The following is a 69,444-nucleotide window of genomic DNA, read 5'->3' as shown; positions in this document are numbered from 1 at the left end:
ATCCATCCTGACAAATCCAGCCCTTCCTGCCACTGGTGCAGCTCTCAGGAGCCACAACGGACCAGTTCTTACCCATCAGGGACACCCAGATGGACAGGGCTGTTCCGTAGATGCTGAAGTACTCCAGGATGTCGTAGCGCATAAAGCACAACACTGATAACCCGGGGCCATCACAAAGGTGGTAAAACTATTCAAAAAGAAAAAAATTTATCAGAAAACCAGTTTCTTACCCACTTACCAGTAAGGTAAAGGCTCTATCAACTGGTTTGAAATAGTGTAGTTGCTGAGAGGATGGCCAGCCAGGCCAGAACAGTGTCAGCTACAGCAGGATCACTGATATGCAGTAATGAATATATTTGAGTGATAATGTCATCGTTCCCAGTTACGAATTGCCCAAGAATCAGCATTCTTCTCTTTTAGTACAAACTAAGACAGGCTTTAATTTGCCTCTTGGCCAGAATTTGCAATCTGATGACCAAGCTGCTTTGAGCTGGGCGCTGGGGGACGGCCTCTCCAGCAGAAGGAGGACTCTGGGGTTGTGGTTTTAATTGCGAAAGATTCTTGTAAAACAATTCAGAATGAGTGTCCTGATGAAATGTGTATGGATGCCAGGTCACTGTCCAGGCTAAAAGGGTTTATATGGCCAGACTCTGAATGCTGGGGAATTCACTCATTAGTGCATTCCCTTAAAAACCACCAGTTCCTGCCCATTAACTCATTGATTAGGTTATTTGCAAAAATCCCCATGGTCATGCAACATAAACGAAGACCACTCCAAGAAACCTTTTCCAGTGCAATCAGAGGAATGCTCCCAGTGTTTGCCTGGCTCTCTCCCTTTCCTGCCAGCCCTCAGCCCTGCAGGTTTTGCAGTGGCAGCACCAGGCAGCTCTGCTGTTCCTGAAGAAGTCCCTGCTCCGCTTGGCTGGGCGCCCTTGGAACGCTGCTCGCTGTCACGGCCCGGTGGGGATGCTGATATAATTTATAATGGGAATTGCTGTGAGCCCTCTGGCTGCCTGCAGCTTCTAGAAAAGATTGCACCACGGCTGTAACTCTTCTCCCTGCTTGAGATTGGGCTCGGGGAGTCTGGAGCCCGGGGGGAAGAAAGGGTGGAAGGCAGAGCGTGTTCCTGGCACTCGTCTGCCACGGCCATGTGCTTTCACTGCTCTGTTCAGCTCTCCTGCTGGAGGAGGAGTGGGATTCTACAAAAAATGCAACAGCAGCAGCTGCTGCCCTTCCAACCCCCTCCCCACCATGCTGGCAGCTGCCTCTCCTCCTTTCCCTTCTTTCCCTTCCCCTCTCAGGGAGATTTTTCTTCTTCAATCTCTTCGGAGAGGACCTGTTCCACCTCCCATCGAAACCTGTGCCAATTTTCCTACTGGCTTCTTGAGGAGGTGGAGCAGACACAGACCCAGTGCAAAATGAAATTGTAGATGTCTGGCTTCCCTAGGGAGCTGGGGTGGGGGGCTCAGGGATATTTTCATATTAACTGCTCCTGTAGTTTTTATAGAACTGGCAGAATTTCTCCCCCTGCATTGCGGTTTAATCAGCTCAAATGGTCAAGGATGTTCTGTGGATCCTTAATAGGAGACCAAGCTGATTTTGAGCCATGTGGAAGAGCTTTTCACACTGGGAAGATCCTTTCTCTACTCCCTGCCTCAGTTTCTCTGTACAAGGAACATGCCAGCCCTCATGAGATGCCTTGAGATGGATGGGGATTATTGGGAAATGCAACATCAGCTGGGTTGCTGAGCTGTTTCCTTCATATTCTTCAGCAGATCATTGAAATGTAGTCAAACAGGAGATTTTTTGCAGTGGGAATGCTGCTTTGGGTGCTCAGCTGGTGTCTGTATGGAGTCAGCAGGGATACAAAGCCCAGGGCAGCACATGGCTGGGAGCAGGAATAGGAATATTTTATATATGTACAGACATTTCTTCACTTGTTATTTCCACACAAAGGAAGGCCAGGGAAACAGCCTGGTAAAAGACACATTTCAACCCACAAAGGGTTAATAATTATTATATTTCAGCCTGTTTTAGTCTCTCCTTTCCCAGTGCAGAAACTCCCCTGACTCCAGCATTGCTCCCATCCCCAGCTGGTAATTGCAAAATCAATAATTTGACTACTATGTGCTTTTGGCTAAAATGACAGAGGCAGAGCAAGAGATTCTGGAGGCAGTTTAAAGGCTAAATTCAGCATGGCCACTTAGCAGCTGTAAAACAAAGAGAAAAGCCAGCTCCAAAGCATTGCAAATCAGTCAAGGCTCTTTGCACCCAGACCTTCTCCCTAATCTCAGCCATAAAACACCACTAAATCTCTGTAAGGCCACACTGTAGGACGTCCTAAACTGGAGCATCAGCTGCTCAGCACCACACATGGTGGGAAATAACTGGAAAAGGATATTTTAGGGGTTGTGCTGGCTGCTCTTGGGTGAATCAGCTTCTCAGTGCTACAGGGGGCATCTGGGAGGATAAAACATGCAGGTAGAGGGGAAATTGAGCACTTACCGCCACGAAGAACATGGTGAAGAAGTAAACCATGGCTTCCATGTGGAAACGCCGCTTGGCCGCGATGCTGATGGTGGGGAGGAAGACCAAGGAGCTGAGGGTGGGCAGAAGGAGCTTGGCCACCAGTGAGCCCATGGGTGCCTCGTGGGCCAGCAGCTCCTGGGAGCAGGGCAGGAATGGTGGAGGGAGCAGTGGGGAGTGTGCTTTAAAGTTTAAATGCCCTCGTGGCAGGGAACAGCTGCCACCGCCACAGCCCTCGCTGCTGCCTCATCCCAAATTCCTGACACAGCCGGTGGCTCCGGGCAGCAGATGCTCTGTGCCCCCAAAACTGGCCTGGGTGTTTCTAAAGGAGGAAAAGGGAGTGTTGTCCTTGCACGCCTTGTGCTGGGTGTTGGATTTGGGTGCATGGTGGGTGAGCTCAGGCTCTGGGTTTGCTCGCTCCTCATGGGGACATCCCAACCCTACACCCTGCTGTCCCTGTGCTGAGCCTCGTCAGTGCTGCTGGAGCAGTCCAGCAGGGAAATCCATCATCTTTCCTCACAAAGTGGAGGGGCAGGCACTGATCTGTCCTCTCTGGTGGCCAGGGATAGGACCTGGCACTGTCCTGTGCGGGGTCAGGAGCTGAACTTGGTGATCCCTGTAGATCCCTTGCATTATTTCATTATTCTCTGCTCTACATTTCCACATAGGAAGAACTGGTATGTGGCAGGCCCTAGGGTTTTTTTAAACAGTGGGATGTATCCTACAACCTTTATACACTTGAGAAACACACACCAAGCTCCAAACCTGCCTTTTATTTCCCCACCTGGGGACAGACACGGGGTAGCTGGTGCGACACAACACCCAAGGCCTGCTGCCAGTGCCTACGTGCCCTCCGTGGGGTTCACTGCAGCCACATTTCCCAGCCATGCCCTCAGCCTCTGCAGCCTGGCCACCTCCAGGAGCTCTGTCTGAAATTCAGGAGCCGAGCGTCTCCGGGCTGGAGGAATTCGAGCGGATTGTCGTGCGGAGCAGGAAAAGCTGGAGGAAAGGAAACCAAAATCCAAGCGGCGTTCGGGGCTGCTAATCCACTCAGTGGTTCTCTCTTTTATTATGACTTTTTATTATATCGCTGCTGCTCCCCCCCTGCGTTAATATCTTTTCCTTGGAGCCTCGCAGGGATTCTCGGCATCCTTTCGGCACAGCTGTTCCCGGGACACGGGCAGCAGGAATGCTCCGCTTGAGCAAGCGCCTTTGTGGCTGCGGCTTTGGGGAGGAGGCTGGGAGCTCTGATAGCAGCCACCAGCTCCGGGGCTGATAGGACGGGCTGGCCTCTCCCCCGGGAGGGGGTCTGGAGCAAAGACAGGCATGCACGGATAAAAAAAAATATTCTTTAAAAATATTCTTTAAAACCACTGCAGGACGTTGGAGGGGGAGTGAGGGGTGTGTGTGTGTGTGTGTGTGTGCAGAGAATGGCACAGAGCATTGGCACAGAGCATTAAAGCATTGACTCTGTGCCCAGAGCCTTCCCTGGGGCTCAGATGAGCTGGGTAGTGCTCCCGTTTTTAGCTGATACTGCAGGAACCATCCACATTCCCCATCCACATTCCCCATCCACATTCCCCATCCACATTCCCTGGCTGGCTGCAGGCATCGTCCCTCGGCGGGATGCTGCCCACACCACATCTCCAGCCGCCCTCCTGCCTGGGCAGGCTATAAACTTACCACAAAACTCTGCAGAACTGAATCTTGACCAATAAATATTGAAAAACCCCGGTGTCTCTGTTTACTGTGAAAATCAATCCCTCCAAGCCAGCACATCAAATACCCTGGTGCTCCCCAGGTGTCCAGCTCTGAGCTGAAAGCAGAGCTCCAGCACAGCCCAGAGTGCCCAGCTCCTTTTTTGGGCCATTCATCCTCAGATGAATCCATTATTCTGTGTCCAGGATCTGCTTGGACCAAGGATGGTGCCATGGGGCACAGCAGGGCTTGTCCTCATGGGAGTTTTGAGGAGATTTGGGGTTAAGAGGGGGTTGCACAAACTATTTTGCATCCCTGGCTATGAAAACATCATCTGCCCTGCTTTTGTGGCCATGAGATGGATGTGAGAGAGGTGAAAGCACAGCTCCAAACCTGCTGCTGAGGGCAAACCTCCATGTCTGGGTGCAAAGCAGCCCCCACAGAACTTGTGGGGACACGGCAGCTGTGCAACAAGGGTGGTGGCTGTGCACAAGACAAACACATCAGGTGAAAAATGCCATCAGGTAGTTGTTAAATACATCTCCTCACCCCAACCCTTTGCCCAAAATCCAGCTGGCTCCCACTGGAAAGGAAACCCCGTTGGCTGCTGGATGCAGCAAGTGCCAGCCATGGCAGGCACTCCCCAAGCAGGGAAGTGTTGGAGCTCTCAGGAGCAAGAAAACATTCCACAGGTTGTTGGGGTTTTTATTCTATTTTTTTTTTAATTTTTTTACTCTCCCAGCTGCACACCCTGGGCTGGTGGTTGGGTTGCTGCCAGCGCTGTAGGCATGGGGGGGAAAACAAACTCCCATCAGGTTGCACACATGTTTCAGCTATTATTGAAAAAGAGCCCCCAAAATAAATGGGGAGGAGAGGGGCAGGCAGGTGGTGAGCTCCTGGCAGGAGCTGCTGCTGCTGCTGCTTTAAAAGGTCTTTGTTCACTGCGAACACCGCGGTGCAGACGTGGGTTGGGCAAACCTTCCCGGGAAGGAACCCAAAAAACAAAGGGCCAGGACTTTGTTCCTTCTTTCCTAAACAGGTAGGAAATGGAGAAAGAGCAAATTTTAGCTCCTGGAGTTTAAGTGCTGCTGGAAAGGGAATTTTAAAACCTGCATTCCACAGGGCTAATTTCGTGTGGATCGGCGTGCACGCAGGAACGGTGATATATATGGCTGAAAAGTGGCTCCCAGATGCCAAACCCAGGTTCTGGTATGCTGTCCTGGATCCTTCCAGGGTAACATTAACCATGGCTTGCTGCAAGCCCTTCTACCCTTTCAACTCAGACGTTGCAGTGGAGGAAAGAGACACAGAGAGTTTTGTTTTATTTTTAATACGAGGGTGATGGTTTGAAAGCAGTGTGTGTTGGAACAGGGGCTGAGGGGGCTGTGCCAGCTGAGAGGATTGAGACTATTTTCTCCTTGGGATGAGTATGGGATGATCTTTCATCTGCCTGTGTTGTAGACTGGGTCAGAATTGAAACCTGCTCAGTAGAGTGTCACCAGTCAGTGCCAGGCTGGAGATACTGGTGATAATGACCCAAAAACAAAGAGTGAAGCTGCAGTTCTACCTGGGGTTGCACTTTGGTGCTGCAAAGTGTTTTTTACCACTTCATTACTTCAGAGTTTAATTTTTTATCCCCACAACCCAGCTGATGGTGAGAGGCTGGATGGTGGCCTCCATCATGTGACACAGTCCTGAACAATGTGACAACCATGGCACCACCCAGTTTGTGATGATTTCCTGCCTTTTTTTTGATCGAGAATCCTCCTGGTGTGGAAGCACCTGGTGCAGGAGTGGAGCAGCCCACGGGCATGAGCCCTTTCCTGGCTAGCTGGAGAAGGGATGGCAGCAGCACCTGGATAAAACACCTCTCCCCATCCACTGCTTGGGGCTGGAGGTGAGATCCTGATGTGGGGAACAATTTCTGGCCAGCTGGAGCCCAGACACAGCCCTGGCACCAGGGAAAGGAGTCCCACAAAGGCAGAGCCACCAGCTGGGCTGGAGCCCTGCTCAGCCACTGCTGCAGCCCCAGCTCTGATCACCCAGCCCCAGCCCTGCCAAAGCACCTGCATCCTCCTTGTTTTATTAGTGGAATAAATTGCCACTTAAAATATCCATTCTCCCTAAGGCCTGGCCTCATTTGAGGCAGCTTTAGCTGAATACTTACCCTTAAAAAAAAAATCCCCCTTCCTGTCTCCTTGTTGAATAAACCTATTATGCATATTGCTCTCAGGTATTCCTGCTGCTGTTTTCCTTAGGGTTTTTTCACTCTTCCCTTTCCTCTCAGCCCTGTCATGGCCCATGACAAGCATGTCACCATTAATGATAAGGATATCTGATTTCTTGTCACCACTTTTCCATTGCTCCTACCTTTGGGATGTCCTGGGGTGGCCCCCCACTGACAAATTCATGGAGGCAGTGCAGGGGTTTATTGCTCATTTCATGGTGTTTAATGGGTTTTTTTTACAGTCATAACTCCTGGAGCCCAGTAACGACGTTGAGGGTCTCAGCTCTCACCCTGTTGGTCACAAAAATGTCATTTTCTGCAGAGAAACGCTTGAAGCTGTGATGCTTCAAGGCTCAACATCCAAAAAGGGAATGAAACCAGTCTTAGGGGTTTTGGGGAGTCTGACTCACAGATTTTGAATGCCTGTGGTTGGCAGGGCTGCATAGCTGATGGCCCTCAGCACAATACTGCTCAACTTCCATGGCAGACTCATTCCATTCAAAGAAAAGCCTTTGTACTTTTTTTTCTCCAATCTTTGAATAGCTAAAATTTTGAACCGAGCTTGACTTGCCTGGAAGCTCCTCCAGGTTCTTGCAGGAGTGTGCAACCTTTGGGGACAGGTAAGCTTGAAGTCCGCACAGAAAAAAGAGGTTCTTGAAACCATTGAAACTCCACAGCAACGACCATACCTGGGGTCACTGCGGTCACTTGTGGCTTTCAAACTGCCCAGAGACATTTTTCACAGGAATCTGATGGTGGGAGCAGCTCGGTGGCTTTGGCTGGTTCAGTTTGACTCAACATTTTGCAAAGCCTCACGCCAAGATGCCATAAATCAGCCCCATGCCCAGTGTGTGGGGACACGCAGGGATGAGCTGCCTTGCCCAACACTGCGCCGCAGGTCACTCTGCAAGGGACCAAAGAACACTTCTGCCTCTAAAGAACGCTTCTTTTGGTCTTCTCTTGCGTGTTTTACTCACCCAGTGGTGGGCCACAGCTGCAGCCCTTGGCTGCCAGGGGCTTTTTGGGGGGCTTTGATCCCCTTGGTGAAGTTCTGGTCGTGCAAGGACCTCACACGCTCGGGGTACAGCTTTCATCTGCCCATGCCACACCAGTCTGGGCTGGAAACAACTGCAGAAGTGTCAAACAAATGCATCAGTTCTACAGTCAGGATGAAAAAGGAAGAAAATCAACCAGTTGTCTCATACCTGAGGGAAGATGGAGCTGCAGGGGGGCCTTGGGCAAACAGATTCCTGACCATGCTCACAGTCCTGGACCTGGGCAGGAATTTTGGGGAGCCTGCTACAGCAGAGCCATCACATCTGCTGTGCCAGGAAAGGGCTGATCTGGCTGGGAAAGTGGTGCTGGAGCTCCATATCCATGGCTCTGGCTCACCAAGAGGAGATCCTGTGATACAGAGTTCATGGAGGTCTCATTCCAAGGATGTGCTTGGGGCTCAGGGGTGCTGGGTGTCAGCTCCAGCAGGTCCAAGGCTGGTGCTTGGGTCAGGATGGAAAAGTGTCTTGCCATGGGAAGCACAGGGAAGAGGTCAGTGTGTCCTGCCTGGATCAGAGTGGGCTGTCACTCTCTGCTCCAGGCTGAGTGAGGTCCCTCTGCCCCAGCAAAGGGATCCCCCAGCCCTCCCTCTCTCCTGATCCTGCAGAACCCCAAGTTTGTCCTCTCAGCTGAGCACCCCTGGCTCCTTCAGCAGCCCCAGTGCCCAGCCCAGGGATCTGCTGAACTCCTTTCAGCCAGGGAATCTCCTTTCCTCCACAGGCTCTTCTCTGGTCAAACCAGCAGCCATTGGAGCCTCTGCTGCTGCTTCGGGTTTTTTGCACTCTGAATTCTGGGGTGGAAAAGCCTGGCAGCCTCCTGGGACAGGGCTGTCCTGTGTCCCCTTGGGGTGGCTGCTCTGTGTCCCTTGGGGTACCTGCTCTGTGTCCCTTGGGGTGGCTGCTCTGTGTCCCCTAGAGTACCAGCTCTGTGTCCCCTAGAGTACCAGCTCTGTGTCCCCCAGGGTACCGGCTCTGTGTCCCTCAAGGTGGCTGCTCTATGACCCTCTGGGGTGGCTGCTCTGTGTCCCTCAAGGTCCCTGCTCTGTGTCCCCCAGGGTGGCTGTCACCCACCGTGTCCTGGGGCAGTGGCAGGAGTGAATGCCCAGCAGTGAATGCCCAGGATTGCTGCTCTGCCTCTCCCAAGTGCCGGATGCAGAGAGCAGAGCTGGATAAGGGACTCTCATCCAAACCCCAAATTTCCCTGGGAAAGTCCAACACGAGCCCTCAGTGACTGTCCCGGGTGGGAAAGGCTCTCGCTGTCCATGCAGGTGCATCTTGTCTCAATTTACTGCGAGCCCAAAAGCAGTAAATAACATCTGCAAATCATTTCTAACGCTCCAGCCAAAAACCGGGAGATAAAACCCGCTGTTGTCCGAGCCTGGCCGGCCGTGATTAATGCTGTACCTGCAGCAGCAGCCCCGGGGCTTTGGGGACACCGCTGTCCCCGGGGTTTTGGGGTGGCAGCATTGAAGCTGCGGGGTTTGGCCGATGTGAAACTCGTGTTTTGGATCTGCTCCGTGCTGCAGTGTGTTCTCGGGGCTGGTCGGGCTCCCATCGAGGCGATGGCATCGCTCCTGCTGATTTCACGGGGCCGGGGCGGGGCTGTGCGAGCCGCCAGGGATAACACTGTGATTTATGGCAGCAATCAGTTGCCACTAGGAGCTGGTTAGGAATTTTCCGATGAAACGGGGATTGCGTCAGAAACCGCTGAGTCATCTCAACTGTTTCATAAAAAAAAAAAAAAGAAAAAAGAAAAAAATACTATATTAAAAAAAAAAAACCTTTTGGCTTTGATGAACTTTTGGTGAAGCACAGACTGAGTGTGTCTCGCCTGCTGCCGGCTCCCCCAGATCAGCATTCCCAGCCTCTGGCATTGCTCCTCCAGCCTGGGACAGGGTGTGAGGTCACCCAGGGATGGCATCTCCTGGGATGTCACCTCCTGCCCATCCCCGGGGCTGGGGGATGCTGGGGCTCACAGGGATCCAGGCTGCTCTGGCGTTTTCAATGTGAAATAATAATTCGATGCTTTTAAAACCTCTCGTGTTCAGACTTTTCCCTCCTGGTTGTTCCAAAACGGAAAGGGTTTTCTCCTGCATGTCTCGGGCTGGGATATTTTGAAATGCAGGAGCTGGGTGAACTCAAGTGCTAAATTTTCCCAGTGTCCTGGTCACAGCCAACTGATGGAAAATTGAAAGTTGCAAATCAACCTGGCTGGGTAAATTAGAACAGGCTGGCAGACATTTAGCCAAACAGAAAAGGAGACTTCATTTCCCATGTAATTTTTTTGGGACGGATTCTCTGTCACACAGACATCCCTGGGAGGACTGGATCCAAATTAACAACGCTGGGATTTCTGCAGGGTACAGGGAGCTGTGAGGGAAACTGTGCCCATGGGGGGGGGACAGTCACCTCAGGGCCCTGCAGATGGGTGCCCCTGGCCTGTGGCAAATGGTGACAGGGCTGAATGTCACCCTCAAATCCAGAAACAGCCAAAGGGACAACATGCAGTGCAGTGCCCTGCTGGGGTGCTGGTTTTGCCCTGTGCAAATAGAGAAGGAGGAAAGGCTGGAGCTGAAACATGTCTGGAGGGATGTAGGAGCTGTTCAGGTGGGCTCCTCAGAGCTGCTGGGATGTGCTGAGGAAGGCACAGGAATGAATGTCACCACATTTGACACATACAGATCTCAGAACACAGACAGATGGATCATATATCAAATATAGGTTGCACACACTGTGGCTGTGGCCTTCTTCCCCACAGGCTTTTCTCCCAGACACACAAACACAGATCAGACACGACCTGTGCGTGGCTGTTACTGAGCCAGGGGATTTGTCCCCACCAAAAATGGCTCTTGATGTGCCCCAAACCAATTTTCTGACCCCATTTTCTGCATGGCACAAAACTATTTCAAGTGGCAAGACTGGGCACTGAGCTTGACCAAACAGCACCATAAACACAGAACCTTGAGGATTTGGCTCATTTTCCAGCAGCAAGTGAAGTGAAAAGCCTGGCAGACCATTTCCCTGGCCATCCCAGAGACAGCACGTGGCTGCACAATGCCCGTGGAGGCACCGGGAGATGTTTGGTGATCTGATGATGGGGTGGGGGCAGCAGGTCCCGTTCTGCCGCCCGAGGAGGGGAGAGCAGCATCCTCCGAGGGATGCCGGGGTAGAGAAGTGCAGCATCCTCCGAGGGTGCCGGGGAGTGGAGCATCCTCCCAGGGAGTGCCCGGGGAGGGGGAAAAGCAGAGCATCCTCCAGGGTGTGGGGAAAAGCGGAGCATCCTCCTGTGTGGGGGAAAAGCAGAGCATCTTCCCGGGGAGGGGGGGAAGCAGAGCATCCTCCAGGGTGTGGGGAAAAGCGGAGCATCCTCCGGAGGATCCCCGGGGATTGGGAGCACAGCATCCTCCCGGGGTTTCCCTGCCTTGCGTGGACCAGCGGGAACGCATGCGTGCGGTGCGGGCTCTCCCCGCCTGTGCCCCCCCGGTCTCGCCTCAGGAAACCGGCTGGCGGCCGCGGGCCGGCGCCGGGGGAGGCGAGGGGTTAACCGGGGTGGGGGCATCCCGGGCCGAGAGGTGTGAATTCCGCCCGCTCTCCCCCTGCCTCCCCCCCGCCGCCGCTATAAGAGCGGCCGGCGCGGGCTGGGGGGAGCCACTGCGGCGGCTCCTCCTCGCTGGAAGCCCCGGCGCTTTTGGCTGCCCTTTGAAGTCGGAGAGGGAGAAGGAGGGAGGGAGCGTCTGGGGCCGCCGCTGCTCCGCTCCGCTCCGCTCCGCTCCGCTCCGCGCCGCCGCCACTCCCGCCCGGCCCCGGAGCATCGTCCTGCCCGGTCCCTCCGCCGCCAGGTACGGCCCGTTCTGTCCCATCCTGTCCCATCCTGTCCCATCCTGTCCCATCATGTCCCATCCCTTGCCCGCGGAGATGCAGCCCCGCATCCCCGCCCCGCATCCCCGCCCCGCATCTCCCTCCCGCCGCCCCGCTCCCGGCTCCGCGATGCTGCTCATGGCATCCACATCCCTCCCCCCATTTCTTAATTTTCTCTCCATTGAAGCACGCAGCCCCGCAGCCTGTGGGATAAACTCGGAGCGCGCTCTGGTATTGGCTTGGAGTCAGGAGTGTCTGGGAGCTTTAATGAGAACCAAGTGTAAGGCAAGGCTCAGCCACCTGTCCGCGGGATCCCCGGCCAAGCGCTCTGGGCTCCCATTAATCAATGGCTCTGCCTCTTGGAAAGTCTCTTTAGCATGCTGCACCTCTCCCCCAGGGCGACTGCAGAGCGGATTTGGGGACCTGGAAGCCCTGTGGTAATTTTGTCTAAGCCAGACAGCAAAGCGGGGCTGGTGCTGCCGGCAATTCAGGGGTTTCAAAACCGCTACAAAAAGCTTTGCAAGGAGGGAAAAAAAGCCAAACAAAAATGAGTAGGAGAGAAGCTCTTTATATTGCAGGTCTGCAGTCCTGCCCTCTCTCCCCAGGAGCAGCACCTCTCCCACCCCCCTGCTTCCCAAAGACACTGCCTAACTGCTTTTCAAGGGAAATTAGCTTAGGGGAGGATATTTTTTTTTCTTTTTCCTCACAGACATGAGCTGCTTTGATTGCCTGGAAGCATGATTTCCTGAAACCTGCTCCTTTCTGGCTCTTGCAGGGAGGTTCACAATAAAATGTATTGTGGTTTTGAGCTGGGTTTTATTTAAGAAAATGCCATTCTGGGTTGGTCTCTTTCATGAGGCAGATGGAGAAAGAGATGAAAGGCTGACACTTGGGATAGCTCATTTCTGCTCTTTAATTGTGGGTCGTGTCTTTTCTATAAGAAAAGGAATCTTCCCTGGGAGCCGAGGGGAATTGGAGTGGAATAAATGAAAAAAGGAGGAATGATGCCTGCTGATTGAATTTTTTTGTTTTTGAAGCTTTTCATCTCATTCTTCCAGGAGCAGTCCTGTAAATGGGGATATTTAAATGCACTGCTTTTATAGATCCAGGAACACTTCTGGCTACTCACTGTGCTTCGGTGTAAGCCAGGCTCTGTTCCAAGGCAGCCTTGGAGCTGTGTCAGGTGCAGCCACTGGAAACCAGTGCAAAGTTGTGGTTTGACAGATAAAAACCAAGCTGGGAAGTGATCCTGTACCATGTTCATGCTGCTATTAATGAAATAAAACTTCAGGCTCAGGTCCCTGCTGGTCGGTGTCACCGAGCTGGAGCAGAGCTCAGGAACCCAGAGGTCTGGTGCTGGGCATGGGGCTCGGTGGGAGGTGTGCTTAGTGCAGTGTTTGGTTGCTTTCTAGGATGAAGATATCCAAGTGGAGGTGGAGCAGCATCTCCATCAGTGCTAAGCTGCAGCTGAAAGGCACCCTGGCCCTTCTTCTTGTGGGCAATGTTGTCTTTGTCATAGCTCAGGTAAGGCTGTCAGGTTTTGGGGGCTCTCTGGGCTTTAAAATGCTCTGGTGTCTGGGATGGAAACCCCCTGGGCTGGCAGAGCTGCTCTGTGCATGCATCAGGTTCTCAAAAATGGTTAGGACTTCTGACTTGCCTTCACTCATCAGTCTGAGCTTAACCTAAGTTGTGCCTACCATGGCCAAGAGCATTCACAGAGCATTTCAAGGACTCTGAAGGGCCATGCCCTGCTCTTGGTGAGCATCACTCCTTGCTCCCTGCAGTGGCTGAGCTTTCATTTGTTTTCCATGCAACATTTGCAGTTCCTCTGCCCTCTGATGCGTGGTCAGGACAGGGGATGGGAGCTGGGGGTCAGGGACCCTCCTCAAGTGACAAACCTGTGCTTGCAGAGAGAGCACACAGGGTCCTGCACCCTTCTGGCACCCCCTGGCACCCACTAAGCTGCTCTGCTGCTGCAGAGGAGTTTTGCAAGGGTTTGTTGAAGCTTCCAGTGGAGCTTCCAGCTGCAGCTGGCTCTGCAGCTCCCTGAATTCTCTGTGGAGCCAGAGAGCACCGAGAGTCTCGCAGAGTTTAGGGCTGTTTGGGAGCTCAGTTTTGCCAACTGAGCAAAACAATGAGAATTTCCTTTCCTGAGGAATCCCAAATATTGCCACTTCATTCCAATTTTGTAATGAAAACACAATTGCAAGAATGCAGGGATGGAAACCTCAGGCTTGACCTCAGCTGGAAAAGGCAATGCCTGGGTCGAGTGGGGCAGGCTGGGAGGGGAGGGCTGCCCTCAGTGTCCCCACACGGGCTCTGGGGTTTGGATGTGACTCCTGCTTCTCCTGCTTCCCCTGTGCTCCGAGCAGGACCTGGCACAGACGTCCAACAGCCTGGAGGAAGGGTCAGATGTCACTGCTTACTGGTGGGGAGAGTGGACCAAGTGGACAGCGTGCACCAGGACCTGTGGGGGAGGCGTGAAATCCCAGGAGAGGCACTGCCTGAGGCAGAGGTACAGCCCCAGGGGCTGGGGAGGGGCTCTGCAGCAGCTGCCTGACCCCAGAGGTCACAAGCACTGATGGAAATGTGTCTGGGCAAACCCTGCTGGGGCAGGAGGGGGTTTCCTGAGCTTTGGCTGGTGCACAGGGGCAGCAGGCACAGACTGAGCCTGTTCTCCAGGCCTCGGGGCACAGCAGCCCCTGGTGCAGGGCTGGTTGGGGACCCACTGGTTCCATCTGCTTTGTGCCTGGCTCTGCCCTCTCTGGGCAGCGTGGTTGCCAAAAAGCCACTTTGTAAACCTTGTCCCCATGATACCTCCTGGAATAGTTGGTGATGCAGGTGACAAAACCACAGAGACCTTTGCTACCTGCTCCAGGGACAGATCTCTGTGTGGCTCTGCACTGTGCACACTGACCTTATGGAGAGCAGATATATTTGAACAAGGGAAAATTATTTCTGCCCCCCATCTAACCACCATTTCCTTATTCAGAAGGAAGTCAGTGAGTGGGCTGGCTAATAAAACTTGCACTGGAACATCCAAGAGATACCAGCTCTGCAAAGTCCAAGTAAGGATATCCTTTGTCTTGTTGGGAAAGTCATGTGTGGCATTTCTGGGTCCCTTGGAGAGGGGACACCATTTGTCCTCAAGCTGTCACCCTCTTTCCTGTCCAAGCAGCTGGGGGTTCCCTTCTTTGGTGCCAATTTCTGGGCTTTGGGCATTTTGCCGTAAAAACCAGAGAGTGGCTCTGGCAACAACTCCCAGGGGGTTCCTGCAGTGGGGGGAGGAAGAGGAGGAGGAGGAGGACATGGCCTGGCTGGGGAAGGTGATGGAAACACTCCTTGCAGCTGGTGCTGATGTGCCAGAAACCTTTCCCGCACTTTGTTTCCGTCAGGATGTTAATGTATCCCATTCTAGGAGTGCCCTGTGAACGGAAGGAGCTTCCGAGAGGAGCAGTGCTCGTCCTTTAACTCCCATGTGTACAATGGCAGAACCTATCAATGGAAACCTTTATATCCTGGTAACAAGACATTCTTTGTGTGTTTCATAATGCTCAGCCAAATATTTTGATAGTTATGATGCTACAGCCCGCAGGAAGGCTCCTCCTCTGCTGTTTTAAAGTGGTTTTTCAGAGGCACAATCAGCTGTCTCCCGAGCTCAAAGGCTTGTTTGGCAGCTGCAGGGTAGCTTGAAAATTAAATAGCAACATGAATTCATGTCTGTAGCCTGTGTTGGTCACAGCTCCCAGGGACCAGAGGCTGCAGGAGGATGTGGGAGCAGGAGATGTGAGGGCTGTGCTGGCAGGGTCAGTCGGGCTCACCATGACAAGTGTCCTTTGAGCCAGGGCCATTGCTGGTTGTGCTGTTTCAGTGACATTTGGTCTCTCCCACGCCCTCTGTGTGCTCTGTCAAATGTCACCGAGGTGCAGCTGGTCACTTTGGTCATCTGGGGTGAGCAAGAAGTGCAGAAACGACTTGGGACTCAGAAACTGAGCTCTTATTGAACTTTTATTGAACACGGAACTCCCATCAAAATCAGGCATTAAACACAAGCCATGGATGAGCTTTAGAGCTGCTGGGAAGGCAGGACTCTTCTTCTGAGGAGGCTCCTGAGCTCAGATTCTTCAGATCCATAAAAACAGAGATGGGATCAGATCCTTCTTCATTTCAGATTCATTTGAGTGCTTAAAAATAAAGATGGGATCTCCTGCAAACTGTGTTTTAGGGGTCTGTACATACCCCTAAACAAATATCTTCATCAAATCAGTTTCCCTGTGTACCACGCCCCTGCCTCTCCAGCCTTTGTAGGGTCAGCAAGGCAGAACTTGGTCCATGAGCTATTTCTCCTTGGTGGCTTTTGTCCCTTGAAAGTGACAATTTCCTTAAACACATTTGCTGCTCAAGCTGACTCACCAGAGATGTTGCAGGAGTTGTTTTGTGTTTGAGCAGGAGTTCACATGGCTCCTGGGGGATTTGCAGAGCATATTTTGACACTGATGCTGCCTTGCTTGGGTGTGCAGGCCAGTGGGTCTCTGATTGCTCAGGAGTTGGTGGAGACAAACACTTGGGGTTCTGATGCAAATATGATTTTGTCATCTGCTTCCTGTGGATATTATAAAATGTGGGATTGCTGTGCTGGTGGGTGCTGCCAGCCAGTTGTTGTCTGCAGAAAGCAAAGGGTGAATTAAGTCCATCTTCGGTAAATATTTATGGAAAAATTATAGATCATAAAATGCTCTGAGTTGCTATGGTTTTGAATATAGTCTTACAGCTGTATTTCCAACAATATATGTGTAAATTTAACTCATGTATCAAGTTGCCAAGTGCACATGCATGTTTTTGTGTAATGTACTTGCACAAAGCAGTGCTGCTGCCTCAGTGCCCGCCCTGGGCTGGTGCTGGTGATGCCCCTGGACAGCAAAGGCTGTCACACTGTCCAAGTGCCATCTCCTGCCTGTCCTGAAACACAAGAGATGGCCACTTGTGAACTCTCACTGCTCTGCAGTTGTGCTGCTGTTGTTTAGCTTGGCAGAGATTCGCTGGCTTGGGTAGGATGAAAGTTGTGGTGTTTCTGCTGTTTTTGAATCTCTCTTTATATCCTTTCCCCTTAGATGACTATGTTCACATTTCTAGCAAGCCCTGTGACCTTCATTGCACCACCGTGGATGGTCAGAGACAGTTAATGGTTCAGGCCAGGGATGGAACATCCTGCAAATACACGGATTTCCGAGGGGTTTGCGTGTCTGGAAAATGTGAGGTTGTTAAACATTATAGCAAAAATCTCGTTAGTAGCATTCAGAGAATCGCAGTGGGTGCGACGTTTGCCTGACCCTCAGTGCTCTGTCTGTGCATTTTTTAGCCCATTGGCTGTGATGGCATTCTCTTTTCCACCCACACCTTGGATAAATGTGGAGTTTGCCAAGGAGATGGGAGCAGCTGCACCCACGTAACCGGCAGTTACCGGAAAGGAAATTCTCATCTTGGTAAGGCTTTGGGGATTGAGGGCTTGAGTTGATAGGGCTGGGTTTAAAATGGACTTTTTTTTTTGGTAAATTGTTTTTAGGTCTTACCAACTGCCCAACTGAAGTTTTTCCCATGTGTTCTATGTGTGTTAATGCTGCTTGTTTGGGCAGAGAAAACCTTCTTTAAAAAAAACCAAAACAAAACAGGAAATTTGCGTGGTGTTTGTCAGAAACCAGAAGTCTCTGATGATGAGTGGTGCAAAAGGGTTATGCAAGAGGCTGGTATCTATTTTAGTCTTTTTTAGTCATTTAGCCAAAAACAAGATACTCATGACCCAGTAAGACTAGAAGTAAATGACTTGTAATAACAGGAAGCAACAATATCTTGAAAGACCAGGATTTCAAAAATCAGTGTGATGTAAAGCAGCCGAACATCCATGTCCTAAATATAACAGTCTAATTCAGGAATTATGATTAATGCTCTCTGAGATGGAGCAAACTGCAGGAACTTCAGTGCTGTGGGAAGACTTGTCCTGTCCCATCTCTTGTCTGGTGCTAGGCAAAGGGGAGGCAGAGGAGAAAGCAGCTCCCATCTCCTGCTGGCATTTTGGGAAGGCTGGCTAACACAGGGATCAATACTGAACCACACAACAGCTCCTCTAGCTAATAAAACCATCTGTATTTTCTCATATCAGTTTAGATAAACATGATATTTGTGCATGTAAGAACTGAATCCTTTTCCCCCTTGCATGTGTTTTTCCTCCATAAACCAAGACACAATTCGCACATTTTTCTTCTCTATCACCGATAAACTCCTGTTTGCAGCCTAAAACATGAAGGGTTGGGGCTTTTAAATCCATTAAAAACGTGGGTCCAGGCCAGGGTGTTGGCTAGCTTGCAGCTCTGCCTGAGGAGGGCTTGGTTCAGATCACTGGTCACAAAGATCCTCTGGTTAATCCGTAGGCTATTCCCTGGTCACGCACATTCCCGCCGGAGCGAGGGATATCCAGATAGTGGAACGGAAAAAGTCTGCAGATGTTCTGGGTGTGTATAACCTCTTGGTACTTCCCTAGGATGCATGCCTATGCTGGTTAATGCTTTTTCCAATGCAGAGCTGGATGTAGTTTTGTCATAGAATCACAGAATATCCTGAGTTGGAAGGGACCCACAGGGATCAGCGAGTCTGTTTGCTGCAGACATGAGTTAAATCCACAGGCAATGTAAATCCATCCATGTTGTCCAAGCCAGGGTTTTGCTCCTCTCTGCAGTCTGAGCACCTGGGCTGTGTTTGTCAACAATTTGATTGCTTTAAAGCAGAAAATGTTGGTGAATATGATTTCAGCAGGGTGTGACAGATGCCCTTATGCTGGATCACAGATGGCCAAGTGACTTCACCTCTCTGGTGATCCCCTCAACCTTTCCCTGCCTGGGGAATGCGCAATGACAACAGCACCAAGGGGATGTGACCTGTGTGTGGCCTTGCTGAAGTGTTGGTGACCACACACCCATCTCACAGGGGAGGTGACAGTGTGGAAAAATCCAGACTTGCCAAAGAGAAGCACATTTGCTGCCTCAGAGGCTCGCGCCTCTGGAAGGTGGCTGTCACTTCCCTGGAATTGTTCAAGGCCAGGCAGGATGGGATTTTGAGCAGCAGTGGAAGGTGTCCTGGCCCATGGCAGGATGAGATGAGCTCCAAGGTCCCTTCCAGTGCAAACCATTCTAGGAAGATTCTATGGATGAAAAAGGCTTGATGAGGTTACCAGTTTCTGGGCTAGCTCAGGGGGCATCAGTGGCATCTTGGGCCACTGTGGGCTGGTGCCAAGGGGGTGACAGGATCCAGGGCCGAGTGTCAGCCACATTCCCAGGGGTTTGCAATGTGGAGGGACATGTGGCCCAGAAACTCTGAGCACATCCCCACATGGTGAATGCTGCAAACAAGTGGCCAATGCATTGCCATGTAGGAGAATCTCTTTTTTTTATTGCTGTGGCAGTGATTTTACCCCCTGAACACACCAGGGGCTGCATCCAGAGCTTTGCATGTGACAGCACTGACTGTTCTCTCTCCTTTGAAGCTGTGGCTGATGAAGCTGGGTACTATTTCTTCAATGGGAACTATAAAGTGGACAGCCCAAAGAACTTCAACATTGCAGGCACGGTGTTCAAGTACCGCCGGCCCATGGACGTGTACGAGACTGGCATCGAGTACATTGTTGCCCAGGGACCCACAAATCAAGGGCTGAACATAATGGTAAGCTTTGACTTCTCATGATGGGAAAGAGAAAATCCGCCTTGGATTGAGGAAGGGGTGAGCTTGGGAGCAGAGTCCCGGCATGGTTTCACATGAGGAGGGGATGGCAGCAGTGATTCTGGCCAGTTCCTTACCCAACCTTATTTTATTTGCATCAGTGCTCTTGGATTCAGGCAGGGCTGTCAGTGGTGAATGTGGGCTTGGTAACTCCTCTCTGCACGGAGAAGATGCCTCAGGCACTGTGAGGGGATTTCTCCTCTGTTCTTTGGCATTTTTATCCAAGTTACCTGGCAGGAAAAGCAAAAATAAAAAACTGGGCCAGAGAGCTTAGACAAGTGCATAAACCTTAAACCCCAATTCTCTCTCGAAAGCAAACCATGTAAAACCAGGTATTTGGAGAAAAGTCCCTCAATTTTCTTCTGGGCAGCCAGCCAGAGCCCAACTCCTGACATCTTCCATGGAGCCCCAGGCTCCTCTGGAAGGGGAAGGGATGGTTGCTTGGGTGTTTAAAAAGCATTAGACCACTATGAGGCTGCCTCAGCTGGGAGTCCCCAGCCCCAGTGGGGTGTAGCAGCTGCAGGGCAGGGTGTGCTCTTTATAAAGTCACAAAAGTGGCTTTGCAAGTGATGGTCTTGTGAAGTTGCTGCCCCGAGCCTCTGGTCACTCAGTGGCCAAGGAGGAAGTGTGATCTGGGGCTCCTGGGGTTAATTCCCATTGGCAACACTGCCAAATAACCCTTAGAAAATGGTGCAGGGCTCCAGCAGGAAGAAGCTGGCACTGTGAAGGAAAACACTCTGTAAACAGCAAAATTGATGCTCCCCAAGTGTCAGGTCCAAGATGAATCCCATGCTTTGCCTGCCACAAATCTCCTGCACCCCCTAACAACTCAATTTCTTTGCTAGGTCTGGAATCAAAATGGCAAGAACCCATCCATCACGTTTGAATACACTCTGCTGAGGAAGCCACACTCAAAGAACCTGCAGCCCATCTTCTACACCTTCTCCGAGTCGGAGAGCGAGGAGAGCCGCGAGTTCAACGGGGACGTGCCACTGGGCTTCATCCAGCACAATGCAACCTATTTTGGGAAAATCTCCAGTGAAAGGATAGACTTGGAGAACCAGGTGTTTGGAAGGCAGGACACGGAGGAAGATTTAAACTTGAGCAAAGGTCAGGAAACCAATGAGGTCTATGAAAGAGCAGAAACAATTGACTGTGAGCCAAAACTGAAGGGCAAACAACCCCAAGGTAAGGAGGAGACTTGGGCCTCACTGTTCTGCTTCTCAGAGCTCTTGTTGAGAAATGCTCTGTTTCTACCTCTGGTGGTTCTGCTGGTTTGTGTTTTGGAAACCTTGGAAAGTTCTTTAAAACATCTCTGCTCACAAATCCTCTTTGCCCTTCAGATTCTGGTTTCTGGTGGGGGTGTGTGGGGGTGGACACCGGGTGAGACCTCCCCGCTGGTGCCCTGCTGTGCTTTGCCTCATGCCAAGGACAGGAGGGAGCCCTGGGTGCACAAAACTCCCCATCACAACATCTCCCATCACCTCCCACCCCTCCAAAACCCCCATTTGAGTCCCTCGGGCATCCCACCCCCAAATTGCCTGGAGTGCCTTCCCAGCATGGCTGCATGGGCTGTGGGGCCATGGGAGCACCTTCCTTTCACCTCTGCTATTGCTTTGGGCAGTGCTGGCGGGTGCTGAGCTCCCCTCTGGCCACACCATAGCAGGATAAGACCCCCCAAAGCTGCACACCCTTGGGAACCCCATGAGACCCCCCTGCCCTGCCTCTGGCCCCCCGTGTGGCTGCTCAGGCTCCAGCGTGTCCCCGCTGCTCCGGGCTGCTTCTCCCTCCCAGCCTCGATGCATTTTGTGGTTGTCACTGTGGTTTCCCCCCTGTTGGCTCCAATCTAGATTCAAACGTAACCAGGTCTACTTACCAGACAGACCATGACGACAGAGAGCCCGAGGCCAGGCTCAGCTCCAGGGAGTTCCTTCTGGAGAATGCCATCACGGACAAGCTGCTGGGCAAGACCTCAGACTCCAAGGAGCTGCTGCTCAACGTCACCATGAACAGCATTTTCGCCCAGGGAGACCCAACCAACTCGGTGGGGTCACCCCTTGACAGCCTCTACGTGGACTATGAGGACAGCGATGGCCTCGTCACCTACTCGGTGAACAGCACCTTCATGGAGCTGAGCAATGGCAAAGCCACCAACACCTCTGCAGAGACGCCCTTCTCCAACGCCACCGTCACCATGAGCAGCCCCCAGGGGAACAGAACCCACAAAGCAAGGTAGGAGACGTGCCTTTCGTTAATAAATCCAATTTGTTGATGTTCTTGACTTGTAAAAGCTCTGTGCTCAATGCATGGTTTCCATCCCTTTGGAAGCAGGAGGTAAGTGGGGGTGGGATGGTGGAAATGTTCTGTTGGGAGTTCATCTGCAAGGAAGGGCCAGAGGTTTGGGAGCAGGAAGGCATGAGAAGGTTTAAGCAAGAGGAAATCTTGATGTCCCCCTCATTGGCCATGCTGAAGTCCATGCTGATGTTTGTCAGATGGGGCCTTGCTCTCTGCTGTCACAGCTTCTTGTCAGAGCCACAGCCAAGAAGAAGCCTCTTCCTTTGGCCTTCTCTTGACTTCCTGCTCCCACTCCCCAGCCCTTCCTCCGAGTTCTGATGCAGCAGAAGTTGGTCCTGGCCCCTTTTCACCCACCCTGTTCAGTGCCACCTATGATCCTCCTCACTTGGGATGGCAGGAATATGCTTCCAGCAGCTCCCAGGTGTGGCCCTGCCACCAGGAGCTCCACTGTAGGTCCAGGAACAGCCTGGATTTGTTGCCTCAGCTCAGGGAGTCACAGCTTGGACAGGAATAGCCAAAGCTCTGCAGTAGCAGCTCATTGTACTGGGACCATCACCTTAGAATCCTTTAGATGGCTGGTTTAAGTGGAAGTGGGGAGGTAAAGAAAGGCCTAATGGAGCTTTAGCAGCAGGTTTTGCTCTGGGGAAGGGTGGAAGGAAGTCTTGGGGTAGGTGCTGATCCCCAAGCCTGTATCTGTCAGCTTTTGAGATATCCCAGGGCTCTCTGGGGAGCAGCCTTGATTCCCAGCCCAGAACTCATTCCCAGTGTGGCCACATGGGGACTGAGATGGGGACAGTGCCCACAGCAGCAATTAGCCCTCCTTCATGGTCAGCCACCCATGGTCAGCTTGAACTGTCTCTGGGGCTTTGGGAATATCCAGGTCCCAGAACCAGGTGTGGATTTGGGTCCCACTGTGCATCCCCACGGCACCCCAGCCTCCTGTCAACCTCCTCCTGGACCTGTAAAACACAGGATAAGATGCTGAGCTGGAGGAGATGCAAAGCCCTGAGCAGATGCTCCCTCTGGTTAGAGTTAGCTGGATTCACCCACAGCTTCCACTACGTTATGCTAAAGACACTCGTGCTGAAGAAAATGGCCATGCAGCCAGATGGATCAACAAACTTCTTAATGATAAGAACATGAAAACTTTGCCAAGTGCTTGAATCTATCATCTCTCCTCGTGCCTTGGCTTGGGAGTGCTGCCTTCAGCTGCCAAAGCAAGCATTTCATCCTCTCTGACAGAGAGGGCAGAGCCCTCAGCTCCCCTTACCCTGCCCTGGGGACTGCCCATCACACACCCTGTGTCCCCTCAGCTGCCACCCTGCACCCCCAAACTCTGCCCCAGCAGCTGTGAGATGGGGGCAATTCTTCCCTACCTCCTGGGAGTACAGGGAGCTTGGCTTTTACAGGGCAATCACAGAACACTGGGGCTCCAGTGCAGTTTTTGGGTGCTAAAAAGCTCCTTGCACTGTCCCTGGCTGCCCAGCTATTGATAACAGTGATTTAAACCCCTTCAGGAATGTCACCCGGCACTGACAACAGTTTTCCACCTGTTCTTCCCTTGGTTTTGTTCCACAGTGTCCCCTCTTCTCTCTCTGGAACAAAATACAAACTTCACAGATCAAAATATTGATATCCAGACCAGTTTTGCACCAGCCAAAATGCTGAGAGATGCTCAGGACCTTTCAACATGAGCCACGAGTTTGCCCCTTTGCTTAGAAACAAAAACCAAAATAAAACACAGGATGAGAGCCAGGGGCTGTGGATGTTGATCCGTGGTGGTTTTGTGTAAATTTGTCAGGGTCAATCCTCTGCTGTGGGAGCTGTTTTGGGAAAAGGGGCAGCCCAGAACTCAGTGAAGGGCGAGGGAATGGTGCTAATTTTTGGTGCTGTATCTTGCTTGAAAAGCTCGAGAAGCAAATGTGTGACTTTATTATTTAGCTCATAATCAAGAGGAAAATTGAAAGAAAAGAGAAAATGCCCCCAGTTTTGTTAAACAATGGGCTGCTGTCTGTATTGAGAGGAGAAAAAAGTGACAGTTTTGTCTTTGCTGGAAATGAGCTGCCCTGTGTCCAAATGTTGGATTCCTCTGGAAAGATCTTGTCCCTGGGACCTTGACATGCATAGAAGCTCTTTATTTGGGATCATTTACACTGAAGGGACACTGTTGAAAGATTACTCAGATGTAGGAAAAAAAAAAAGCTTATTTTGAAGATTTTATCCTTTTAAAGACAGAGAAGTCCTGGTCATAGGATAACTTGGTGTTTACTTTGGTGCCTCAGAGATCAGGGGATAGACTGGAGGATCTGGGTAATATTTCCAGGCAAATTAAAGCACAAAAAGCAGATGTTGACTATGTTTTAATGAATTTGTGAGCCCTCTCCTGGCTGGGTGGCAGCTGGTGGCACAGGCCAGGGATCAGGAGCTGGTGTGGGTCCCCAGGCAGAGCTGCTGTGGCAGATAAACACTATTTATAGTGAGCTGAGATTGTTGTTTTTCCACTAAAAAAAAATTTAAAAATAGTCACATTCATTTCAGTTCCATTTCAAGTGCAGGAAGCAACCATTTGCCAAACTGACAGAGGCAAAATCAACAGGGAAAATGAGATTGTTGTTGTTTTTAATCCTTCTGGAGGCTCAGTGCTGGCGGTGGAAGGAGGGTGGGTCGGAAAGGAAACGGCTGGATTCTCAACAGTGTCCTTTGAAAGGTTGATTTGATAGGCTGGACCTCAACTTTTTCTTACAAACAACTAAATAAGGCAATTTCAGAGCTTCTGCTGCCTAGAAATCATACAAGCTGCATATCCTGCCAGGCCAGAGACAACTGGATGTGAGGATACAACCTTGTACACTATTCCAGTGTAGCTGTTCCAAGGGTTTGGACCAAGGTATGAGAACAGAACCGAAGCCTTTTGTTGTAAAGGTGCAGTATCCCTGAGGTGTTCCCCCCTCCCAGCATGGGGAGCAGCTGCAATTCTTGCTTGGATAAATGTTTTTTCTCACACCAGGCTGACTCTGTTACTCCTCTCCCCATGGCATTTTGTGTTTGAGCACAGCTTGGAGCTGGAGAGATGCAAATTCCCCACTTGACATCCAGCAAAATAAATCAAAAACAGAGTGGCAAAATCAGTGGGCTTTGAGGGGAGAGCTCAGAAACTCCTGTGCTGGCTTTTGGAGATTGGAGCAGCCAAAATCTCTGCTGCACTGAGCAGCACGAGTGGGTTTGCCCAGCCCTGGAGACACAAGGGAGGAGATACTGCACCTTTAGTCACTGTGGGCCAAGGGCCAGGTGTATTTGAGCAGAAAAATGCAAACTTTTGTTAAATTCTGAACTGTTTCTACTTGTGGGTATTTTTATCCCATTCTCTCTATTTCTAGACAGTGGAAGCTCTGCCTCTAACCGGGCTGGGGATTCTACTTGGGGCTCAGGACAGGTATGTTGTGAAACTAAAAAAAATTAAAAATTGATTCAAACAAACGAACCTCCCAAAAAATCAGAACAACCAAACCCAACCAAAGCCAAACCAAGCACATCCCCTCCCAAACCCAAACCCAACCGAACTGCAGCCAGATGTGTGTGTCTGTCATGGGCTGTCACTGCTTGCCTTGTAAATGCCTTTTTTTTGTTTTGTTTTTTTCTTTCTTTTCTCTTTTTTTTTTTTTTTTTTTTTTTTTTTTTTTTTGTTTTGTTTTGTTTGCTTATTGCTAGAAACAGATTGAAGTTGTTAAGAAAGGGCCAAGGTGTGAGTGCTGCTGACATGTACAGGTGGAAGCTTTCCTCCCACGAACCCTGCAGCTCTACATGCACCACAGGTAGTTATGAGAAGCAGCCAAATTCTGCACAGCCTGCTGAAATCACCTGGTGTGTGAGTCCATTTTATGTCTGTCAGGGATGGGAAGGAGCTGGTGGTGTTTAGGGGATCTCATGGGTTCTGCTTTAGCACGACCCCTGCTCTGCTGTGCCTGGGTGCAAAGGTGGGGAGAGGAGCTGGGGGCTGAGCATGCAAACCCCACTGAGCTCTCAGGTGTGTTGGGGACCAGGAGGTGATGCCCAATGTGTCCATCATCCCTCCAAACACCCTCCCTCTGGGAAGCTCTGAGCACTGCCTTCACTTCCCAACACTTTGTGTCCCCCCTGGGGCTCAGCAGGATCCCCAATCCTGTCCTGAGCCTCCTTTTTTCCCCCCTTCCTCACCTTTTTGACAGCTTCAAGGGGTTTGAAAAGCTCAGCTGCTTCCCTGCAGAGAGAAATTTTAAAGATTGTTCAGCTCTGGCAGGAAACACAATAGCATTTGGCTTTTTGATTATGTTTTGTTTCTCCCACTCCTTCTACCCTGGAGCCTGAGCTCGGCTGCGAGGGTGTAAATCTGGAACAGTGACAGAGATGCCAGGGATATCAAAACTGAGCCTCTATTCTTCAGGCAGAAATTCCCTCTTTTTGCATTAATTCCTCTCTTTTTGCCCCTTGAAAAGCTTCAAGGCACCCGATCTCCTCCCTCACGCCTTGGTTAGGGGGTCCTGTCGATCCCTTGGGATGAATCAGGCATGTGGATTGTGCACTTGTCTGTGCTGCCCCTGAAATTATCCAGAGCCTGCAGAGCTTCTGGAATTAAAAAGAGGGAAAGGAGTGGGAGAGAGGAGTTTACAATCTCAGGGACGTCTCTTAAAAGATCAAATGCAAGGATTTTACATTTTAAGCATTTGCACTGGTCCAGCAGCCTCGTGCCTGCAGCAGGAGCTTTGTGAGCCTTCCCTTTCCCCAGGATCCTGTCATCCACATGTTCTGGGACATTTTTGACTTCTTTGATCCCCTCTGAACAAATTTCTCCCTTGGCTGGGCCAGCCTGCTCTGCCCTGGTTTGCAGCAAGCCAAGAGAGGTTTAACTCAAATTTCTCCTTCCTCGCTGCCTTTTCTCACTGACATATTGCAGAGAGGCAAGGCCATGTCAAGAGCTGTAGATCTTTTTTTAGTTTCATGTAAACCATATGTTCTCCAGAGCTGCAATTCTTGTTACCTGTAGCCAGAGCAGCCTCCTGGTCCCCAGCCAGGTCCCAGAATGGACTTCCCAACATTTACTCTGGCACGGGAGGCTGTGGGGGAAAAGGTCTCGCTCTGACGGCACCAGCCCAGCTGCCTTGGAGGGGGAGCAGGAGGGGCAGCACCTTCCTTGCCAAATCCCCAGGATCCCTGCCTTGGCCTGGAGCTCTGGATGCACCTGGGGAGCACCTGGTGCAAAGGGAGGGGTGTAATGCCCAGGGGGAGTGAGGGATGGAGTGGGTTGGGGGACTGTTTGCTGTCGCCTCCACCCACCACCCTGTCTGCCGAGCAGACTCGTGGTCCTGAGTATTTCCTATAAAAATGTGTTAGCCATGTATTGGTTTTGGTGGCAAGCCCTGGCAGGGGTGGCCATGCCATGCCCTCCTCTGAGCTGGCCAAACTCAACCACACTGCTCAGATTGGTGGGGTGGCCACTGTGATATTCCCTCCCAGCAGCACCCATCCCATGGGACAGGAACTCCAGCTTCCTGCTTTCCACAGGGAGGAAGTTCTGAGAAATGCAGCTAAAACCAGAAAAACAACAACAAAATAGTTTGGATGTGCAGCTCACCAAGCACTCTGGTCTTTGTGTGTGTGTTCTCTCTGAGCCCAGGAGTGATGTCCACCTATGCCATGTGTGTTCGCTATGATGGGATCGAGGTGGACGATGCCTACTGTGATGCCATGACCCGGCCCGAGCCCATCCATGAGTTCTGTGCTGGGAGAGAGTGCCAGCCAAGGTACTGCCTGCACAGGGCACTCCTGCAGCCTCTGTGTTTCCTCTGCCCTGGTTGTATTTTGGGGAAAGTTGCTGTGGATTTGGGGGGCAGCAGGGATGGCCCACAGCACCCCCATCCCTCCTCCCTTAATTCCATCTGGGAGGCAGCAAGAGTTTCCTCCTGAGAGCTTTAGCTCAAGCTACCCAAGCTCTGCATAAATCCTGGCAGAGCGGGCATCTCTTTTTGGTGTCATTTTTTAAAACAAGCATTAGGGTACCTTTTGTGCTTAGATTCTCCCACTAATCTTTCCTAAGGTTGTCCCTCCTTATGGCTGTGCTGCTACAGCTTCAGGGGCTTGCACTGTGAGGGAGAAGAGCTGCTCTGTGATTTACCAGTGGCTTCAACTGGGGAGCACTGGGAGCTCATGGGGCAGCCACCAGCACTTGGGCAGACAGGAAGATGCTTGGGCTGCCAAGGCTTTTCAAAGAAAAAAATGTTAATTTTGGGTGATCTGGATGGGGAAGTCCTTTGTTTAATTTCCCTTCTGAAGTTAGGTGCCACCTCTAAATGACAACTCCAAATGTGTGACATCTCCCTAGGGCTGCCTGGACCCCCAGATGGGGTGCGAGGCCTGGGGGCAGCTGGGGCTCTCCTGCTTGGAGAACAGCAGCTGCCCACCTCCAGAGGAGCTGGGAATTCTGATCCGTTCACAATTAGCTCATTCTTTAATTGCGGTAATATTTCTGTACTGTACAAAACTTGACCTTTTATGATTTTTCCGTGGATTGCAAGCTGCTCCTGTCTTGTCAGGACAGAGGTGGCAGAGGACAGTAAAGGACAGGCAGTGCTTGGAGCAGATCCCCGCTCCTCCAGCCTGTCACTTGTGCTCAGCAGAGTCAGACTGATGGTGGGACATCAGTCTGAATTGTGTCCCACTGGGGCTCGGGCAGCTCTGTGTGACATTACTGCTGGCATCTGCAGGGTGATGGATGCCGTGTCCTCCCCGTACTTCAGCTGAGCAGACAAAAAGAGGAGGTCAAACATGGGCAAAAAGCCTGACAGACAAATGTACTGGCAGAGCCTGTGGTGACAAACGCTCACTTGTCATTGAGGACACTGGGCCAGGCCCTGCTGTGCCGCCCTGCCTCCTGACAAGCTGGTTTAAGCTTCAGGCATGAGCTGGGGGCTGTGGGGTGAGCCCAACATATGTTGATGCTTCCCATCCCTTGGGAACAGCTCTCAGGAGCTGGCAGCCTGGCTGCAGCTCACTCTTCCCTTGATGCTGTTGAGTCAGGGATGGAATGAAAGACTCCAGTCTTCAGAAGGTGAATCAGAAGGCAATTTAATGAAAGCAGCAGGTCTTTTTATAATGTGGCTCGCTAAAGTGAGACTTGATTGGTCCCAAAGTGAAAACCTCTCACACCGTTGGTGAGCTATGAACAGCACACTCCAGAGAACCACATCTTTAAACAACGGTTATAGAAAGAGAGAGAAAAATGTTTTAATTCTTTTCTCTAAGTTTCCCACAGCTTCCCAGGATTTTCCTGGGACATCTATGTCTCTCTCTGCTCAGAGGATATGTGATTACACACTCCCTGCAGCCAGGGCTGCTGTGGGCTGCTCCATGGGGTGATGGGCTCTGTTCCCTGCCCAGGTGTGTGGGATTCACATTTTCTGAATCTGAGAGAAGCAGAGAAAAGAATGATACTGCCACAATATAATAAAGTAATTAATTAGTAATTCTGATATCCATGGAGTCCTTCTCGTCATTCCTCCCTGCCATGGAGGTCACTGCTTTCCCATGCTTTCCCATGCCTTTCTGTTGGAGAAGATCACCTTCCCATGCCTTCCCATGCTTTTCCATGCCTTCCCATGCTCTCCCATGAATTTCCATGCTTTCCTCCGCAGGTGGGAGACGAGCAGCTGGAGCGAGTGCTCGCGGACGTGCGGTGAGGGGTACCAGTTCCGCATCGTGCGCTGCTGGAAGATGATCTCACCAGGCTTCGACAGCTCCGTCTACAGCGACCTGTGCGAGGCGGCCGACATCGCCCGGCCCGACGAGCGCAAGGTCTGCAAGAACCCGGCCTGTGGGCCCCAGTGGGAGATGTCCGAGTGGTCAGAGGTGAGTCCAGCGCCTGAGCCTGGCCTTCGCTCCCTTTTCCAATTTATCCTGATGCTTTGTGATTCCTGATGAATTTTAGGTCACTGCGTGGCCTAATAAAGAGGCTAGATAGAGTTAAAGAATAAAGTAGGGATTTATTAGGAGGCCTCAATGGATCCACCTAGGCTCAGCCAGGGCTGCGCCCAAGATGAACCAAAATGGTCCCAAAATGCTCAACTGGTCACGAAGTCTCTCACTTTTATAAGCTCTGCTCCGTTTGCATATTGGAATTAATTGTGATTCCTGATGCTTTGTGATGCCTTTTGGTTCCTGATGCTCTTCTAGGTCACCATGCGACCTAAAAAAGAGGCTGGACAGAGCTTAAGAATAAAGTAGGGATTTATTAGGAGGCCTCAATGGATCTACCTTGGGCAGCACAAGAGCCCAGCCAGGGCTACATCCAAGATGAACCAAAATGGTCCCAAAATGAACCCAAGATGAACCAAAATGGTCCCAAAATGCACGACCGCTCACGGGGTCTCTCACTTTTATCAGTTCTGTTCCATTTGCATAATGGAGTTAATTGTCCAATTACAGCTTTAGGTTATGCAGTCTCATCCTTTTTGTTTTTCTCTCTCCAGCCCACGTTGTTTGTGCTCTTGGGCTGAGATTTGGATCATTTGTCCTTGGTCCCCAGCTGGAGCAGGAATTGTTTTGTCTCCCTGCTCTGTGCACAGAGCTCACCATCCCCTAATATGAAGCTCAGAACTACACACCAAGGCAGTACAGAACCTGAAAAATATAAAAGCTAAACCCTGAGGCATCAATCCTCATCCATAACCATCCACAGCCAGGATACACTGCCTGCAGTAATGCACGTGGATCAATGTGCATCAACATTTTTCCCCTTAAAATGAAGGCCTGGCTCCTGTTTAGGATGGGAGGCCATTGGTCACTCACAGGTAGGGCAGGAGCCCATGGCTCAGATCTCCCTATCAGTATTTCCTTGGCAGCCTCTTCAAACCCAACGTGCTGGGAAGGTGATCCCATCTCACACATAAATTACATCCCTATAAACGTCCCTTCCTCACCTCCTTTGCACCACATGCAGAATAAAACCTTTCTCTAGCTGTGCATTAAACCAGTCCCCAAAGCCTCTGGGAGATGCTTTGGGGAGGGTTCCAGCTCACTGGTTTCCTTGGGAAAACCTGTGGAGAGGGTTTGTGCCCCTGAATCCCTTTCCAGGCACGGACAGTGCTCCAGCACATCCCTTACAAACACAAACCCATGGAAATACCCAAACCAGTGCTGCTTCCTCGGGGTGCCTCTTCCCAAATCAAGCACAGACCTGATCTAAGCAGGAGCAGATGAGCTCTGAGCCGAGCTGTCCGTGGGTGCCAACCTGCCCCATGGTTTGCATCACGAGGAATATGACTCTTCCTCCTGGGCAGCTCCCAAAAACTCGTCTTAGTCATAATTTAAACATCTCCATTCCCCTGCAAGCTGGTGTGCATCATTTCCCTGGAGCTGACAGAGGGGCTGGTGCATTCCCTGGTGGTGCAGGATGTTTTGACTTTCCCAGCTGGTAGAGAGGAGCTCCCTGAGCACGTGCTGGAGCGTTATTTTGTCCAGCATAGCAAATGAGTGGTTTATTTTACAGAAATGTGTATTCTCCTCCAGCATTTGTCAGGGACAGATTGCTTGAGACAGTGCTGGAGTAGATTGTTCTTAGCCAGCAGCAAAGCTAATCTCCTTTGGATCCCATCAGAGATGGGGTGCCAAGTTGGCTGGGGAAATAGGCATTAAAAAAAGCACATTTCAGGGCTCTGAGGATTAACATCTCGGCACGGTGCGTCTGGGCCCTGTGCTGTTGACACTTTTCCCTGCTTTACGTTATGCATGGAGCAAATGTAATGTGTATGTGAGACTGTAGTAACTCAAATCCAGTTCTAAATAATGTCACTGGGCTGCACGGTGCCAAATTTATCCACAGCACAAAAATCTCAGTTGTGCAGTCAGGAGGGGGAAAGCATTCTCCAAAGAGGGGGAAAGGAGCTGGCTGTTCCTGGGAAGGAGGCGAGGGAGATCTCACCCTGTCTCCAAGTGATAGCTAAAGCTGCTCAGCTCTGAGCAGACCCTCCTGGAGCCTTTCCCCCCTTCTGGCATCACCTGTTGGAGAGCACAGCACCTGGGCTGTGGAGGGGGTTTGGGGGAGTCATTTGTGCATTTCCAGCGTGTGCTTTTAAACTTTTACGTTCAAATATGGGAAACACCCCATCCCCGAGCCGGCAGCTGCCGTGGTGCCGGCAGCCCCGGTGATGTCGCTGTCCCCTCCGGCAGTGCCCGGCGCGCTGCGGGGAGCGGAGCGTGGTGACAAGGGACATCCGCTGCTCGGAGGAGGAGAAGCTCTGCGATGCCAGCGCCCGGCCCCTGGCCGAGAAGAACTGCACGGGGCCACCGTGTGACCGGCAGTGGACAGTGTCCGACTGGGGACCGGTGAGACCCCGCCGTGGCCGTCGTGTCCCACCGCAGGCTGGCTTGTCCCTGCTGCTCCTGGGGGTTTTGGGGTCGGGCTCATCAAACAAACCTTGGGTCCCAACAAACCTGCACGCAGCCTGTGCTGGGAGCTGGCCTCAAATAATTCCACTGGTTTGGGTCTCTCGGGTCACCTCCGTCAGCGCTGTCACCCTGAGCCGCCCTGGCTCGGGCACTGGGGGTGATCCAGCATCCCAGTGGATCCTGTTCCTTCCCCCGGGCTCCTGCCTTGTGGGAGATGTGGTACAGCAGGGGTTAAACCCTGAGACACCTGGCTGAGGGCCTTAGTGGGTGTCAAAATCCTCTTGTCTGTCTGCTGTACAGCATTCCTTGGCAATACTGATGCTCCATGCCCAGAAATTGAACATTTTAACCTTTTTCCCTTTTTGATTTTCCATTTCCCCCTTTCTGTTTTCCCTTTCTCCCTTTTACCTTTTCTCTTTCCTCCTTTCTTCCCTTTCCCTATTTTTCTTTCCTCCTTATTTTCTATTCTCTTTCCCTCGCTCTTTTTTTTTTCCTCTCCCCCTGGCTTTTTCCCTTCCTGCACAATTCTGCTCCAAAGACCCCCTCCATCCCAAGCTATTTTTACCCAGGTTTTGATACATTCACATCAGCTAAAAATAAGTGGTTTCCATGGCAGCAGCAGTGCTAGGAAACACCGAGAGCCTCTGCAAGAGCAACCACGGAAGCACGGGGAGCACCGGCTGCTCCGGGCACTGGGGGCTGGATTTTTCCTGCCACTTCCTTGGTCCCCTTTGTCACTTTGGGAGCCACTCTGGGGTTCCCTGCTCGTGGTGGTTCCCCTTTTTCCTGCCCTGAGATATGCTGGGTGCTGTAGCACAGGTTGCCCAGAGAAATTGTGGATATCCCATCCCAAGAATAAATCTCTCCTTTTCCAAACCCCTGGACAGGGTTTGGAAAAACCTGAGATAGCAGAAGATATCCCTGCCCGTGATAGGGTGTTGGAACAAGATTATTTTTAAGGTGCTTCCCAACCCAAACCAGTCTGGGATTCCATGATGATGGAATCTCTATTGGGGGATCTGCTGACCATCCTTGTGGCTGTTTAAAGCCCCAAAAACCTCTGTGAAATTTGGGGGAGGTGGGTGTGAGGAGGCAGCTGGGCCCTGTGGGGACCTTGTCCCTGTTCTGAGGGCCCTGTCCTTGCTCTGGGGCCCCTGTCCCTGCTGTGGGGCCCCTGTCCCTGCTGTGGGGGCCCTGTCCCTGCTGTGGGGGCCCTGTCCCTGTGTGTCCCTGCTCTGGGGGCCCTGTCCCTGCTGTGGGGCCCCTGTCCCTGCTGTGGGGGCCCTGTCCCTGCTGTCCCTGCTCTGGGGCCCCTGTCCCTGCTGTGAGGGCTCTGTCCTGTCATGGAGGCCCTGTCCCTGCTGTCCCTGCTGTGGGGGCCCTGTCCCTGCTGTGAGGGCTCTGTCCTGCCATGGAGGCTCTGTCCCTGCTGTGGGGACCCTGTCTCTGCTGTGGGAGCTCTGTCCCTGCTGTGGGGGCCCTGTCCCCTCTGTAGGAGCCCTGTCTCTTCTCTGGGCCCGGTCAGGGGGGTTCCCTGGCACTGAGTGCCCGCTGTGGTTGCAGTGCAGCGGCGGCTGCGGGCAGGGCAGGATGATCCGGCACGTGTACTGCAAAACCAGCGACGGGCGCGTGGTGCCCGAGTCCCAGTGCAACCTGGACACCAAACCCCTGGCCATCCACCCCTGTGGGGACAAGAACTGCCCCTCACACTGGCTGGCACAGGACTGGGAGCGGGTAAGTGCAGATCCTGTGCTTTGGGGTGCCCTGGAGGGGTCAGGATGGGGTGTGCAGCTCTCAAGGGGCCCTGCTCATGACCGCACAGTGCAACACGACGTGTGGCCGGGGTGTGAAGAAGAGGATCGTGCTCTGCCTGGAGATTGTCAATGGCAAGATCAAGACCCGCAGCCCCTCTGACTGTGATGTGGCCAAGAAGCCCGTGGAGGAGAGCACGTGCTTCGAGAGGCCCTGCTTCAAGTGGTACACCACCCCCTGGTCTGAGGTGAGCAGAGAGGGGGCCCCAAGGCTGTGCTGCCCCATCCCTTTGCACCAAGGGTCTCTCTGCCTGCAGAATCCCCAGGAGATGGGTGAGTCCCTGCAGGATGTGGTCCCTGAGGGTGTTTTTGCTGCATGGTGCAGCTGGGGCTGTCTGTGCTCAGGGAGGACAGGATTGAGAGGGGCTGTTTGAGGCCAGCTGTAGCTTTATTTTTTCTTTATTTTTCCCCTCATGCCTGGAAGTGTGGATTGGAGCCCACAGGGTGGCTGGCCAGGGGATGCAGAATTTGGGGATGCTCCATCACCCTGCATAACCCAAAAGGCAGCCAGGCTCCAATGGGCTTCCTGCAAGCCCTCCTGGATGCAGCCTCCCTGATCTGAGCTCCAGGAGCCTCATTTTTAGTCTTGCAAACCCTATAATTAACCAAAACAGCCCTGCTGTAATCCCAGCTCCATGAGGCATCCAAAGGGCAGCAGGCAGTGAGTGCTGGGCGCAGCAGTGGCTCCACATCCTCCATGGATGCAGAGAGACCCCACAACCTCACTCCTGGTGTTCTGGGGGCTTCCATGGCCATCCATGTCCTACAGAGCATCACCTGGACAGGGACAGCTCATTTGTGGTCCCTTGTGAAGAGCAGCAGGAGGAGGGAGGGTGTCAGAGCCAGAGGATGGGACCACATCCACCTCCCCTGGGCAGAAGCTGATGGTGCTGGCAGCAAAGACAGAGCGATGGGACAGCGGCGTGGCACTGGGATGTGACATTCTCCTCCTGCCCTAACATCTCCAGTGAGCAGGTTCTGGCTCAGAACAGTCCCCTGGCATGGCAGGGTCTTGCCTCACCCTTTCTCTCTGTCCCCCAGTGCACAAAAACCTGCGGGATTGGTGTGAGGATGCGGGATGTGAAGTGCTACCAGGGCAAGGACATCGTGCGGGGCTGCGACCCGCTGGTGAAGCCAGTGGGCAAACAGACCTGTGACCTGCAGCCCTGCCCCACAGAGCCCCCAGGTGAGCCCCACAGCCTTGGTTTGTCATGGATCCCTCCAGCAGCACTGCCCCATTTGGATAATGATCCCAGGGAGGATGTCAGGGACAGCTCTCCCTCTGTGCCCAAGCAATGCACAGGCTCCTTCTGGAGATAAATTAAGAGGAGAGCTCAGAAGAATCATGTTCTGACCTGAAGATAAAGGTGCCTTTGGAGAGCTGATTTGGGTGCTGCTTCTGTAAGATTCCAGCTACAGCTGAGGAAGTTCTGTCTGTGCCATTATTTTAATGATTTTTGGTCTTCGGGTGTCCTGTGGGATTTGTAACTATCTCGTTATCTGGCTCGTCTGCTGGCTCAGAGTCCCTGTGATCTTTAGCAAACACACAGTTCTAATCCTTTAATAGGATTTGGGAATAAGGACAGTGTGGGAGAAAAGCATGAAAATGGGTGACAGATTTGGGGCCAGCTCCTGGCTCAGCTCTGGGTGCTTTCAGCTGTCCATTCCCTTGGGATACATGGAGCTTGGGAGTTGCCTCGTGGCCACCTTGCCCTGAGAGCAACCTGGTTTCATGCATCCTATGGATTTCAAGCAAAAAATACGTATATAAAAGTATAAGTCCTATGGGTTTGAAGCAAAATATTGCACTGAAGGAGTTGGGAGAGTGCTGAGGCAGACTCATCCCTTTCTCCAGCATCTCACTTCCCCCTAACTCTGGGTGTGGCACTGCTGGATTCCCATTCCCTTTCTCAAATAGCTTCCTTGGGATAGAAATTGTGAATTTCAGGGGAAACCCTTGACCTGGGGACAACTCAGTGCCTTGGTGGCTCCAGCAGTCCCTGGGCAGCTCTGTTTTACAGCAAGGACATTGAGCTTCAGGGCTGGGACCAAGTGAGACTCCCCAAGGTGTCAGGTGGGAAGGAACAGCTCAACCTGCTCATGCCTTTGGCCAGGCTGACAATGACATTTCTGGAGAAGCTCCATGGTGCTTTCCAGGGGATGTCAGGGAGGTGGCAGCCACAGCTGGGCTGATGTTGTTGCTCATCAGCCCACGGTGTTTAAAGCTGTGTAGGGTGGAAAATGACCTCATGAGCTCACAATTGTTTATTTTCTTCTTCTTTTCCGTGCCATGCCTTGAGACATGGCACCCTGGGACACAGGGTGCTAGTCTGCTCACACCTGCCAGCAGCCACGAGACAGTGGCACCAAAAGTGGCACAAATGAAGCTCCAGCAACATTTTAATTCAGGCTGGGAACAGCAGGAAAGACATAAATTAAGGAAGAAATCCTACCCTGACCACCTACTTTCCAAGTGCTTTAACAAAGGTTAAACCAAAAACCAGCCACCCCAGGCCCAAATTACTTCAGCACCCGAGAAAAATCAAATGTATCTGTCAGGGATTTAACCTGTGACCCCCTGTGCCATATTTTCAGGCACTTAATGTCCTGCTAAAGTGTATTTTTTTCTCCCTGCAGATGACAGCTGCCAGGACCAGGCAGGAACCAACTGTGCCTTGGCCATCAAGGTGAACCTGTGCAGCCACTGGTACTACAGCAAAGCCTGCTGCCGCTCCTGCCGTGCCCCCCACTCCTAGGGCAGGGCTGCCTGAGCCAGGGCTCCTCCTTCCCCTGCCCTCACAGCCCAGACACTGCTGACAAGGATGCTCTTGGCCTGGTTTGTGTGTCCCCACCGAGGCAGGACTCCTCTCCTGGCCGCTGGACGTTGGGAGCCCCCCGGGGTCAGAGCTGTACAGAAATCTTGTATATTTGATTCCCCTCCCCAAAATCCAGCTACACCCAAGGTCTTGTCCTGTTTCTTCCCTCGGTGCAAGGTTGGGGTTGGCAAGGGGAAGGTGTGAACTCTGGGAAGTGCAAGTTTCCCTTCCCAAAATGGGCTTGGTGGTGCCTCTCTCCTGATTTATCCTGAGGCTCTCCTTAGCTGAATTAATGGAGAAGCTGTTTGTTAAATAAACTCAAGCCCTTTTTTGTAATATGTAGGTGTATACTTTTTCAGAGAATTTTATCTTATAATCAAATGTTAGTTTCATAGTCCTTACAACCCCTCCCTGATGCTGACATATTGTATATAATATGGAAACATAACTGCACTTTATATCACAAAAAAGACGTGCTCTTTTTTAATATATTTGTTTACAGACAGTGAACTTTATCCATATAATCATTAATTTGTACTCATATGTATATTTTAATAAAGTTGTCATATTTATGGTGGTATTTTGTTTTATTCTCCAGTTTGTAGTGGAGTGCTGGGAGCACTGGAATTGGGGCTGGGGATTTGCTGGTGCCCAGAGGAGGCAGAGCAGCTTTAAATCAGGAGAATCACAGCTACTTGGACAGTGATGGAAGGAAAAGTCCCAACAGTGGGGGGATTTTGGGACTTTTGGGGGCCCTTTGGGGTTTTGTGGCTTTAGAAGCTGCAGCCCTGAAGCTCCTCAGGAGTTTGGGAACAGAGAGATTTCTCATAGTGACAGCAAGAAAAGGGCTTTTCTGAGCTCCCAAGGGGTTACTGCTCTGTGTTTTTACTGTGTGAACCACCAGACACTGAGCCAAAGTTCTTTAGCATCCCCCAAACTTCTGTGTGCACCCCAAGTGCTGCTGCAACCCTCCCTCAGCATCAGGGAGCTCCTGAGCCCTTTGCAAACACCACCCCAGATTTGCAGATGCAGGGTCAAAAAAAAAGAAAACAAACAACAAACCTCAAAACCCATGTCAAAGTAATTTATTTCTTTTTTTTTTTTTTTTTCTTTTTTGACTTTTTCCCTCCCCAAAATCTGAGATTCCCAAAGTCCTGTACAACAGATCACCAGGTGAGGGTTAGTGAAAGCCAACCATTTGCTGAATTTCCAAGCTACAAGGGAAAGAAATGAGGAAAAAAAGGAGGAAAGGAAGGCTGGTAGGAGAAATCACAAAAAACAGGAAGAGAAGGGCTCAAGGCATGGGAACAAACCCCAGTGAGAACTGTACATGGGGGCATGGCCTGAGTGGCTGCATCCCTCTGGGATGTGCTGGGCCACAGGGACCGAGCCCGGAGTATTAAACACGTAGGAAACCAACCCCAGCCCTCCCCACCCCAAACAGAACCCCCCCAGAAAGTCAAAGATACTCATTTGCAAAGACTGACTTGTACTTCAAAAGGTTTCCTGCGGAATTAAAAGCCCTCAGTGGTTTGAAGTAAAATACCCAGCCAGGCTGCAAAGTGTCTGTGAGCCCCGGGGGCTGCAGCCATGGCTACTTCTTCCCAGAACATCTTTAAAAAGGAAAATTTCCCTGGAGCTCAGCCCTGAGGCCATCTGAGTCTCTGTGCAGCCAGTCCATCCTCGCCAGCCATCCCCAGGTGATGCTTTTAACCTGAATAATGCCCAGTCCAGGAGAAACAGGGAGTTCTGTCACATGGAGGGGAGGAATGGAGACAGCCACGAGAAACCAGAGCAGGAGGCCCCTCAGAGCTGCAATTCCTCTCCTGAATCTCTGAGTAAGCCCAAGGGCTTCCTTGCAGCACATTTGGTGCAGAGGGACCAGCTCTGAGCCTGCTGCTCCCCCAGGCTGTCCCTGCTGCATCCAGATGGGACAGAGCTGGTGCCACAGCCAGGCTGCCCAGCCACGGCAAATGGCTCAATGGAAAATGCAAATTAGAGATTTTGATTAAATTTAAAAGTGTTTTGACACTGTCTTGGATGGGAGGAAAGTGTCTTTTAGAAATTTTTTGTTTAAAAAACCTCTCCCAAACAAATAAATGTGTAAAAATGTGCATGCAAGGGGTGGGCACACAGTGACCCCTGTGCCATGGAGCCCTCAGCCAGAAGTTGAGTGTGGCATCACTTGGAGCAGGGATGTTGATTATCCACAGGGATATTCCTCCATCCCAAGGTGTGCTGTGTGTCATTTCCATCACTGAGTAATGCAGAGGTTTTACATCCCCAGCTCCTTCAGGGGGTCCTTGAGGCTACTCTGGGGGGCTCCAGGGACAGGCCCAGCCACCATCCTAACCCTGAGGGGATTGTGCCTGGCACCTGGGATTGTGCCTGGCACCCGGGATTAGTGCCTGGCACCTGGGATTGTGCCTGGCACCCGGGATTAGTGCCTGGCACCTGGGATTAGTGCCTGGCACCCGAGATTAGTGCCTGGCTGGGGCAGTGGGATGGGCTGGGGATGGTGCAGGGCTCACACCCACAGCCATCCCCATGTCTGCAGCAGGGAGCAGCACAGCACAGGCTGGCAGAAGGGTGGGCAGTGATATTTTGGGGTGGCTGAGTGTATCCTGGGGCTCCCAGGTCCTGCCAGCAGCTGCTGCTGACCTGCAGCACGTTTTCAGCCGTTTTCAGCCACCCATGAGCCCCATCATCCGCTCATCACCCCTGGCCAAACAGTGAGGAGGGGCAGCTCCTCCATAGAAAAGGATGCTCAATATCAAAATCCTCTTTATAAAAGAAAAAAGCAAACTCTGCAGACCTGGGAAACCTCTCATTCCAGCTGCACCCTTGCACTCCTCACTTGAGTTTGCTCTGCTCCCTCTTTATACCGCCAGCCCGAAATACATTCACTTGTTTTTTCACTTCATATTTTTTTTGTTTTCTTTTGTTTTTCCCCTATTCAAAACTCCTCCACGGACTCCAACCAGTCCTCCCCGCTGCTGTCCAAAGCCCTCGGGGCTGGGTGGGCGGGCGGCACCTCAGACATCGGTGCTGATGCTGCGGCTGCGGGAGAACGCCTCCCGCATGGCCGAGAGCCGGTTGGGGTTGAGCGCCTGCAGGTTGGACACGGGCAGCGCCAGATCCTCCTGGCTCACCGTCTTGTAGCTCACCCTGTCCCCCCCGTTGTGCAGATCCTCGGGGGGCTCCTGCAGGAAGAAGGTGGGGGGCTCCTGCAGGAAGGAGCTGGGGGGCTCCTGGAGGAAAGATGTGGTGGGCTCCTGCAGGAAAGATGTGGTGGGCTCTTGGAGGAAGGAGGTTGGGGTTTCTTGGAGGAAGGAGGTTGGGGGCTCTTGGAGGAAGGATGTAGGGGTCTCCTGGAGGAAGGAGGTGGGGGGTTCTTGGAGGAAGGAGGTTGGGGGCTCGTAGGGAGTGCAGCTGGGGCAGCTGGGCCGGCTCTGGGCTGGTTTTTTGGCGAAGGGGGATGAGGAGTAGAGCGAGGGGCCGTTGGTCAGCACTACGTTGCGGTTGCAGTGCAGCGGAGGGATGTGCGAGTGCACGGCGAAGTCGGGCTCCTCCTCGTCCTCCTCGGATTCATCCTTCTTGCAGCAGTAGTACTGAAACGGGAGGGGCTCAGCTGGCACCTCCAAAGCTGCCACACCATCAGCCCTCCCCGCTGAGGTACCCCCAAGCCTTACCTGGAGCCTACAGTAGCAGAGGACGGCGATGATACAGAGTAAAATGACAGTCGCTAAAATTCCACCTGTGATGACCACAGTCCCGGCTGTCATCCGCCCTCTTCTCCATTAACAGCCTGCAAAATTGGGTATACAGATAAGGGGCTGGGCTGCAGAACCCCAAACTCTCTGCTTACCCCACTTTGAAGTGGATTAAAAAGCAGGAGGGCTCTGAAGGGCACAATCAGGATCCAGTGGGCACCCATGGGAAGTCACCAAGGAATCCCCAGAAATGCCACCTTGTAAGGGTTAAAAATATTTCATACTGAGTGAGAAGCAGCTCAGGGGTCACATCAGGAAGGAAAGCCAAGGGAAATAACACCAGGCACCAAGGGCACTCTCCCAGCTCCTACCTGGTGGTAGAAAGCTCCAGTGATGGGAGAAGGAGCCTTGCCATAAGGATTTCTGATCTGCACTCATTTTCTCTGAGCCTCTAATCCATTTTCCCCATGAAAACAACGTGGTATTTGAATTTGGAATAACCTCAGCTGCTAAGTGAGCCTTTAATGACTGCAGGGAGCAGGGTGCTGCCCTCCCTGAGAGCAGGACCTGTCTGAGGCACCAGGATCCTCCACTTCACCACGGCCAAGCCCCAGTCTTGGGGGGCTCTGGGGACACCCCTGGATGATGTTTGACAGCCCCAGGTGAGCTGTCAGTGGACATCACAGAGATGCTGTGGCTCAGCATCATTTTGGGGTACCACCAGCACTCTTTTCTCCCTGGAATGCTCCTTGGGAGCTGGGACAGCACAGGGAGCAGCAGAAGGTCCCTGTCCCTGTCCCTGGGCTCTCCAGATGTTTTGTACCATGCACAGCACAAGCCCTGCAGGATCAGACACAGATTTTGCCCCAGGAAGGATGCTGGGCAGACAGGGTACCAGCCTGCTCACACCTGCCAGCAGCCACGAGACAGTGGCACTAAAACTGGCACAAATAAAGCTCCAGCAACATTTTAGTTTGGGTTAGGAACAGCAGGAGAGACATAAATCAAGGGAGAAATCCTACCCTGACCACCTACTCTCCAAGTGCTTTAACAAAGCTGGCTCCCAGCTCGTGCTATCAGGTTAAACCAAAAACCAGCCACCCCAGCCCCAAATTACTTCAGCACCCGAGGAAAAGCAACTGTATCTGTCAGGGATTTAAGCTGCTTCCAAAGAAAACAAACCTGGGCCATATTTTCAGGCACTTAATGTCCTGCTAAAGTTGGGTGAGGGCTGAATGGATAAAGCAGCATCACGTTTTTATGGTGCTGCTGAGCAGCTCGGGAGGAGGGAAGGGAATTCACACCCCTCTCACACCCCATGGCCATGGGGCAAGAGCAGGGCCAAATCCTGCCCTCCTTCCTCGGGAAAAATGCTCTGAGGAGGCTCAGGGTGAGCAGCACAGCCACGGGAAGGGTTTGCAAACGATGCATCAGTGATTTAGAAACTGGTTGCTGTTTGAAGAGGGATGGAGGCGCCTGGCTGGGCCAGGTGCCAGCTGGAAATGCCCATCCCTGGGCCCTTTGCTGCTCCCATTTGCAATCCCCCGGAGCCAAGGGCAGGGGGAGCAGGGCTGGGACAGGAACCTGGCTCTGGGGTGGCCACTCAACCCTGCAGGACCTGGAGGATGGGAGCTGCACCCATCACAGAGCATCAGCATCTCCCTGCTGGCCTGAGATGGGAGGACGCAGGCAGAGCTCTGCCAGGGAGGGCTCTCTGGCTCTTCCACCCATTAATTAAAGCCCCGGGGCACAAGCCAGGGCTGCAGGAGCCGATTTCCCTGGTTCCTGTCCAGCCGAGCCCAGCCAGACGTGGCATCGCAGCCACTGCTCCCTCTGGAGCTGGACCATTTGCATTTCTGCCTTCTCCCCTCCCCAAACATACTTCTCTGATTAAAGCTGCATACCTGGAAGCTTTAAACCCTCCAGCGTGCAAAGGGGGAGGAAAGCAGAGCATGTGGAGGCCCATAAGCTGAACAATTCCTGTCTAGACCTCCTTTTTACATTTGTTCCTAATTTCACGCTCCACAGGCTCCCAGATTCATATATTTAGCAATAAATATCCTGGTAAAAGGAAGTGCTTTGCAGCTCTGCTGTGGTCTTGGAGAAAGTATGCAGGAGCCCAGGCAGGGAGACAGTCCCAGGAGAGCTCTGATCCTTCCCTCAGCTTTAGGAGCCCTCCAGCTCTCAAGGATGCCTGAACCCACCCAAACTCAGCCCCAGATCATCATCCATCCCTGGCAGACAGCAAGAAGGGGCTGCAGGGGGGTGTAACCCCACACAGGCTGTTTGTCCCCAGCCCAGTAGCCCTTTGCTGCAGGAAAAACAAATTCACAGTTCCCAGATTGTGAAGGTGCAGGTCCTGCAGGAGCTGTTTGGTTTTAGACACAGGCCAGTGCCACCTGCTTGCTTTTGCACATCCCTGCCACAGCTGAGGATGTGGATTTTGAGGCTGAGCTGTTCACTAAGGGCTGGATCTGCCTCACCCGCTGATGTGTTTAAAAAAAAGACTGGCCATGGCACTTGGTGTATAGTCTGGTTGAGGTGTTAGGGCATGGGTTGGACTCGATGACTTTAGAGGTCTCTTCCAATCTCATTATTCTGTGATTCTGTGATCTGTGACTCTGTGAGTGATTCTGTGACTCTGTGACTGTGATTCTGTGAGTCTGTGATTCTGATTCTGTGATTGATTCTGTGATTCTGTGATTCCTGCCTCCCCTTGGGCACTGCCACAAGGAGCTGCCCAACCCAGGGGCTGGGGGAAGCTCCTCCCGAGCAACACTGAATAGGAGAGGGAGGATTTGGGTGAGAAATCATCCTCTTTCCACCTCCCCAGCACCTTGAACACGGCCCCAGGACCACCAGGGGTGCCCAGTGTGGGGAGAGGCTGCTCACAGCTGTGCCTGGCTCTGTGCAGCCTCTGGGGAGGGCTGCGTGGGAGGAAGGCTTCCAAGCAGCTGGGGGGGCTGAGCTCAGCCCAAACCAAGGCTCCAGCAAATACCTGGCTCTGGAAAGCTGAGCTCCAGGTCCAGGGGCTCGTGTGGACTGCCCTGGGGGTGAAGGAGACCTGGGGATGGAAAAGGAAACTGCTCCCGGGTTCCTCTGAGCACCCAGCTAAGCCAACTTGTAGTGATTAAGAATAATCTTGTGGACAATTAAATAAATGAGGCTTTCAGCTGTCCCATCCCGCCCCAACTCCCATCTGCAGGGTGACAAAGTCACTCCAAAGAGTTTTACACCAGCTGGAAGTGCTGCCATGACAAGTGGTTAAAGAAAGGGAATGCTGGTGCTACTGAAGCTGTGCCTGCACAAGGAGATTGTGTTTTACATGCAAAGAGCTGGATCCTAAAGCTTGTCCCTGTGCACTGCCACTGCATCTCCCAGCAGCACTGGGAGCCAGAGGCAGCGCAGCTTTGAAATTTGGGAATTGCCCTCATTCACCTGCCTCCAGGAGCTGGAAATTCAGACAAAATAGCCAGACTGGGCACAAAATGCCAGCTGGCAGCACAGACAGGAGTGCTGGCAGGATTGATCCTGCCCAGTGCCCAGCAGGCAGAAACACCCCCTGCTCCAGAGAGCTGAGCCCCCACCTTGATGAACACACAGAACACACAGGGACAAACACAGAACCCCCCTCCTGCTCCAGAGACACTCAGCTCAATCCCTGGTGTGAGACCCTGCCCCTGGCTCACAGATTGTGCAGGGGAGCTGGGCTCAGCTCTGCCCTGTGCTTCCAAACAGCCAAGAGAGAGAGAAAACAGCCATGGAGAAAGGAAAGGAGAAAAAAAAAAAAGGCAAACAGCCATCCCAGCCTCACAGGGAGCAGGGCAGGCCAGCACCGTGTCCTGGAGTGACACCACCCTGCCTGTCCTGGCTCTGCTGTGCACGAGCACATCCCTGGCTCTGCTCTGGGCTTGGACAAGCTGTTTGTGCACCGAGGGCCTGGGTGTCCTCCAGCACCAGGGAAGGGCCTCTGAGGGGGGACTGAGCCCAGCACAGCCCCCAGGCTGACCCTCATCCAGGCAACTCACTGGCAAAGATCCAGGGCAAGGACCTCAATGGGGTGGTGATGGGGCTGGGGAGATTTAATTTCTGTGTGGAAAATGGGTGTTGAGCAGCTGTGTGAGGGCAGATGAGCCTGAGCCTGTGTGCTGCAGGGAGAGCCCTGGTTGGGAAATGCAGCCAATTCCCAGCTCATCCACCTGCCACCAACCCTGACACTGACACTGCTGGTCAGGCCCTGCCTCAGGAGGAAGGAAAAGAGCTGAGTATGATGCCAGGGGAAAATGTGAGCAATGCTGGCTGTCCCAGATGCCACTGGGCCTTGCTGCTTTCTGTCCCCATGTCAGGTGCAGTCAGCATTCAGGACCTTGAATCAGAACAAGAAATCCCACTGCAATAAACTGTCCAGGGCAGAGCAGACTAGATCCGAGCCCTTGATGCTGTAAATTCAGGATAAGCCTGTTTTACACTCCTCTGTGCTCACCCTGGAGCTCTGTAGGTGCCACAAAGGCAAACACCAGAGAGCATTGGTGTGAAGGAGCTGCCACCAGCCTGGGAGGGGGGAAAGCAGCAAATAAACCACGAGCCAGCACCAGTTTGGTGGCAAATCCAGCCTTCCTCATGCACTTCCCCAGTTCCTGTAATCCTACCCAGTCAATGAATGAGAGCTGGGCTCTGGGAGCAGCCAGGCAAGGTGCCAGCAGGAGCCTTTGCATCAGCAGAGCCAGAGGGCAGGGCAGCTGCCAGAAACACAGGCAGGAACAGAACGTGGCTTTCCAGATGAAAAACACGTCAACCAGAGGGCCTGCACCAGTCCTGTGTGCTCCCTGTCCCCTCCTGGGGACAGCATTCCTGGCCTGGGACACCATTCCTGGTCTGGGACACCATTCCTGGCCTGGGGACAGCATTCCTGGCCTGGGACACCATTCCTGGCCTGGGGACACCATTCCTGGCCTGGGACACCATTCCTAGCGTGGGACAGCATTCCTGGTCTGGGGACAGCATTCCTGGTCTGGGACACCATTCCTGGCGTGGGACAGCATTCCTGGTCTAGGGACAGCATTCCTGGTCTGGGGACAGCATTCCTGGTCTGGGACACCATTCCTGGCCTGGGGACACCATTCCTGTCTGGGGACACCATTCCTGTCTGGGGACACCATTCCTGGCCTGGGGCTGATGTTCCTGCAGGCATTCACACAGCCAGGCTGGGTCGCTGCAGACCCCTGCCTTTGACAAGGCCACCTGGGCACTCCCCAACACAAGGAGACACGTGTCACCATTCCCTGCTTGCCCAGCAGGGCTCTTCCCATGGGAAGTCCCATCTCCAAGGGGTTTGTGAATATTTTATGAGCAGAGAGCACTTGGCTCTGTGTTGTGCCCTGTTGGGAGAGTGCTGCTCACAAATTCCCAGGCTCATCCACCACAGATGGGTCCTCCTGGGTGCTGGGGATGGCTCAGAGATGCCAGCAGTCCCAAATTCCCACCTGCATCCTCCAGGGCTGTGCTCATCCCATCTCTGCGCAGACATCACCCTTGGCAGAGCAGCTCCTGCACTCAGGAGAGCTTTCCCCACCCTGGAAGGTCCCACTATTGATGATCCCTGGAATTAGAGGAATTCTATGAGCCTGTGGCACATCAGAGAGGGCTCCACCAGCTGGGAGATGCCTGTAACACTGTCCTGGGCTGTTAACAGCAAACACAACAGAGAACAGAACATTCCGCATCCACCTGGCCCCTTCTGGTGTCCTTAAAGACTTAAAGCCAACTACAGAGGTCACTGTCACTGTCACAGGGGTAAGCCACAGCCCTGACCCCTGTGAGAGTCCCCCAGCCCTCCTGCAGCTGGGATGTTTCAGCTCCCATTGATGTCCAGAGCAGAAACCACACAGTGAAAAGGGAAATTCTCCCCTGATCAATTATTTATCAGCCAGGACCTTGCTGGAATAGTGCTCAGCTCTGCAGAACAGGATCCCAGCCACCCCCAGGCTCGGGCAGGGCTCAGGGGACACCTGGGGATGGCTGAGGGCAGGACAAACCCTGCTCAGGAAGGGTTTTACTGCCCTGACAGTGGAAACCAAGGCTGGAGGGACAGCAGGATCACACAGGTGAGCTCTGGGTGATTTAGGGATGTATCCCCCATGTCTGCATCAACCAGAACACACAATAAACTCCTCCAGAGGGCTGGAAGGACAAAGGGCAGTTCCCCTCCTCTCTGCCCATTCTCAGCTCAGCCCTTTGCAGCCAGAAAATCTCCCCCAGTGCTCGCAGAGCAGGGCTGAGGTGGGGAATGGGTCACACTGAGCTGCTCCTTCTGCCTGCTCCTGTTATAATTCAATATAACCACTTATAAAAACAGTATTTCAGATAATTAACCCACTGGATTTTATAATGAAAAGTGTTTTGTTCAACATCACATGTCAGTCCAACAACTCCTTGCTGTATAAGCTTTTTCCAAATACCAAGGACACTCTGTATATGCATCTCTGCAGGTGTCCCTGTCACAGAACTGAATTTTGGGTCAAAGGGACCTTTAAAGGGTGGCACACAACCTGTGTGACAGCAGGTCACTGACAACAAAACCCAGCAGAGGAGGCTCAGGCTGATCCAGAGATCCATCCTACAGCAAGAGCCACTCCAACTGTGGGGTTTCCTGAAGTTCAAAAAGCAGAAGTTCGCGGCAGAGTCAGGGATGCTCTCACACAGGAATCCTCTCTATTTTTACAGCACAGATGAGCTCTCAGGCTGAGTTTCCAGCACTCTTCAGAAGGTTTCCTTGGATGCAGGGGTTGCCCATCCCGGCAGTGTGGATGTGCTCGGCACTAATGAGGCGCTAATGGCTCTGAGCACAAGCAAATCAGCCTCACAGAAACAATATTTGCACAGCTCATCAAAGTGCCGTGAAGGCTTACTAAGCACAAAGACAGGCAGGAATCTCAATGACTGCAGATGCTCCATGGAGAGGCGGTGCTGGGGGAATCGCTGAATCGCTGGATGCTGCCCTTGGCAATTTCCTCTCCTGAAGGTGCTGCTGTCCTCACTCCAAAGGGACTGGGGAAGGTGCTGGGGACATTTCTGCACTGATGAAGTGCCCACCCTGCTCTGCCCCTCTGTGAAAATGAATGGCCACATCCTGAAAGCATCCACAGGGGCGTTGGTGACATCGAGAGTGTTGGGAAAATTAATCCACAAAGTTATGTCCAAAAAGGAGACGGAGGAGTCATTTTACTTTGTTCAAATAAAGGCAGAGGCCATGGGGCATTCCCCTGGGATCTCAAACTGGGGGAGAGATCCCCAGAGGAAACCCCATCTACAGGCTCTCTGACACCAGTGGCTCACTCCAGCATTCCTGCTGCCCCATCTCCCAGGAAATGCCTCGAGAATGAGGTTTCATAGCTCAGAGAGGGCAAACACTCACACAGAGTGCCCAGGTGAGCTCTGAGCTGCTGACAGCCCTGGCTGGGAGCTGGAGCTGCCTCCTGCTCTGGGGGCATCAGCCCTGGGATGGGATGGGATGGGATGGGATGGGATGGGATGGGATGGGATGGGAGCAGCACTGCCATCCAAAATGACCCTAGGAACAAGGATTTACAAGCCAGGGACACTGCACGGAGGGACAGCAAGGTCCTGGTACCCTCTGATGGCCACACAGAGCAGCAGAAGCAGAAACTCTCCCTGTGGCTGCTTTAGCCCCTGGGATTTGTGACTCTGCACATGCGACATTCTCTGCATGGAGAACCATTCCTATGGGAAATCACAGGCTGAGACATCCAGCTGTGCTAATGGAAGCCCTGAATGCTTCAGAGCTCGTGTTTGCACTTTTTAGCATCTGCTTCAGGCAGGCCCAAAGTCACACAGAGCCCTGCTTGGTTACACTGCCCCAGCTGCAGCTTCAGCCTCCCTGCACAGCTGGGACACAGCTCTGGCTCTTTCCATCACCTCTGGTTTATTCCATCACCTCTGGCTCATCCCAGCACCTCTGGCCATCCCAGCACCTCTGGCTCTCTGGCTCTGGCAGTGCCATGCCTGGCAGGGAAAGTGCTGCTACTCCAACACCCAATTTTTCAGACAGGGAAGTTATCTGATAAATCACAGCTCTGCCTTTGAAGCCAAACTGCCTGAAATCCATCAAATTCCAGCCCATTTGCAGATGACCTGGCTTCCACCTGGCCAGGCACAGGGGAGCAGTGAGCTGGGAGCAGATCCATGCTGCAGCAGCCCCCAGCAGTGTTTGGGGAGGGTGAGCCCCTCTCCTGACCTGCTGACCCCACAGATGTGCCAGGAGCTGAAGGAGCCATGGATCCCCAGCTGTGCTGAGCCATGGATCAGTGAGGGGGAGGGCACCATGGGCACTGCCAGTCAGCACTAAATCCAGCAGCTCTGCGCTTCCAGGGGCTGGGAGCACATCTCCCTAGGATGGGAAGATCCTCAGCAGATTAAAGTCTTTGTGAGCTGCACATCCTGCTTGCCTCTGCTCAGGAGTCACAGATCCAGGCTGGCAACCAGGGAGATATTTTAAAATAAAATGCAGCAACCTGGGAGCTTCAGGGGCACCCTCTGTCCTATTTTATGAGCAGAGGGCACTTGGCTCTCTGTTCTGGGAGGGCTACTCACAAATTCACAGGCTTATGGGAGTGAGTCCTCCTGGGTGCTGGAGGTGGCTCAGAGATCCCGAATTCCCACCTGCATCCCCCAGGGATGTGCTCATCCCATCTCTGCTCAGAAAGCACCCCTGTGTCCCTGCCCACCCCTGCCAGCTGTGGGTGGCTCTGTGGCAGCTGGTGACATCTCCACAGGCACCCCTGAGCTGTGCTGGGCTCTGCCTTTCCATGGAACCCCCTTTTTCCTGCTCAGTCCCCCTCCTCTGCCCTGGGGACACCGAGCTGGCTCTGTGCTCGCAGCTCCTGGTGTGACACCAGGGGACTCCCTGGCTGCTGCAGCCAGCCCTGCCTGGGATCTCCAAAGAGACACACACAAAAAAAAAACACCAGGAGAAAGGGTTGGGAGTTTCCATAGCTACAGCTTTCCATGGCTCTGGTGGAGGCTCTGGCTCAAGCCCTGTAATGAGGCACAAGCAGAGTGGTTTTTTCCCACTCCAGCCCAGCATGGCAGCGTGGTGCATGAATAAACGAGAGGAGAAGAGAGGGGGAGCTCAGGGATCTTGGAAATAACAAATAAATGGTAAGGATTGGAGTTTGGCACATGTTCCCATGGGGCAGGGCATGGGGTGCACCTGGGGAGGGAGGGAAGGAGCCCCTCAATTATCACAGGGTGAGTGAGAGGAACCTTGTGAGGAGTGGGCAAAACCTGCTGCATTTCAATCCCTGTCTGCCTGCTGCCCCCAGGGAGCTGCTGCAAGCAGGGCAGTGCAGAGGTTTGGGGTCTCTGTCAGAGCAGAGACTCTGCCCACAGCACCTGGGACAGGGGGCTTGCCTGGCCTCCCCTCCATGTCCTTTCATCAATATAACATCACCTCCTCAGGGCTGGTGCCAGCACTGTCACACATGCATCATGAAGTGATCACAGAATCACAGAATTCCAGACTGGATTGGGTTGGAGGGACCTGAAATTTCATCTCATTCCACCCCCTCCCATGGGGGGAACACCTTTCCCTATCCCAGGTTGCTCCAAGCCCTGTCCAGCCTCCCCTTGGACACTTCCAGGGATCATGGGCAAGAGGGAGATGGGCTTCCTCAATGTTTGCACTCTGGAGATTTTCTACAGGCAGTAAAATCTCCTTATGTTATCCTCTTTAATAAGGATTTATCATTGCTGCATCAGGGAATTAATACAGACCGTCTGAGAGGGTAATTTTCAGATTCTTGGCAACTTACCATGAACCAGTTCCAGAAAATTTTCCCTTTTTTCCTCACCTTAATTTTGTTACAGCTTTTCCTGGGAGATGAGAGAGGGAAAGATTTAACTCAGATGGAAAAAAAACCTACCAAAATGACAACCCCACAACAACAAAACCGTAAGTGAAAGAGTGGAAAACATAAAGGAACTCTCACAGCTCAGCTGAAAACCCTCATTAGAAGAATAAAGAAACAGAGAAAAACCTTCACAAAAATTGCTCTGCTCAAGCCCACGTGGGCTGGGAACTGCCAGGATCAAATGTTGGAGATATTGACAGTTCCCAGGGACAGCATCTTTCCAAAAGCAGAACACGTGTGAGGGATCTTCTTGCCTCTTGTCAGCACAGGGATGACACCAGCCCTGCCTTTGAAATGACTCTTGGTGCTGGAGAGGCCCTGAGGGTGAGGCAGAAGCTCCTGATCCTCATCTGCCCCCTTGCTGTGCCCAGCCAGAGAAATGCTGCCACAGGCACCCAAATGTGGGAAACTGAGGCAGCTGAGGGAGAAGGATGGATGGGACCAGAAGGTTCTGATCAGAATTTGTCCTTCTGAAAGGAGTGACTCTTTCCAGAATTGCTGCATCCACCTGGATTTTGAAAGGATTTTTTTCCACCTGAATTTTGAAAGGATTCTTTTCCACCTGGATTTTGGAAGCTCCTCACCAGACCACCAGGAGCTCCAAGAGCTCTGTGGGAGCTGCTGTGACACCAATGGCTCACTCCAGCATTCCTGCTATCCCATCTCCCAGGAAATGCCCCAAGAATGGAGTTTCATGGCTCAGACAGGGCTGCTGGGCCATGGGGATGGCAAACACTCACACAGAGTGCCCAGGTGAGCTCTGAGCTGGTGACAGCCCTGCCTCCTGCTCCTGGGGATGCTGGCACATCCTGCAGCTCCTCCCTGCCCTGCTTGGCTCACTGCAGCACCTCAAAGGAGCAGAAAATGCCAGGGGTCTTCTCTGAGCAAGCCAAGCCTCAGAGCAGGGCTCTGAATCCCACCCTGAGGCACCCACAGAGTCCTGAATCCCCCAGGGATGAGCCCACAGAAATGATTTCATCCGTCCTGGAAAGCAGGGGAGGCTCAGACAGCACCCCCAAATCCCAGCTGGATTCCAGCTTTCCTCCCTTGCTCTCTTTGCCTGAGCACAGTTGTTGGGACTCCTTGGGAAGTGAGTTACAAGGTGCTGTTAGCAGCCCAGTCAAACAAAACCTTCTTCATTTCAGGTCCCGGAAAAGCTGTATTAATTTTTGGGATCCTTCTCTTTTTGAGCAAAACGCCATCAGCAGCATGTGCCAGTTTTATACATCCCTGGGGCTGAGCAGCTCTAATCCTCTGCAGTCAACAGTTCTGCCACAGCCCAGCAATCTTCACACTTTATATTTACTACCCATCAAGTCAGACAGTGTTTTACAGCATAACCCATTGCCTGCCAATCTGAACATTCAACAGTATGTTGTATTTATAATGGTACCTAGAAACCAGGTAAAATCATGCTAGTTTTCTCAGAAACTCATGCCACTGTTTTGTGTTTTCTGTAACCTGCATTGTTTTCTTCGAAAATACAACATAAACAAAAATGTGGTGCCAGAAACACAAGGGAAAATAGGTGCAACTAAGAAAACTCCACTTTCTGTGGGCTGAATCTGCTCCCACGAGCTTCTGTGAGAATCAGGAATAACTCTCAAGCAAACAGCAAAGCTGAAGTGTTGCAAATCAGAAAAAAATCATCTGGAACTGTCTAATATTCATTGTGCTTGTCTTTATCTCAGGGAGCTGGGCCTGCCTATGGGATTTCACATCCAGTGCTGGTTGCAGGGGATCACAGAACCCCAGAATCTCAGACTGGTCTGGGTTGGGAGGGACCTTAAAGCTGATCCCATTCCACCACCTGCCATGGGCTGAGACATCTTCCACCATCTCAGGTTGCTCCAAGCCCTGTCCAGCCTGGCCTTGGGCCCTTCCACAGCTGCTCTGGGCACCTTGGTGCCCACCAGGTCTGCCCTGCAAAGAGGAGAGACCTGAAACCTCAGTGATGCCAGTTCTGGAGATCTGAGCTGCCCTGGGAATCACAGACTGGTTTGGGTTTGGGACCTTTAAAGGTCACCAAGTCCAGCCCCCAGCCAGGAGCACATTCCCAGCTCTGGGTGGACCCTAAGTCTGGCACAGTCACTCAGAAAATGGCTTTTGGTTGGATGGGAGACATCACCTGGAGGGCTTTGAGAAACACCTTTCACGCATTTTTATGCATTTGGATGTGGAAGTGGGGCTGGCTCTGCTCTGCTGGCACAGGCAGTGGCAGCCTGGTGCCTGTCACTGTTTGCACAAGGAGAAAGCCAGACAAGAAGCCCATGGGACAGCCATAAGTTGGAATTATTACCCCAGTTGCTCCTTTGTGTAACATAACAATAAACCCACTAAATTTTCCTAACAACAAACGCAAATCAGCGCTCATTATCCTTCCCCTCCCAGCTCCACTCCCACTCTCTCAGCAGAGCTATTTTCCCCCAGATCCCACTGCTAATCTTCCCAGGGCTTAGCTCTCCAGCAGGCAACACCAATCAGGCCAAGACACCTCCTTCCCCTCCACAGGAGAGCCTGTATCCCTACAAATCCCTGTTTGCACCTGGGAGAAGATGGGCACAGATCCCCAGCAGCATCTCCTCAGCCACCCTCCCGTAGCTGGGACACCTCCAAACCGAGCTGTAATTCCTTTTGCCACAAAATGCCTCCTGTTTAGAGGAAAACTCAGTTTTCCTCTGTCAATCCATGTTGTGTTAAGTGGAGAGTGGCAGGAGGAGCATCTCTGCCCGCAGGGGTGATGCAGGAACTGTCTGGCAGGGAGGGAAGGCAGGCAGCAGGTAAAGGAGAGAGTTAATGGCTTGCCAAAGCTCAGGCAGGAAAATCCATGCTGGATCTAAACCCAAATTCAGAGAGAGCAGGGAATCCAGATGCAAACCCCAGATGCAGGCAGGGAGAGCAGGGAATCCATGTGTAAACCTCAAATGCAGGTAAAGGAGAGAGTTAATGGTTTGCCAAAGCTCAGGCAGGAAAATCCATGCTGGATCTAAACCCAAATTCAGAGAGAGCAGGGAATCCAGATGCAAACTCCAGATGCAGGCAGGGAGAGCAGGGAATCCGGATGCAAAGCCCAAATTAGAGAGGGAGAGCAGGGTTTCCAGATGGAAACCCCAAATGCAGGCAGGGAGAGCAGATGGAAACCCCAAATGCAGGTAAAGGAGAGAGTTAATGGTTTGCCAAAGCTCGGATCTAAAGGATGGATCTAAACCCAAATTCAGGCAGGGAGAGCAGGGAATGCAGATGGAAACCCCAGATGCAGGCAGGGAGAGCAGGGAATCCATATGTAAACCTCAAATGCAGATAAAGGAGAGAGTGAATGGTTTGCCAGACCTCAGGCAGGAAGATCCAGGATGGATCTAAACCCAGATTCAGGGAGGGAGTGCAGAGAATCCAGATGCAAACCCTAAATTCAGATTGGGAGAGCAGGGAATGCAGATGCAAACCCCAGATGCAGACGCCAGATGCAGGCAGGGAGCTCAGGGAATGCAGATGCAAACCCCAAAAGCAGGTAAAGGAGAGAGTTAATGGTTTGCCAAAGCTCAGGCAGGAAGATCCAGGGTGGATCTAAACCCAAATTCGAGTAGGGAATTCAGATGCAAACTCCAAATGCAGGCAGGGAGAGCAAGGAATGCAGATGGAAACCCCAAACACAGGTAAAGGAGAGCAGGGAATCCATATGTAAACCTCAAATGCAGGTAAAGGGAGAGTTAATGGTTTGCCAAAGCTCAGGCAGGAAGATCCAGGATGGATCTAAACCTAAATGCAGGCAGGAAGAGCAGGGAATCCAGATGGAAACCTCAAATTCAAGTAGGGAGAGCAGGGAATGCAGATGCAAAGCTCAAATGCAGGTAAAGGAGAGAGTAATGGCTTGCCAAAGCTCAGGCAGGAAGATCCAGGATGCCTCTAAACCCAAATTCAGGCAGAGCAGGGAATCCAGATGCAAACCCCAGATGCAGGCAGGGGGAGCAGGGAATGCAGATGCAAACCCGAAATGCAGGTAAAGGAGAGAGTTAATGGCTTGCCAAAGCTCAGGTAGGGAGATCCAGGATGGATCTAAAAATTCAGGGAGAGCAGAGAATCCAGATGCAAACACCAAATTCAGGCAGGGAGAGCAGGGAATGCAGATGCAAACCCCAAAATGCAGTCAGGGAATGCCGATGCAAACCCCAGGAACAGGCAGGGAGAGCAGGGGATGCAGCTGGAAATGGCACGGCAGAGCCGGAGCAGCATCCTCTGCCTGCACCAGAGGCAGACACGGGTTCCAAAGAGGAGCTCTGTGCCGGGACCGCGCTGTCCCTGCCGGCCGCCTGGGAAATACCACAGCATCTCCCCGGCAGAAACACCCCAAACACCCCAGAGAGAAGCGAAGGTGGAATATTTGGAAGAGAAACGAGCAGAGCTCTCTGTAGGTAAGTGATTTTTCTCGCAGGAACCGTGCCTGGCAGCGATGCTTCAGCTGAACTGCGATTTTTGCAGCCGCTCCGAGGACTCGTCTGACGCTTCCCTGTGAAATCCCCCCCCGCTCCCGGCACGCTCCCGCAGCATCGCAGCAAATTCCAGCCCCAACAGAGCCTCTGTGGCATCTTTTACATCAAAGTCCACCTCTCTCTGCTGGGATCAGTGCCAGCCGGTGAATCTTTGAACCTCCAGGCATTTTGATCAGATGAAGTGAACCCAGCTGGGGAGAGGTTGGGAGAGGAGGAATCCATCACAGGGATGAGGAGATCCCCAGGGGATTTCAAAGCAGTCCCACCAGCCAGCAATCTGGGGGTTTCTCTCTTTTCTGGCGCTTCTAGTGATGGATTTCCCCCTTTAATCGCAAATATTCTGTGAGTAAAGCGGGGAGCAGGCTTTGCCTGGTGCCAGCTCTGTGGGGACAAGGTAGTGCTGCTACCAGAAGTCCATCGTGGTCCAGGGGCCAGCTCTGCACTGGAAAAAATGCAAAAAATACAACCCCACAGGACTTTTCCTGCTGGTTTGCTGAGATGGGAAGGAAGGGGAGGAAATCCCTGCTGTGTGGCCTGCTCAACACTTGCAACTCCCCCAATGTAATGAGCTTATGAGCTTGTGCAGCCCAGATGAACTCGTACCTAGAGCAAAGCCTCGGAGCCAGACCGAAAGCTGATGGTTCCCAGGGCTCTGTCCCCTGCTGAGCAAGATCATCTCCTTTATCCCCTCTCCAGGAGAGGCCAGCCAGCTCAGCCTTGACAGAGCCTAAGATGGACTTCAGCAGCAATTCAAAGGGAAAAAAATTGTGTTTTTTCACCAAAGCCAGTTTTCCATGGTTGCCTCACCACCTAAGGATTTTGTGATTGTTATCTTGGAAAGGGAGGAAGAAGAGGATGGGGCTGTGGAGCAGGAGGGCAGGGCTGGAGCAGCAGGGGGTGGACAGGGGGGAAAAGGGAGGGATGGGATGGGATGGGATGGGATGGGATGGGATGGGATGGGATGGGATGGGATGGGATGGGATGGGATGGGATGGGATGGGATGGGATGGGTGTGTGGGGTCTGAGCAGCTCCCAAGGGCTCCCCCAGCACTGAGACCCCACAGCACTGACACAGCCTCACAGCAGCACCAGGTGAGGCACAGGAGGGCTGGAGCCAGTGGTTCAGCATGGTCCTGCTGCAGGCAGAGCCCTCTGCCCAGCCCCAGGGCTCCACTGATGGAACTCACTCACCCCATTGCCCCTCATAACAAAACACTGAAGATGTTGGGGAGAAATAGAAATATATGTGAGCCCACGACATGATTTCCTCTGTGAGGGGCAGGAAATCATCAGTGAGCAGAATTCTGCCTGCCCTGGGGTTGTGGAGAGCAGGCAGCAGTGGTTCCTGAGCCACAGCTCATCCCTCCCTCCCCTGAGCAGCATCCCTGTCACCTGGGCCAGGGAAGGGACGACAGCTGGGCCCTGGCTCCTGCCAGGAATTCACTTTTCCCTTTTTTAATAGGGATTAATTCAGCGCTCTGGGAAGGGCTGAATAGAGGGGTGGGCTCCAGGTGGCTCCTGCTGTGCCCCCCAGCCCCCTCTCCCTGCAGAGCCTCCTACCCTCGGCTCAGGTGCTCAGAGCAGCTGCTTTATCCATGGCTAATGACATTTATTTCCTCCTCAGTGCCTCGGGGAGGGCTCTTTCTCTCGCCCTCCCTGCTGATGTGAATCCTGCTGCCCTATTATGCTGATCTGAGACCTTTTTTTTGCTGTTGAAGTGCTGGTGAGCTCCCCTGCATCCCCCATCTGTGCCCCCCAGCCTGCTCTTCCTTCATTTCCCAGCTTTGAAGCAAAGAGAAACCCCCTCACATTTTCAGCCTGGATCAGGTCCCTCACCTGGCTGGGACAGGCTGAGCCTCACTTTTGGTTTTTTGGGAAGTTCCCTCTAAAGCATCCCTCAGAAAAGGCAATTACCACAGTGCCATTAGAGCTCTCCCCACTGCACAGGCAGATAAGTCGCTGGGAGCTTTTTGAAATAACCTTTAAACAATAGATCCTGTCTTGTTTACTGAATGTTCCTGAACTCAACAGTAATGCATCCAGATGTCACCCCTGCCTACCGTAGGCCTAACTATTTCTGGAAACACACCAAAGGCAAATTGCTTGGATAATGTCAGATATGGTTGCAAAAAGAATATGACAAGTTTCCATCTCCTTGATAAAAGCTGTGGAGCAGAGAGTTATTTCCCAGGGCAGCAGAGCTGTGTGTACCTTGCACTCAGTCCCGTGGAGGAGCTGCATCCCCTCCTCCTCCAGCTCATGGGCAGGTGGACCATGGCACGTGTTTTCCAGCTTCCAGCTCAGGAAAATATCAGTGTTGGTGTCCAGAGAAGCTCAGCACACTCACGACAACCACGTCTGGGGCTGCAGGTGGCTTTTGTCCTGCTGGAGGAGATGGGGTGAAGCACTGGATGGTGAGCGGGGGCTGAGCTGTCCTGGTGGTGCCTCAGCTCCTCTTGTGCCATTGTTGGGAGCGGAGTTAAATGAGTTAAATGCCAGCTCTGAGCTGTTCAATGAGCAGGAGGAAACTCTGTGTGAAGTGAGAGGGCGACAGAACTCGGCAGCCCCTGGCTCGTGTCCTGTCTCCACTCCTCGTCCTGCCAAGGGAGGTGCTGCACCCAACATTGTCCCTGCTGAGATTTCTCCAGAGAGAAATCTGCACTCTTGGACACACAGGATGAGGTAAAATCATCACTGTGGTGGTTCTGGCCTAAATCCAGTCCTGCCCCCCTCAGTGATGCCTCTGAGAATCCCATCTCCATGGAGCCTGCTCCTCCTGCTGCTGCCCTGAACTGCTGTTAATGGGTCGGGGCTGTAATTAACCTTTCCAGGGACAAAGAGGTCCAGGGATATTTCCAAATATCATTCTGACCTTTAATTTTGTTCCCCGACCTTTCCAGCTGCCCTCTGCCCAGGGCTGCTCTGGCAGGTTCCTGAGGTCCCAGCCCTGTCTGGGTTGGTGCTGGCTGTGAGTGAATGTGGCTGAAAGGTTGGGGAGGGTCAGAGTCCATCACCCACCTATCTGCCACCCTCTGCCCATCTGCACTGCTGGGATAAAGGCTGTTTGCTCAGGCCAAGGGGGAACCAATCCTACCAGAAGAGATCACAAGGAGAGAAGGAGATGACACACAATGACCTGGGAGAAAACGCATTCAGACAGGGAATGAGTGCAAGCTCAACCCCAACAGCTGCCACCTCTGCTCCATCCTTCCCTGCACCTCTTCAATGTCACAAGCTGCATCCCCAGCCGTGGTGCAGGAGCTCTGCCAGCATGCAGCACCTCTTTCCTGGCCATGTCCTTCTCCATATCCATGACAACACCACAGCCAGGTACGGGAGCAGCCCGAGTGACAAGGGACCGGCCATCCCTGCTGCTTCCACCAGCTCTGCGCTGCCAGAGGGAAAAGTCTGAGTCAGGCAAATCCCTTGGAGCTTGGCCAGCTGCAAAACCCCTCCTTGCCCCACTGAGGACACATCCTGCCATCCCAGAGGTCAGTGGCACAGATTGTGCCAGGCTGTGAGCATGCAGCAAAGCTCTCTGGGTTGCACATAAATGCCTGAGGGAACTGAGCACCTTCATCTCTCTGAATCTGGCACCCAGCAAAACTTTTAAAGATGCTAAAGGAGTGCTGAGGAATGGCTGTAGGGTCAGAGTGGGAAATATTTAGAAAGGTTTGGGTCAATAAACCATGGGCAGTGAGTCTGTCCCTTTCCCACTGCTGAGCTCAGAGAGAAAAGGGTTCAGTCTTGACTCTGGTGTCACCTCCACGAGGGTTTAGGGACTGCCAGAGATTCAGTGGAAAAGGGTGAGGAGATGTGACAGCCAGACCCTCTGCCAGGCTCTGCTGGAGCACAGCGAGGACACAACCAGGAGCCACAGCAGTGCTGATGTTCTGCCACTCCTTGTGCCCAGGTAGGCTCAGGTATTTCAGTGTTTGTAACCTGAAATACCCACTGACAATAAACCAGAAAGGAACAAATGCTGTTTCCTTCTTTCCTTCCCCTCAAATCCCCACATCCTTTCTGAACGAGAACCAGTGTACTGCGGGGTGATAAATCAACATCAGCAGCTTTGCAGGGGATTTTGTTGAAGTTCTTTATCTCTCCTGAGCACCAGCACCATTCCTTAAGAGGTCCTGTCATCACTCTGCACAGAAATCCTGACATGCAGAGGGAAGGAGGTTACACTTCTAATTACAGCTGCACAATCTTTAAGGTGTTTAAAATCTCTTTTCACCCACTGACAGCCCTTAAAGCACCTTTCTGCTCATTTCAGGCAAGAAGAAAATCAACCACAGAGACTGCAAACAACCTCCAGGTTTTCACCAGCCATTGCAGTGGGGCAGGAGCCTCAGCACAGGTGTGGGATAGTTGAGGCACTCACTTCATGCACATTTCATGTCAACTGCTTTCCCTCACAGCGCTGTAATTTAGATGCTTCCTCAGCAAAGACAAGATGTGATGACTAAAAATCCCATCCTGCTGGGTACTTTTGCTCAAATGAAATCACCCAGGAGCACCATCTGCACTCTAAAAATTGGGATAACCTGCCAGGTTCCCAAAAATTACAGCCATACACCACCACAGACTCAAGTGCAGAGTTTTCCCTTCTAGGTTTTATGCTGATTCTGCTGCTCGTTTCAGGCTGGAAGACAATCTGTTGAACCTCAAAGTGCTGTCTTCTCTTACCTTGAATTTATTCTGCCAGGGAACTGTCTACCTTAATGAGTATGAGCACACCCCCACTACCTCCCAAGTTTGGTGATCTGTTATGTCAAATATAAATAATCCTGTCTGAAAGCGGTCGATATGGGGAAATGAAAAGCCATCTTCCCTTGGGGGATCTCTCTCTCCCTCCCACAACCCCCCTGAGCCCTCAGGCTACCTTTAATGTGCTGAACAGCATCCATGTGGCTCTGAGAGCACAGACCTTGATGGCTGCTGGATGCAGAGTGACAAAAAACAGCCCACAGGTGACAGTGCCATCACCTTCCTCTCATTCTGCCCCAATCCCTCTCCATCACTGAGCGTGAGCTGATGGGATGATTTCCTACCCAACCCAGCTCTGGGGTGTCCTACAAACTCCTTGGGGTGGAGAGGGGGATTCTGGTGTCCTTTGGGGCCAGCACATGAGATGGAAACAAAGTGAATCACATGGCTCCAGGTGGGATGTCCAGCCAATGAAGAGAGGCCGGTTCCAGTCCCACCCTGAGCGCGCAAAGGGGACCGAGGTGTCCCTGGGGCAGAGAAGGACACGACCTGAACACCCAGGAGAGCCATGGCATGGGGGCAGCTTTCTCACTCATCCCTTAAAGGTGCTTTAATGACATCCCTCAGGCTTTGGAGCTGTAGGATGAGGGAAAGCCGAGCCTGAAGCACCCCAGGGTTTTCCAGGCAGATCTGAGCTGGCGGGACCTGCCCCATTCCCAGGCTGTGGGGCAGCGGATGCCGTGCGGTTCTCCGTGTCCCTCCTCACCATCTCCCCTTCCAGATCCCTTCCCAGCCCTCTCCCAGCAGCGGGGCTATCCTGTTCCTGCTGCCCTCCCTGCCGGCATCCCCGGGCTGCGGGGCTATCCTGTGTCCGCTGCCCTCCCCGCAGGCATGCCCGGGATGCGGGGCTCGCTGCCGGTTCCCCGGAGCAGCCATCCATCCATCCATCCATCCATCCATCCATCCATCCATCCATCCATCCATCCATCCATCCATCCATCCATCCCAGGCAGATTCGGTTCCCCGGAGCAGCCATCCATCCATCCCAGGCAGTTTCGGATGCACCGAGCGGGCGGCGGGGGCGGGAGCGAAGCAAACAGGGAAAAAACACCGCGAGAGACCCCAGCGCTGGGAGATGCGGGGAGAAGGGGCCCGGCAGAGCCCGGCAGAGCCGGGGGGGTCCCGCGGAGCCCCCGCGCCGGTGCCTTCTCCCGCTCCGCTTACCTTCACACGGGGGAATGAATGGGGCCGGCTCGCTCAGGTGAGGACCGCGTCTCCCGAAGTCTCCGGCTCGGAGAGCATCAATACCAAAATAAACGTTTCTAAAAAAAAAAAAAAAAAATCTTAAAAATGAAATAACGATAAAAAAATAATATATTAAAAATAAGCGGCAGGAAGGAGGCTGTGGAGGAGGCGGGCGGCAGCGGAGCAGGCAGCCGGCAGCAGCCACCCCTGTCGGCACATGGCCGGGCCGGCGGCTCTGCGGGGGCCGCTCCCGCCTCCCCGCCCCGCTCCCAGCGCCGCGGGGCCGCCAATGACGGCCCGGGAGCGGGGCCGAACCGAGCGGCGCCCGCCGAGCCCCGCAGCGGCCCCGCACGGGCAGCGCCGCGCCCGCCGCCCCCCGCCCCAGCCCGGGCTGCGGGGATGCTCCCCATTCCCATCCCTGGGTGAGGGGATGCTCCCCATTCCCATCCCAGGATGCGGGGCTGTTCCTCATTCCCATCCCAGGGTGCGGGGATGCTCCCCATTCCCATCCCGGGATGCGGGGATGCTCCCCATTCCCATCCCGGGATGCAGGGATGCTCCCCATTCCCATCCCAGGGTGCGGGGATGCTCCCCATTCCCATCCCAGGATGCAGGGATGCTCCCCATTCCCATCCCGGGATGCGGGGATGCTCCCCATTCCCATCCCAGGATGCAGGGATGCTCCCCATTCCCATCCCAGGATGCGGGGATGCTCCCCATTCCCATCCCATGGTGCGGGGATGATCCCCATCCCCATCCCAGGGTGCGGGGATGATCCCCCTTCTCATCCCAGGATGCGGGGCCGTTCTCCCCTCCCATCCCGCCATGCGGCCGCAGGGTCCCAGCCCCGGCGTGCGGGGCTGAGCTGGGTGTGAAGGAAGGGCAGAGCGGCGCTGGGAGATGGGGGACTCACCCCAGAGCTGGGTTAGCCCCAAAGAGACACGGGGCATCCTGCTATGGACACAGACCACCCCCCTACAGAGCCGGGTCACCCCCTCTATAGCCCAACCACCCCTAGCAGAGTGGGGTCACCCCCTTTATACCCAGATCACCCCCCAACAGAGTGGGGTCACCCTGACTGTACCTGGATCACCCCCTTACAGGGCCGTGTCACCCACCACGGAGCCAGGGGATGCCGGCTTGGACCAGAGAGCTTCACCCCCAGTGCTGGCACAGGAAAAGAATCCCCATCCCCATCCCCAGGGCACAGACAAAGCCAAGGCAAACCCCACAGCACCTCTGTTTGATCCCACATGATGCCCAGGGCATTTTACAGGTGGTGTGAGTTTGTTCCCTGCTCTGTTTTTCAGGTCCTGTGCTGGGGTTTCAGCTGGTTTTGGTTTCATGAACAGAACAGGGAATGTTTCTCTCTTCCCCAATCCATGCCCATTCCAGCACAACCTCAGTTTAGAGCCCTCATCCACAGCTTTTTCCCACAGTGGTGATTTTCAGCAGCGGTGATTCACAAGGTTTCCTTAATGCTGGGGTAGTGATGACTCTTCAGAGCCAGAAAAAGCAAAATTTAGGACAAAACCTGAACCCTAGAGGTGCATTACCCCTCTAGCAGGTGGGAAACCTGCAGAAGCACCACCACAGGAGGCATGGAGGTTGTCCCCCAGCCCCAAGCTGGTGTGACAGGGGAGCACAGACTGCCCCAGCTCTCCCTGAGCTCTGCATTCCGTGGTCCCTGAGCTCCCTGCAGGGCTCCCATGGGCACAGAGGATGCTCAGTGTGTCTCAGAAGGCTCTGCCACCATCCTTGGCTCTTGCCACCCAAGCTGTCCAACTTCTGGTGCAGCAGGGACCCTTCTGCAGGCCCCTGGATGGTCTCTGTCCATTGGGATGTGTGACTTTTGTCCTGCAGCATTCATTTCCCTGGCAGTGACACTCATTCCCAAGAACTTACTCAATTTTTCTCATCAGCAGTTCCAGCCCATCGATACTTTTCTGTCCCTCTCAGCTGATGAGAATAATCAGTGGTTTTATAGCACATCTGCTCTTTTTGAGATGGTATCGCTCATAGCACTCCTTTAATCTATACAGAGGGAAACAGTTGTATTTAATTAATTGCTCCCCAAATAAACTGATCACCTCCAGCAATTCCAGCACACTCTGCACACAGTTCAAAAGCCTGTGCAGAGATCTGAAGGGAAAGACACCCACTGTGATGACAAGAAATGAAGGTGAGGGAAAAAAAACCACAATTTGTCTTTAAAGAGTCTACTTAGGACAAATATTATTTAATTATTCTATCAAATCACTTAATACTGAACTGTGTTGTGGTTGCTGTTGAGTTTTTCTTCAAGGTTGCTTGAACCACATGCAGAAGATATTGAAGGGCTGTGCTTTAAAAAAAAACCCAACCAATTTTCACTTTTTATTACTTGTGCAGGTCAAACGTCACCATCTGGCAATTTGTCACTGTATCCTTGCTCAGAAATATGAACTATGGAGCTTCTCTGCTTGGCCCATTCATTTTGGTTTCAATGCCTGCCCTCAGGTTCTGCAGTAAACATCCTCCTTGCTGCCCAGGGAGATGTCAAAGCAATTCTCACGGAGCTGAGCCCAGGATAAGAAGCAAGGAGAAGCAATGTTATAACAAGGACTTAGCAAATGCTTGGGCTGCCTTGAGAGAGCACAGAGCTTGTTTTTTGGACTTTAACATGAGGTTTGCTTAACCTAAGAGCAATTCTGGGAAATCAGAATTCTGTGAAGGAGACAAATGTTTTTTATAATGTGTTTCTTGCACTGATGTACATGACCTCCATGGTGAGCACGGTCTGGGCTGTACAAACACAGATTCCCCAGACTTTGCAACAGAAATTTTTACAGAAGGGAAGTGCTAATTAGCATCCACAGTTTGGGAGCCAGTTGATAGCCTCGAGACCTGGCAGCTGGCCAGCCACAACTTTCATCAACCCCAACATTTGGGAAGTGTCCTGTGCCTGCCAAGTCTGTGGGATAAACAGACCCAGCAGCAGCCAGGAGCCAAATCATCTGTGGGTTTGGAGTGCAGTGCTCAGGTTGTGCTCACCTCCTTCCCTCCACCACCAGCCCTGGGTTATTCCCAGGATCAATCCTTCAGTGATTTTGTGCCCTCCCACTCCTGCAACCCCAAATTCTTGTTTTTCTCCTTTGACTCACAATTTGGCATCAAACTACCCAGGAATATTTTATGATCTTCCCATCACTCAGCATCCAAGGCTGCTCTCTAGGGTTTTTTTTTTTCCCCACTCCAGATTTGTCCATCCCCAGGGCAGGTTCCCCTTTGGTTTTCCAGATACTGGAGGAATCTTCCACTTGAGACTGGTCTGTGAGCACAACCCACAGCCAAACCTGGGCACTGCTGGGAGAAATGGGCTGCTGGAGCACTGCCCAGCTCCCTGTGTGTATTCCCAGGGGAACACACCAGCCTGGGGATGCTGGGGATGTTTTTAGCCTCAAAACTCCTCTAGCAACTGCAGTTGGGTGGATATGACACACACCAAGTGTGTGGCCTTCCAGAGATGCAATAAAATACACACTCACCTGAGATACAGCAGCAAAAGGGCTCTTAATATTTCTAAAGGATCCCACTGCTCGTGCAGAGCTCTGTTCCAAGAGGAAAACACAGAGTTAGGGTTCTCTAATCCAACTCTGCTTTTCTCTGCCTCTTTCCCATGATTATGGAGGTTCGTTCTCTTGGATGGTCTCCAAGCTGGTCCCAAATATTCATGGCAGCAGCTTGAAAAGTCCCCACTGCCTCCTCCTCCTGTCTGCAGCACCTCAGTCACCTTCAGTGGATTTAATTGCAGAATTTTATACTGCTGAGAACAGCAGGAGTTCCCAGCTTTGTGCTCTTCCACAGCCACCTCTCTGTACCTGCTTTAGCCCCCCACAATGTCAGAACCTCCTGGCTTTTAACACAGCCCCGACAACTGCCCCAAACTGAGACCTTGCTTGGTGTCTCCAACCAAAGTGGAGAAGAATTTGCCACTGCAGAGGTGGGAGAGAACTCTTCAGGGAAATTAAGAGTGATCCTGTGAAATCAGGGATGGCTGGTAGTGGAGGAATGCAGGGTGTTTTGTGTCTGAAGAGGGAAAACCACGGTTTGGTGTGGTTTTTAAAGGATAAAAACAGATCTTTCCTTGTGGAATTTGGGATTCTTCACCACAGGTTGGGTGATCAAACTTGGAAAGGTGTCAGCTTGGATTCACAGGGAGAGAGAGGAGAGAAAACAAGTGGATGGATGGATGGATGGATGGATGGATGGATGGATGGATGGAGGGATGGATGGATGGATGGATGGATGGATGGATGGATGGATGGATGATGGATGGATGATGGATGGATGGATGGATGGATGGATGGATGGATGATGGATGGATGGATGGATGGATGGATGGATGGATGGATGGATGATGGATGGATGGATGGATGGATGAATGGATGGATGGATGATGGATGGATGATGGATGGATGATGGATGGATGGATGATGGATGGATGGATGGATGGATGGATGGATGGATGGATGGATGGATGGAGGATGGATGGATGATGGATGGATGGATGCTCATCCCATGGTGGAAGGCATCTGGAATGAGCTGACACAGCCACGGGCTGGGAATGTCATCACAGGTGAGCATGGAGGGTGGGAAAAGGGAGGCACTGGTGGATACTGGGAGCCTGGGCTTGCACCTGCTGGGGGAAGAGTCACCACCACTGGGAGGACTGGGCCAAGCTTCCCATGGCTCTCCTGCAGAGCGAGGCTGGAGCAGAGTTGATCCTGCCTGGAGCATCTTTTGCGGGGACACGTGAATCTGTGTTCCAATGCGTGGAGATGGTTATTGCAAAGCCACTTTATTTCTGGTGTTGTTATTGGCAGGGGAGTGGGAGTGCAATACAATTTTAGCCACCCTGATGTCTCTGTGTCCCTTACATCCCACGTCCATTCTAGAGCAGCTTTTCCCTCACATTACACGATCCTTTCGACTGTACAAAAGGGACTTCATGCACCTGAAATTGTTAAAAATTGAGCTGGTCCTGCAAAGTAGGGTCAGGAATGGGCAGTCCTGGGAGAGTTGATAGCTGTGTGTCCCCACCACCAACAGCACCCCTGATCCCAGCAGGAAGAAGGATTTCCTTGCATATGGCAGGAGCAGGGGATGACCAAGATCTGTGTGAGGCTCAGTGAGGATGAACTTGCTCTTGGAGAAGGATTCCAGTCACACCAGGAGCCCAGTCCAGCCCTCAGGCACGAGCAGAGCAGGAGCAGCCCAGCCAGCAGCACCTTTTTGTTCATTTAAAACCATCCCACTGAAGATCAGGGTGAGTCTCCAGAGCTGCTGAGTCGGAGACCACCCCTCAGATAAACTCCACATCCCAAAGCTCACTCAGACCTCTCCCACCTCCCACTGGCACTATCCCCTGGATCACAGAACTCCTCATAAACACACCCAGAGAACGCTTTTGTCTCTTCCTGTCCTTTTCAGATATTTTGGGTATTTGTGGCAATCTCTCCTGTTTATATAACAAAGCCACAGCCCAGTGTTTGTGACACCATATCCATGGAAACCCTAATATAGCATGCACAGGCGAGGAGATCTCATTAGGTGCCTCAGCTGCAGCAGCACTAGGGAGGGAATTTCTCTGGGATGCTCTGCTGGGAAGGGGCCTGGCTGCTCACCCAGCCTGGAGCACCTGGCAGGACAGTAACACCTCCCAAAGAGCAAATAATGGTAATTTGGGGTAATTTTGGCCTTTCTCCTGCTGTCCCATCACCAGCTGACCGTGGCTTAGCCCAGATCCCCACCTTTGGCTCTGCAGATCTGTGGGTGCATGGCTGGAGCAGGGGGAGAGGCAGAAGGGATGGAGCTTCTCAGTCAGGGCAGTGCTGTCCTCACCTTCAGTGCCAGAGCAGGAGCAGAGTCTGAGCTGTAAAGAGCAGCTCAGGTCCAGTTCTGTCCCTAATTTGGGGCAAGTGCCTCAGTGGGGAAGTCTGGGACTGCTTCCCCTTTGGATGTGAGGCAAAAGTTTTCTTCCACGGTGTAAAACAACAAAAAAAAAAAATAATCTGGTCCTGAGGAAGGCAAAACGGATTGGGAGAAAGCAAGAAACTGGAACAAGCAGAGGCTTGGCAAGGGGGATGTTACAGCAATTGTTCTGTAAAGCACAAACTCGGGGCAAGGAGGAAGGAATGGCTCTTCACACCCATCCCTGCTGGATCACTGTCACCTCCAAGTGTCCAGGACCATTCCCACCTGGATCAGTCATCTCCAAGTGTCCTGTCCTGGCTGGCACATGTCACATCTGTGAGTTAAACCAGCCCAGGCTGCTGTCACATGTGGAAGTTCCCTGTAAAACCTCACAGCTTGCTGTGGCCCAGGTGACACAGGGACACTAAAGCTACTTTAGAGAGGGCAGACACTCACCTGCACCCCTGATGGGAAATTGAAATTCAAATTGGCAGGGCCAGTGCTGTCCTGGTGCACAAAAACCCCATGAGCAGCCTGCAGACCCCTTCTGATGCCTTATGGGAACAGGAGTGGGCAAAGAGATCCTTTGGGAAGGATGATAAACAATCCTCCCCACCTTGGGGTGTGATGGAACACATCCTGTGAGTCCTGGGGCTGCTCCACAGCTCTGATCTGCTGGCTGAGGGCTGGATTTAGCCAGAGGAACAGCCCACATTGACCCCTGCAGGATCACCAAAGCCTGAGCATCCCCCCGTGTGCCAGCCCAGCTTTGCCCTGCTCACACACGGCTCCAGCCCGAGTCAGGCACTGCCAAACCTCATCAGCACCCAGAAAAACTCCATCCTGGGGCTGGGCAGGGCTGTGGAGAGCAGAGCCCCGGGGCACGGAGAGTGGGAGCCGACAGAGAGCTTCCCTTCCATCCCATCCCACCCCTCCCTGTCCTTGCCCAAATCGAATTTCCATTTCTGTGAGCGAGGCAATGGATTATAGCTCGGGGGGCTCTGCCTGCTCCAGCCCCTAATTCGGAGCATCAGTTGTGGTTAAAGCCGTACCTGTGAGCAGCCTTTGTTCCCCGGCTCCCTGCCGGGCTCTGGCAGCCACCGCTGGCCACCAGGTGCTGAGTGCGGAGAGAAAACCATGGAATTTTGTCACCAGGAGGGTTTGAGTGTGGGCTCAGCAACTCCCGGTGCGGGTTCAGCATCCAGCCCTGCCCGGGGGCTCACAGCCCGCTCCAGGTGTTCCTGGGCATCTTTCCTGCTTTTCTGCCTGGAGAGGGGGATGAGGGGTGTGGGGACACCCCAGTCCCATCTCCAGCACTGTTCCTGCCGGCATTCCCTTCCTCAGGAGCTCCCAGAGGACGGGGCAGGACCCACGGCTCCCACCCCACAGCCCTCCCGTGGGATCCTGCTCCCGAATGAGTTTCCCAGTCAGGAAACTCTGGCGATTCTACATCTCCTTGAAGTCTTAAAATAAACACTGCCAGCAATGAGTGGAAAGCTGGATCCTCACTCCTCGCCTGGATTTATGAGCCACGACTCAGGAGAAACTGAAGGAGGGGGGCAGTGGGAGAGATGTACATAATTTTTTTTCTCTCTTCAAATAAATTCTCAGCGCTTATCTGCAAAGTTCAGCTGTTTTCAAGCTGACCTGCCCGTGTTCTGCTGTTCCACTGCAAATTCCTCCTGTACAGGAGAGCTCAGGAGCTGCACTTGCACACGCCAGCAACCTGGGGTTTCATCTCTCACGGAGGGAGGCAGAACTTGCTAGCTGAGGACCCCTCCTGCCCCCGGTGAGGATCACTTTGCCTTCCTGCCGTGCTTGGCAGCTCAGCATCTTCTCTTTACAATGAGGAAACGGAGCCAAGAGGGGAGGACAAGTGGGTGAATCTGCTTGGAGGGGATCAGGGATGGGCAAGGACAAAAATCTGTTCTATGGGGCTTTTGTAAGGCAGCCAGCACCAGGGCTGGGGGATGAGGGACATCCATCTGATGCCTTTGGTGTGTCCTGGAGCCTCAGGAAAAGGGGAAAATGCTGCATCCTCCATGGCTGGGGTGAGGTGCAGATGCAGGAGCAGCTCCAGTGAGCAGAACCCCAGAGATGCCATTGCTGGAAGCATCCCCAGGCAGCTCCTCCTGATATCCAGGCGTGCTTTTTAAGGCTTTTTAAGGCTTTTCAGCAGCTGATGTGGGACTGGGCTGTGCTCTGGAGTCACTGGGGGAGGGGTGGGGATGAGGGACGCTCCTCTGGGAGAGCTCAGCTCTCCATCCCTCCCTGTGCTTGGCCTTTTGCCTGCTGGGGCTGACTGAGAGCAAACCCTGCGAGCAGCAGGTCACCCGGCAAGGAGAGAGACGCGGCCGGGATCAATTGACGCATTCCTGAGTAATGGTTGTGTCTTAGGACGGTGAAACCTCCTCGGGTTTAACGTGGAGATGCTCGCATTGATGACTCATTAAAACGCCGAGCTGAATCCATTTCCTCTCCTTAGCCAGGGCTGGGGGAGGCGGATCTGCCCCTGTGACATTGCTGCAAGGAGCAGGAGGAAAGCCGAGTCCCGAGGGGACCCGAGGGAACCCCACCAATAAATAAATTAATAAAATTAATAAATGAATAAAACATTTTTTATTAATAAATTAGTAAAACAATGCCACCGGCTAGCAGGATAAAGCCAGGCAATGTGTGTGCGTGTTTGCATCAAAGAGCTCCAGACAGTTCATTATAATTCCAATTAACGTGGGAAAGGTAATAACTGAAAGAGAATCCATCAGATTTTAAACAAATGGGAAGCGGGACAGGGAGAGGCTAAAGGTGCCTTTAAACTTTAAACTGAGCCCAAGTCCCGGCTGCTACAAAGAAATAACAAATATTGAATATATCCAGTGGTCTAGGCAGGTGGGGGCTTCAGTGGGTACAAAGCTGGGTGGGAGAGGAGCTGAGTTTGA

At 52.6% G+C, this 69,444-nt stretch overlaps 3 protein-coding genes across 3 annotated transcripts in view; 1 reads left to right on the top strand and 2 right to left on the bottom strand.

Moving 5' to 3' along the window:
* The window catches only part of MYMK (myomaker, myoblast fusion factor), a 7,253-nt gene extending 4,613 nt beyond the window's left edge, over positions 1-2,640 (bottom strand). The window contains exons 1-2 of the mRNA XM_058818457.1: positions 2,506-2,640; positions 73-187 (exon numbers count right to left, since the gene is read on the bottom strand). Coding sequence (XP_058674440.1) covers positions 73-187; positions 2,506-2,640 — 250 coding nt within the window. The remainder of the gene's footprint in view (positions 1-72; positions 188-2,505) is intronic.
* An 8,577-nt stretch (positions 2,641-11,217) lies between these two features.
* On the top strand, positions 11,218-36,957 carry ADAMTSL2 (ADAMTS like 2). Its single transcript, XM_058818329.1, has 20 exons — positions 11,218-11,342; positions 12,071-12,154; positions 12,774-12,885; positions 13,734-13,876; positions 14,354-14,429; positions 14,780-14,882; positions 16,473-16,618; positions 16,721-16,844; positions 17,787-17,867; positions 18,896-19,071; positions 19,974-20,316; positions 20,979-21,360; positions 25,132-25,235; positions 27,074-27,200; positions 29,088-29,301; positions 31,621-31,776; positions 33,403-33,573; positions 33,662-33,838; positions 34,692-34,836; positions 36,288-36,957. Coding segments are annotated over exons 2-20 (2,901 nt in total). The 5' UTR covers positions 11,218-11,342; positions 12,071-12,152; the 3' UTR covers positions 36,407-36,957.
* Positions 36,958-37,718: 761 nt separating this feature from the next.
* Positions 37,719-60,583, bottom strand: FAM163B (family with sequence similarity 163 member B). Its single transcript, XM_058818406.1, has 3 exons — positions 60,530-60,583; positions 40,159-40,274; positions 37,719-40,077 (listed from the first exon to the last, which is right to left on the bottom strand). Exons 2-3 carry the CDS (start codon positions 40,249-40,251, stop codon positions 39,502-39,504), a joined length of 669 nt encoding a protein of 222 aa, XP_058674389.1. The 5' UTR covers positions 40,252-40,274; positions 60,530-60,583; the 3' UTR covers positions 37,719-39,501.
* Positions 60,584-69,444: the final 8,861 nt, after the last annotated feature.

This window comes from Ammospiza caudacuta, chromosome 21 (assembly GCF_027887145.1).
Source record: "Ammospiza caudacuta isolate bAmmCau1 chromosome 21, bAmmCau1.pri, whole genome shotgun sequence".
NCBI lineage: Eukaryota > Metazoa > Chordata > Aves > Passeriformes > Passerellidae > Ammospiza > Ammospiza caudacuta.
Note: the sequence above shows the minus strand (reverse complement) of the source record. Positions and strands in the feature narration are given on the sequence as shown.

What these genes read in the sequence shown, in the direction of transcription:
- ADAMTSL2 (XM_058818329.1), top strand. An exon ending in TTGTCTTTGTCATAGCTCAG is followed by an intron (nt 12,886 to 13,733) that starts GTAAGGCTGTCA and finishes TGCTCCGAGCAG; the next exon opens with GACCTGGCACAGACGTCCAA. An exon ending in GGGAGAGAGTGCCAGCCAAG is followed by an intron (nt 27,201 to 29,087) that starts GTACTGCCTGCA and finishes TTTCCTCCGCAG; the next exon opens with GTGGGAGACGAGCAGCTGGA.
- FAM163B (XM_058818406.1), bottom strand. Translation starts at nt 40,251, where the DNA reads ATGACAGCCGGGACTGTGGTCATCACAGGTGGAATTTTAGCGACTGTC. An exon ending in TCTGCTACTGTAGGCTCCAG is followed by an intron (nt 40,078 to 40,158) that starts GTAAGGCTTGGG and finishes CTCCCGTTTCAG; the next exon opens with TACTACTGCTGCAAGAAGGA.